Genomic DNA, 72,089 nt, shown 5'->3' on the forward strand with positions numbered 1-72,089 from the left:
ATTACAGGCTTTCACCATTATGCCTGCGTCTAGTTTTACTTTGATGAATAGGACATTAGTAGTTTTGACACAAATAGAGGGAGATTTGTCTTTTTGGTACCTTTATGATTTCATTTACTTGTGAGACAAGTGGTTTATTTTCTCTCATCACCCTGGTCAAACACATATGAATGAGGCTACTTGATCTCTGTCAATATCTGTTGTAGTCCTCAATTTCCCTAATGCTGCAACCCTTTAACAGTTCTTCATGTTGTGGTGGCCCCCAACCATAAAATTATTTTTATTGCTACTTCATAACTGTAATTTTTCTACTGTCATGAATCATGGTGTGAATGTTTTTGGAGCTAGAGGTTTGCCAAAGGGGTCAAGCCACAGGTTGAGAACGTCTGCTATAGACAAACGAGCAATTCCAGAGGTGATCACCTCAGCCTAGTCCAAGCCAGAAAATGGCACCTACCAAATTGTGAACTAAAGAACTTGCTACAATGTAAAAACACAGACAAGATGTGGTAATGGATGCCTGTAATCCCAGTGCTTGTGAAGTTAAGGCAGAAATACCAGGGTTTCAATGATAGTCTGGACTATATGGGACTACTTATCTAAAAATGAAAACAAAAACAAAAGCAAAAATCCCACTCAATCAATGAATTAATTAGTGGCAAATTAAATCGAACAAAACCCTTCCATCGCACAGTTCTGGAATGGTTAGTTATGCAGCAATTTGGGAAGCTACACACTGCAAATCCTGGGATTCCCTCCTTCACTTAAATGGGTCTTATCTGTTTCTCTAAAAACATCTGATCATACCCCTTTGTTAATTAATGCCTTTGTCATCACTCATTGGAAGACATATTTTTATTTGAAAGTGTCCTCAGTTTTTCTATCTTTTTATGGACATGAGCTTTCTTATATTCTTCGATTCTGCTTTGTATCTCTTTAGCCAATGCAGGCTTTAAAAATTCTATCCAAATGGAATACTACTCAGCCATCAGAAACAATGACTTGACCAAATTCTTAAGAAAATGGCTGCATCTAGAGAATATCATCCTGAGTGAGATAACCCAGTCACAAAAGAACAGACATAATATGCAGTCACTGATAGTGGGATGCTAACCCCAGAAGTTCGCACTGCCCCAGAAACAACTCACAGACAGTGTGAAGTCCAAGAAAAAAACAAAACAAAACAAAACAAAGAAAGAAAAAAAAAGTCATGCTCAATCCTTACACACCAAGAACACGTTGACTAATTCCGGGTTACATCCTGTTTTACATGTACTTTTTACTCATTGTAAATAGTTAGACCTTAATGCAGAGTATCAAACCTTAAAAAAAAAGAAAAAAAAAAGCCAAGCACTGACACAATTGTATTTGTATACATTTATGCAAAAATGTTTAAAATTTTTTTCTTTTATCTTTGTTTTTTAAAATAAAGTTTAAAAAATAAAAATAAAAATAAAAATTCTATCCAAGGGCTAGAAATGACTGAAGTGTTAAGAGTGCTTGCTCTGAAATCATGAGGATTAGAATTCAGATGCCAGCACCAATATAACATAACAATCCAGGAGTCTCTGAAAATGCCGCTAACTCTAATTCTTGAAAGCTGGAGATTGGAGGATGCCTGGAGCACTCTTGCTTCTAGCACAGCTGAGTAAGTGTAAACCCAAGGTTCAGAGGGAGAGCCTCATCAAAGGAATTAGGGGAGGATGGTGGAGGAGGATACTCAACGTTGTCTTCTAGCTTCTGCCCAAGCATGCAGACATGTGTACTCTCCACCCACATGCACGGGTGGATACACACACACACACACACACACACACACACACACACACACACACAAACACACAGACACACAAAGGAATAAACAAAATAATTAATTAAAAGTTCTACTTCAAGATTTTTATAGTTTAATACAACAAAGGTTACTGAAAGTGAATCTAAGATAATCTCACAAAAGTAGATTGTTGCCTTTTGTTCTTTCCTATTTTATAGCTATTTAATTCGGCAGTCAATGTTTTCATTTTATACATATTTTTTTTCAATTTTTGTTTTTTGGGACACAGTTTCAAGTAAGACCGGCTAGCCTCTAAATTGCTATGTAGCCCATGATGACCTTAAACATTGGCTTCTTCATCCTGTTCCTTATCAGAGCTGCCTGTGTGTGTGTGTGTGTGTGTGTGTGTGTGTGTGTGTGTCTAACTCTGTTACTCAAACTACTCTTGAATTTCTACCCACCCTTGTATCAGCCTCTCAGTTCTTGAAATTATTGTCCTGAAATTCTCTCTGAAAACCAGGCTTTACTTTTTAGAATACACTTCAGTTTTTAAAAGAATTATACTTGCCTGAAATTTAAAAGAGGATGCATGAGGCCCTGGGCTCTATCTTTTCACCATAAAATATAATAATAAATATAAGTTATATTTTCATGGTTACATTACATAAATCAAACTTTTTAGTCTATATTATACACTTACTAGAGTTTACTAGTTGGGTTTGTTTGCCAATCTGACACAAGCTAAAGTCATCAGAGAGGAGAAAGCCTCTACTAAGAAAATGCTCCACACAATTGGGATTCAGGCAACTCTGCAGGATATTTTCTTAGTTAGTGATCAATGGGGGAGGGCCCAGCCCTCTGCATGTGGTGCCACCCGTGGGCTGATGGCCCTGGGTTCTGTTAGAAAGCCGGCTGAGCAAGCTAGTAAGCAGCACCCCTCTGAGACCTCTGCATCAGCTCCTGTCTCCAAGTTCCAGCCTTGCTTGAGTTCCCGTCCTGACTTCCTCCAATGATGTACTATAAGCCAAATAAACCTTTTTCTCCCCAACTTGCTTTTTTGTCATGGTGTCTTCATCGCAGCAATAGAAATCCTAGAAATAAAATATTTGCTGCAAATAGAGCCTCGTGTTCAGATGCAAAAATATCTTGAGGAACTTTTTTTTTTTTTTGATACTAAAAGTAGAGTGAAGCTACTGGTATAAACTTCATTGATGAAAAGTTTTTGTCCTCTGAAACATATTATATAGCCTTGTGGGGAGAACATACGGAGTGGTTAGGAAAGAAAGGAATATGTTCCTGGTCAGCAAGATTAGCCAATTAACCCTAGAGATAATGGACTGACACATGTTGCAAGCAAATTGGTCACAATGGTGACACTTGTAATACCAGAGCTTGGTCAAAGTGCTAAGAACGCCTGTTTGTTGAGTACCTAGTTCCATAGGCATCTATAATATCTCCTCCAAGGCCAAAGGAACGTTGCAGAAGAAGAGCAGAAAGACTGCAAGAGTCATAGAATTGAGGAAGGGCTGTGGAACCCCATTTTGGGAATATAACATATACAATAGCAGCTGCAACACTTGCATAATGTTCACATTGTGAAGAAGAGGGGAGACAACAGTAAAGCGAAGGGGTAGGGAAGTAATGGAGCACGAATGTAATCATAATACAATGTATGCATCTCATTAATTATATAATTATTGTGAAGCTAAATTGTATCCTACAAATAAGTAACAGATATTTTAAAGAAAAAAAAAACAGCTTGATGACACTATTTTCACTTCCCTGTTGCTTTGTGAAACAATTCTACTGGGTTAAATTCCAGTTTCTTCTTTACAGGCCTCACATTATTTTGGCCCTAAGTTTCTCTAGGGATCCACAAGACAAGTTCCCCTCTGACCTCTACACATATACCATACCACATACTCATTTCCCCAACACATGCACACACGCACACACACACACACATACACAAAGAGAGATAAATATATTTTAAAACTACAAAATAAAAATAAAATTGAAAAATAGATTTATCCTTCTTATGCATATGGGTAATTTGTTTCAATTTATGTCTATCGCCACATGCCTAGTGCCTGAGGAAATGGTGTCAGATCCCGGAGACTGAAGTTACAAAAGGTTCTGAGCTGCCCTATAGGTGCTTAGACTTAAACCTATTGTTCTCTGAAGAGCAGCAAATGCCCCAAACCACTGAGCAATCTCTGCAGCTACTCTATTTCCTTCTTGATACTCATAATTCAACCTAGTGCCTTGCACAAATTGTGCAATGGCTATAAAGCTGTATTTTTTTTTACTTCTGGGTCAATGTTTAAAAGCTGTTCAGCAAACATTATCAATGAAGCCTATAGATTTATATCAACAACTTGATAACAGAAAATAAATATTTTATCAAATTTCTGGATATAGGATTAGTAAGATGGTTGAATAGGTAAAGGTGTTGGTCCAAACCTGATTATCAAAACAGAGTTAATCTAAATAAAACTACTCATAGTCCAGAGAAAGAACTCCACGTTGTCCTCTGACTTCCATGATGTGCATACTCTCACACAGATGCACATACACAATACGTACATACATCATACATACACACATAAATGCGTTAATAAATATAAAAATACAATGTGTGAGTTATACAGCAGTATTTGAACTATTTGGAACTCTTGGTCTGCAAAGCCACTGTCCTACAGCAGGTTGGAAGAGAAACAAACAGCAGAAAGACACTCTTGTTGGAAGACACTCCAGGAATGGAGTCGTGTGAGAATTCTGAGTACTTATAAGACAACTCCAGGAAAATAAGACAAGAATCTTGTCACCTCAGTTTCTTCAAAATATAGAATTGTTTCTGGAATGTACTTGCAGGCTCTTCACGGTGTGGTAGATAGGAGATGGGAATGAGTTTATTTCAGTTGTTCATGTGCTTCTATGGGGAAAACAGTTTTTACCATGTGAGACTTGTCTTTGTGTTATACACTTTACTCAGGTGACTCTTTTTAACCCCCAGAGTATTGTCTGATGCTCTGAATAAAGTTGGCTATTGCAGGAGACTCTGGTCTGCTTCATTCTTAGGCCCACTCTCTCAGGTTCATGCTGCCAACCAGAGCAGCAAACAACTACCGCCTTTGGATGTGGAGGTTTACTGCGCTCATTCTTTGTCTTATGTTTTGGGTTCTCTAAACATACAGAGGCAAGATGTTAAACAGTATTGAAATCATATTTTATCTCAATATACAATTGATTTTAGCCTATTGGGTCAGTGTATCATTTTCATAAAACTTAGTTCTATACAGAGGCAGCAACAAGTTTATGGCAGAAGAAATTAGGCACTACCTTGGTTAAGGAGCAGATATCTCTGGTTCTTTATCTTTCTTTTTTTCTGGTTTTGTTGTTGTTGTTTACATTTTTCGAGACAAGGTTTCTCCCAGGTAGCCTTGGCAGTCCTGGATTTTGCTCCGTAGGCCTTGCTGGCCTCAAACTCAGGCACTCAGAAAGATCTGCCTCTGCCTCCCAAGTGCTGGGATTAAAGGCAACCACCTGTTTCTTAAAAGCTGGAAATCTAAAAGAGGGAGAGACAAGGGAGAGAATATAAAGCCAGAGAAAAGGGAAGTATATTCTCTCAAAACATCTTCACAGGAAACAAACAATAAGCCAGGCACTAAGTGCAGACCACTAATCCCAGAACTGGGAGGCTGGCCAAGGCAAGAGGACAATGCCAGCCCTGGCTACATAGGAGATCCTGGCTCAAACAAAACAATACACACCCTGTCCTCTTAGCTAAGCAATCACCATCTAAGAGTGCAGTTGCACCCCCTTGAAAATGGATTAGCCCCAGAGCAGAACCTGGCCTACCTGCCAGGCGGAGCGGCAGCTCATAGAGGCTCTGCAACTGCGATTGGGAACAGAAAATTAGAACTTCTGTTTCCACCCAGAGGCGACTTCCGGACACAGAGCAGAGCCTGGCCTACCTGCCAGGCGGAACGGCGGATCATAGAGGCTGAGCAACAGCGATTGGGAACAGAAAATTAGAACTTCTGTTTCCACCCGGAGGCGACTTCCGGACGCAGAGCGGAGCCTGGCCTATCTGCCAGGCGGAACAGCGGCTCATAGAGGCTGAGCAACTGTGCCTGAACCAGCAAACAGAAACAGAACGTTGGAACTTCTGCTCACACCCGACGACTCTGAGGCATAAAACAGGGCTTGACCCATCTGACACCTCAACCAGTGGAGAACCAGAAACACAGACCAGATACAAGGGAAAGGTAAGAACATATCACTGAAAACAAAATGGCAAGAGGAAAGAGAAAGAGTATATCCCAAGGGAACCAAGACAATCTAGCAACACCAGAGCCCAGCTCTCCCATAACAACAAACATCGGAATTCCAAACACTCCAGAAAAAGAAGACACAGACCTGAAATCATGCCTCAAGACGCTGATAGAGTTAATTAAACAAGAAAGGGAGGAAAAGCAAAAAGATTCAGAAGCTTTTAAAGAAGAAACAAGAAAAACACTCAAAGAACTCAAAGAACGAGAGGAAAACAGAACCAAAAAAATAAAGGAATGGAAGAGGGAAATTAAAACAGAGATTGACACAATAAAGAAAACACTAAAAGAGATAACCCTAGAGTCAGAACACCAAAAAAAAGAAATCAGGAGTCACAGAAGCAAGCATTTCCAATAGATTACAAGAGATCGAAGAGAGAATCTCGGGGGCAGAAGACAACATTGCAAACATAGACAAAACAGCCAGAGAAGATGCAAAAAACAAAAAGCTCCTAACCCAAAATGCCCAGGAAATACAAGACACAATGAGAAGACCGAACCTAAGGATAATAGGAATAGAAGAGGGAGAAGAGTATCAACTAAGGGGCACAGTAAATATCTTCAACAAAATCATAGAAGAAAACTTCCCTACCCTCAAGAATGAGATGACCACGAGCATAAAAGAAGCCTTCAGAACTCCAAATAGGTTGGACCAGAAAAGAAATACCTCCCGACACACAATAGTAAAAACATCAAGTGCCCAATGTAAAGAAAGAATACTAAAAGCAGTAAGGGAAAAAGGTCAGGTAACATATAGAGGCAGACCAATCAGACTCACACCCGATTTCTCAACAGAGACTATGAAAGCTAGAAGAGTCTGGACAGACATCATGCACTCCTTAAGAGAGCACAAGTGCCAGCCCAAGCTGCTATACCCAGCAAAACTATCAATCACCATCGATGGAGAGATGAAGATATTTCAAGACAAATCAAAATTCACACAATATCTGACCACAAACCCAGCACTACAACGAATTATAGGTGGAAAACCCAATACAATGAGGGAAAATACAGCCTAGTAAGAACAAGAAAACTCCTAAACAAGAAAACTAAAAGAAGAAAAAAAAAACACAGACACAACTCAACCCAAAAAAGCAATAATAGCAGGAAAGGGAAACAACTATTCCTTGATATCTATTAACATAAATGGTCTCAACTCCCCAATAAAGAGACATAGACTATCAGAATGGATACATAAACAAAATCCAGCCTTTTGCTGCATACAGGAAACTCATCTCAGAGACAGAGACAGACACTATCTCAGAGTAAACGGGTGGGAAAAAAACTTCCAAGCAAACAGCTCCAAGAAGCAAGCTGTAGTGGCTATTCTAATATCGAATAAAGTAAATTTTCAACCAAAAGTTATCAAAAAAGATAAGGAAGGACACTTTTTACGCATTACCGGGGAAATCTGTCAGGAGGAACTCTCAATCCTTAACATATATGCTCCAAATAAAAAATCACCCACATTCATAACAGAAACCCTACTAAAGCTCAAAAAATACATTTCATCCCACACAATAATAGTGGGAGACTTTAATACCCCACTCTCACCAATGGACAGATCAGGGAAACAGAAACTGAACAAGGACACTGCAAAACTAGCAGAGACTTTGAACCAACTAGAATTAATAGATATATACAGAACATACTATCCCAAAGTAAAAGAATACACCTTCTTCTCACCACCCCATGGCACCTTCTCGAAAATTGGCCACATAATTGGACACAGAACGAGCCTCCATCGATATAAGAAGATTGAATTACTCCCATGCATCCTCTCAGATCACCATGGTCTACGGCTGGTCTTTAACAACAACAAAGACAACAAAAAGCCCACATACACATGGAAACTAAACAATGCTCTGTTAAAGGATAGCAGGGTCAAAGAAGAAATAAAGAAAGAAATTAAGGATTTTCTAGAATTCAACGAAAACGAAAACGAAAACACAACATACCCAAACCTATGGGATGCAATGAAAGCAGTATTGAGAGGAAAACTCATAGCCCTAAGTGCTTCCAAAAAGAAACTGGAGAGAGCTCACATCAGCAACCTGACAGCACAGCTAAAAGCCCTAGAACAAAAGGAAGCAGATATACCCAAAAAGAGTAGACGGCAAGAAATAATCAAAATTAGGGCAGAAATAGACCAAATAGAAACAAAAAGAACCATTGAAAAAATCAACAAAACCAAGAGTTGGTTCTTTGAGAAAATCAACAAGATTGATAAACCCCTAGCCAGACTAACTAGAGGGCAAAGAGAGAGTATCCAAATTAACAAAATCAGAAAGGAAAGTGGGGACATAACAACTGAAACTGAGGAAATTCAAGAAATCATCAGATCCTACTACAAAAACTTATACTCCACAAAATTGGAAAATTTGGAGGAAATGAATGAATTCTTAGACAGATACAAGGTCCCAAATTTAACCAGGACCAAGTAAACCATCTAAATAACCCTATAACACCTAAAGAAATAGAAGTCATCAAAAGCCTCCCAACCAAAAAAAGCCCAGGTCCAGACGGGTTCAGTGCAGAATTTTATCAGACTTTTATTGAGGATATAACACCAATACTTGCCAAACTATTCCAAAAGATAGAATCAGATGGAATATTACCCAACTCACTTTTTGAGGCTACAATAACCCTTGTACCTAAACCACACAAAGACCCTACAAAGAAAGAGAACTTCAGACCAATCTCACTTATGAACATCGATGCAAAAATACTCAACAAAATCCTTGCAAACCGAATCCAAGAACACATCAAAACGATCATTCATCATGACTAAGTAGGCTTCATCCCTGGGATGCAGGGATGGTTTAACATAAGGAAATCCATCAACGTAATCCACCATATAAACAAACTCAAAGACCAAAATCACAGGGTCATCTCACTAGAAGCTGAGAAAGCATTCGACAAAATCCAACACCCCTTCATGTTAAAAGTCCTGGAAAGAACAGGAATCCAAGGCCCATACTTAAACATAATAAAAGCAATATACAGCAAACCAACAGCCAACATCAAACTTAATGGCAAGAAACTTGAAGCAATCCCACTAAAATCAGGGACTCGACAAGGCTGCCCACTCTCCCCCTACCTATTCAACATAGTACTGGAAGTCCTGGCTGGAGCAATTAGACAGCAAAAGGAGATCAAGGGGATACAAATCGGAAAGGAAGAGATAAAAACATCACTCTTTGCCGATGACATGATAGTGTACTTGAGTGACCCCAAAAATTCCACCAGAGAACTCCTACAGCTGATAAACAAGTTCAGCAAAGTGGCTGGATACAAAATTAACTCAAACAAATCAGTAGCCTTCCTGTACTCAAAGGACAAACATGTGGAGAAAGAAATTAGGGAAAACGTACCCTTCACAATAGTTACAAAAACTATGAAATACCTTGGTGTGACTCTAACTAAGGAAATGAAGGACCTGTATGACAAGAACTTCAAACCTCTAAAGAAAGAAATTGAGGAGGATCTCAGAAAATGGAAAGATCTCCCATGCTCATGGATTGGAAAAATCAACATCTTAAAAATGGCCATCCTACCAAAAGCAATCTACAGATTCAATGCAATCCCCATCAAAATTCCAACCCAGTTCTTCATGGAATTGGAAAGATCAATGTGCAATTTCATATGGAATAACAAAAGACCTAGAATAGCGAAATCCATCCTCAACAACAAAAAAACATCTGCAGGAATCACTATCCCTGACCTCAAGCTATATTACAAGGCAATTGTGCTGAAAACTGCATGGTACTGGTACAGAAATAGGCATGTGGATCAATGGAATAGAATAGAAGATCCAGAAATGAGCCCTCATGTATATGGTCACCTGATTTTTGACAAAGGAGTAGTAAACATTCAATGGAAAAAGGACAGCCTATTCAACAAATGGTGCTGGTCCAACTGGCACTCAGCATGCAAAAGAATGAAAATAGACCCGTTCTTATCTCCTTGTACAAAGCTCAAGTGTAAGTGGATCAAAGATCTCCACATTAAACCAGATACACTGAAACTATTAGATGAGAAAGTAGGGAAAACCTTAGAACACATAGGTACAGGAGAAAATTTCCTGAACAAAACACCAATGGCTCAAGCTCTAAGGTCAAAGATTAACAAATGGGACTTAATGAGATTGCAAAGTTTCTGTAAGGCTAAAGACATCGTCAAGAAAACAAAAAGGCAACCAACAGAATGGGAAAAGATCTTTACCAACCCCACATCAGATAGAGGCCTAATATCCAAGGTGTACAAGGAACTCAAAAAGCTAGACACCAGAGAATCAAATAACCCTATTAAAAATGGGGTACAGAGCTAAACAAAACGTTTTCAGTTGAGGAACACCGAATGGCCGAGAAACACCTGAGGAAGTGCTCGACATCCTTAGCCATCAGGGAAATGCAAATCAAAACAACCCTGAGATTCCACCTCACACCAGTCAGATTGGCCAAGATCCAAAACAGATGACAGCAGATGCTGGCGAGGCTGCGGAGAAAGAGGAACACTTCTCCACTGTTGGTGGGGTTGCAAGCTAATACAACCACTCTGGAAATCTGTATGGCGATACCTCAGAAAATTGGATATAGTACTACCTGAAGACCCAGCTATTCCACTTCTGGGCATATACCCCAGAGACACTTTAATACACAACAAAGATATATGCACCACAATGTTCATAGCGGCTCTATTTATATTAGCCAGAAGCTGGAAGGAACCCAGATGTCCTTCAGTAGACGAATGGATACAAAAATTGTGGTACATATACACAATGGAATACTACTCAGCCACAAGAATCAATGACTTAACCAAATTCTTAAGAAAATGTCTGCATCTAGAGAAGACCATCCTGAGTGAGATAACCCAGTCACAAAAGAACAGACATAATATGCAGTCACTGATAGTGGGATGCTAACCCCAGAGGCTTGCACTCCCCCAGAAACAGCTCACAGACTGTATGAAGTCCAAGAAATAAAGAAAAGAAAAAAAATATACATATATTTAGAAAACAAGAAGAATTTGACTGTTTCCATGTTGCGTTTTGTTTTGCATGTACTCTACGCTTATTGTAACTATTAGGTTTTCAATGCATACTGTCAAGCCCTTTAAAAAATCAAGTACTGATTAAAAAATATATTCACATGGTTTTATGTAAAAATTATTTCAATGTTTGAAAAAACAGTACTGACAAAAATGTATAATTTTAAGCAAAAAATGTTTAAAATTTGTACATTTATCTTTGTTTTGTAAAATAAAGTCGTTTAAAAAAAAAAGAAAATGGATTAGCCCAGCTGGATTTGTTGATTGTTTATTTCCCTTATGCAGAGGGGAGGAGGGGAATGAGTTTCTTCACACTTGAGTATCCAGCTGCTCACTGCTTCCTGTTGTAAGCAAGTCTGCCTTAATTACATGTGGTCTCAAAGGGGCCAGACTGCATAAGCCAGGGAAGACTATGCTACTGTGGGGAATCCCTCTTCCATGCTGGATAGGAATTTTTTTTTTGGTATAGTTTGTTGGGGGAGAAGCACCCTACTCCTCTGTAAGGAAGCCCAATAAACTCATTGCTTCTTCCAAGTGAACTTTGGCTGAATAATGGTTTGATGTTGGGACCTCAGAAAAAGGAGTACATGTTCCTTCCCCCTGCATTGGAAGGAATTTTAGCAGCACACATACAAACACACACACACAGAGAGAGAGAGAGAGAGAGAGAGAGAGAGAGAGAGAGAGAGAGAGAGACAGAGTGACAGAGAAAGACAGAGAGACAGACAGAGACAGAAAAAGATCTTGCTATGCATTCTCAGGCTGAACTTTAATTTAGAGTTGTTAGGGATTTAAATGTTGATTAAGGAATATTTGCTGATTAATGCAGATTGCATCAAGGAAAAGAAAAAAATAGCAATGAGAAATGAGAATCTCAGTGAACAGGGAGCTGAAGGTGAGCATGCTAGCTGTGTACTTTGATGACTCACTTTATACCTGAAACCCACCCACATATAAAACTGAAAGTGGTGTTCCAGCACTTCTACAGCGAGCAGGAGGCACAATTAGTGGGTTGATGGGAAACTCACCGACAGGAAGGTTGGAGCTGTTCAGCCAGCTCAGCAGTGAGCAAAGAAAAGAGACAAAGTAAAAGACAAGAATCAATCGACTCCCAAAAGTTAACCTCTGACCTCTACACATGTTTCCACACTAACACATACAAGATTAAAAAAAATAGTTTGGGGAAAAAACAGAAAGCAGAAGTCAATGAGTAAGAATACATTCATGTTATTCCTTAAACATCAGGCATTTGCTTTGCTACATCTGATTGATTCCAAATAAAGGGTGGTGTCTGATAAAGATGCCGTAATCGAAAATCTATACATGGCTTTAGTAAAGATATATATATATATATATATATATATATATATATATATATATATATATATATATATATATATATATATATATATATAATTAAATTTTCCACCAAAATTTATATGATATCTTGTTTAAAATTATTTTCCAACCAAAAGAATTTTGAGATGCTTCAGATGCTTTACAAATGCAGCAATCATTGGGTAATTTGATGCTGAAATGAAATCTCTATGAGGAAGCAAATGGGAGTTAACCAAGAGCAAACAGTAAACATTATAATCAATAATATCCTAAATAACAAAACTTCTAGTGCACAAGAAGCTATTAGAGCTGCATAGTAATCCAGAATGCTATACTTAGTAAAACAATTGTAATCTGTCACCCTGTCCTCCAGAGAAGCAGCCCTGTCCTAGAGTTTACCTTATGGAGTTCTTTAGTATAAAGTGAACCTATTGGAGAATAACTAATAATTTTAAGTGTTATATTAACTTTATTTTATGGGACATATAACATGTTATTAAATTCTAACATGTTCATGTTAATTTTGTAGAATGCAATTTAAATGACTCTTCTGTAGTAGAAATATACTAAAATGTTATATAGAGTATGGCATGATGACTTCAGAAAATAGTAAATTACACATTTACTAAGATAAACCTTGAAAATGAATATGGGAAAATAAGACTGTGGTTTCCAATATATTAGATTATTCATTATTGTAAAAAGGCTTATTTTTATATCATTATGTTCTACCATATTGGAACTAATGATTTTTTTTCTGGTTTACTTTTTTCAGAGGCTCAAATCTAATTCAGTTATCAATGACTCTGGTCTATAGTATGAACTTGGAAGGCATAGGTGGCTAATTATAGAGATCAGAGATAAGATGAATTAGAGAAAAAGTACTGAGTTGGGTGATGCTCTAATGGTGAGGTTGTGACTTGTGAATGGTAGATAAGTATTTGACATAATTTGTGTGAAGTATGCAAGTGTTCATAAATGAAATTTTAATAATCACAAAAGAAAAACACAAAAATGGAATATATATCTCTAAATCACCCAGAGAAGTGGAAAATGTGGCAAGTGATAATGAGTTTACCAAAATAAGATGCTGAAGTAAAGAAAGACCAGGAAACTCAATGTAGGAAATATTGTTAATTGGAAACCAAGGAAAGAGATTAGAAAGAAAAATAACTAGTGCCATTTGAGCTGGAGTGATAGCTCAGTGGTTAAGAGCACTGACTGCTCTTCCAGAGGTCCTGAGTTCAATTCCCAGCAACCACATCGTTTCTCATAATCATCTACAAGGAAATCTGGTACCCTCTTCTTGTGTGCATCCATATAGGCATAAAGAACACTGTATACTAAATAAATACATATAAAAATGTGGCATTCTATTCTCAAAAAACACTTTGAGTATAAATCTCCTTTGTTAGAAGAAAAACCTAAAATAAATTGTCATTTTATAAGGATTAACTATTTTAAAAACATTAGCATTTTTATTAATGTACATTAATAATGAAAAATAAATAAATGTATGTCATGTGAAGAACAGTAATGCTGCCAGTCACAAACAGACTAGATGGACCCCTCCATTCCCTGCACATCACTCTACAACCAGAGATCTATAAATGCTGCAACTAATAAAAAAGGAAAATAACTAGTAATGTGCAGTGACAGAAAACCAACTAGTTAGTGCTGATGTTGCAGAGATATTCTTAAAGAACGGGTGCATCAAAAAACCCTGGTTTGATATATCACTATTGAATTATCCAAACACCAGAAATGAATGAGGTTGTTAGAAAGGACAAAGTCAATGTGCTGACACATTTTGATGTTAGGAATGGCCAGCCATATAGCATGTACCTGTATGCCAAGAAGGAAGATCAGGAGTTCAAGTCCAGCTTCAGCTCTATAAGTGTTTGAAGGCATCCTGCATTTTATGACACTCTGTCGTATAAAAAGCTGTTCTTGGTGTTCATGACTATTATCCCAGTACTTGGGAGATGAAAGTGGGGAGAATCAGGGGTTTCAGGTCAGCCTTGAGCTTTGACTACATAATGAGTTCAGAGCCAACCTGGGATGTGGGAAGCCCTCCCTCAACGAAGACAGTTGATTGAACAGGGTTAAAGGAAGGGATAAAATGCAGGAGAATATATATATATATATAATTTATATACAAAAGAAGATACATCTAATTTTTGGAATGGATACTCCAGAAGGTCACAATAGCTACATATACCTCATGGCTATATCCTAGCACTCAGGAGGCTGTGTCAAGAGGATTGCTATGACTTTGAGGTCATGTTGGGTTACAGAGTGAGTTCCAGGACAGGCTGTTTCAAAATTGCTCAAAATAGCAAATAAAACAATTCCAGCCATAATGGGTGTCTGTGGTAAAGCAGAACTGTGAGATAGAAGAGGAAGAAAGGTTTGGTTTCTTTACATCTTTTTCTACAATTTGCAGACATTTTTACTAAATACATGTCTTACTTTTCTGATGCAGCAATAAAACACTGTGATCAAAATTGACCCATGGAAGTTTGTTTGGGCTTATGGTTTTGAGGGGGTAAGAATGTATCATGGTAAAAAGGGGTATGAAAGCAGACAGGCATGGCAGCTAAGAGGTCATATCTCCAACCAGAAGCCCAGAGCAGAGAAAGCAAACTGGACATGAGATGAGATCACATTTCTTTCTTTAAAAAAAAAAATGTAGTCACCTTACATCCCAAATCATGTCCCCCAGTTCCTCCTCTCCTCCCAGTCCCTTCCTTAAAAATCCATCCCCCATCATCTCCTCCCCTTCTCCTTAGACCCTAATTTCTCAATAGCAGATCTCTTTGTCACATTCTATTTGAACAATCCATTATTGCCTTTCCTAATTATATATTAAATATACACCTAACTATCTAAAGTCTTTTTATTTTCAGTCTAAGTATTGAACTTATAACCTTACAAATGCTAGACAAATATGGTACCACTGAGGTACACCTCCATCCATTTTGTTAATTTTTACAGAGAGTTGATAACTGTCTTCTGACTCAGCATCCTGTATGCTGTTGTTACAGTCATGAGTCACCACTCTAGTGCTATTTGTGAATTTTTAAAAAACAGAATCCTGATATATAGATCAGGGTCACCTCAAACTCATAATAATCCTTCTGTCTCAGCCTTCTGGATGCTAAGATTATTGTGTGAGTCATCATTTTGTAGTTTGAATTTGACTTTTCTGGATACAATGCCTGTAACCTCAGCTCCAGATGGTTGAGACAAGAGCCTTGTTGTGAGTTTGATATTAGCCCAGGACATGTAGTATTTTTATATAACAATAAAAAATTCTATAGAATGGTATTTTTTCTAAAAAAGAAAATAGAATTTAGGTAAATGCTATAGTGGCTAAAATTACTGACTGTAAAAACATAGGCATAGACTTGGTGCACAGCAGCTGTAGTTGGCTACTGTGGGAGTGGTAAATAGAAAGTTCACTGGAGCTTTCTGGCCAGCCTACTTCCCTCCAAGTCCACTGAGGGGCCCTTCTTCAAGGGAATAAGGCAGAATATGATAGAAAAAGACACATGACATTCTCTTCTGGCACACCTGCACACATATGCATATACCACACACACACACACACACACACACACACACACACACACACACACACAGACACACACCTCTGAAATGTACAAAATATACATATGACCTAAGGGGTAACTTGATTAATAGAATTATCTTTTATTGGGTAGTGTGTGGCTTTGCCAGTTCAGCTCTTGTGAACCCCACCAAGGAGAATTCTTGGTGCTAGATGGGAGCCACTGTAGACTATCTACATCATTGTGGTTGAGGCTCCATTAAGCAGTGTTTGGCCCTGAAGACGCTGTGAATCTCTTGATCACAGTTAAATTCATGATGTGCTACCAAAGCACACAGAGATCTATCCCTAGGTCTGATTTTATGACTGCACTAGAGTCAAGTTATTATGTGTCACATGGAGGAACCATCAACCAGATCTGCAAAATGTTCCATGAAGTCATGCGGGAGACTAGGACAGACTCAAACAGAGGAAACTGCTCCTCTGCTTTCAAAAATGTGACTATGGCAGCAAGTCATGAAACCCAAAAACAAACTTAGCAACCACACTAAGTGGAAACATTCAAAAAGAAGGGTTTGGAAAGCAGCTTAATCAGAGTTAGGAGGAAAGAAAGGGGAGAATGACTATCATTTAGGATGGCTACACTTTTCAGTTAGGGTAAACCAGGGAAATGACTTTAAAGACAGATATTTCAGTTTCCAGCCCATTTGCAAAAATGGTGCCAAAAAAGGACATAGTGTAGAGCATATTTGAATTATATAATAAATTTATATATGACTCCTAAAATTTTGATAGATGCAGTGAATTTACCATCAAAATATATCATGGGTGTATAAGATGTCCACACAATATATTATTACACTTTTGATCTTTAGTGGTTGGGGAGACAAAATTTCTTCCATTTGCTTTTTTCATTTTTTTTTTTTTTTGAGGCAAGGCCTTGCTCTGTAACATAAATGGGTACGGAACTTGCTATGTAGCCCAAGCTGGCCTTGAACTTGAACATTCCATTTGTGAGGCAACATGGCTGGCAAGTTGGATTCAGATTTTTCCAGGGGGATGGGAATACAAACTGAGTCCTTGTTTGTGGTAAGCAAGTAGGGTACCACTAAGCAGCATCCATGTTCTTTCCGTTCTTTAAAGTGTGATGATGATATGATGCTGCTCCTGCTGCTGCTGATGATGATGATGATGATGTTATTTGAGACAGGGTCTCATTTTGAAGCCCCAACTGACTTGAAACCTCATATGTAGATAAAGTTAGCCTTGAATTTGTGACAATTTTCCTGCCTCTGCTTCTGGAGTGCTGGGATTCAATGATTTGATACAGCCCCTTTCCTTTTTAGGCAGACTTATTTCAAACTCTTGACAATCTTTTACTTCAGCTCCCTCGTGTACTTAGACTAAAGACATAAGCTACTACGCCCAGGTAACATTATAAACAATGAGAAATAATGCTTCTTAAAATCATAGATTATTAATAATTAATCAAGAAACAGAATTTTTTAAGTCATGTGTGCATGTTGCTTTCATGTGGAAGAGGTTTACCAGATGTTTAACTGCTGTAATGTACGACCATCAACATTTTTTTTAAACAAGAGACAGTTTCACAGATAGGTTTCATTTTTCAACAAAAGAGGAAGAAACACCATTCTGTGGCCCAGTGTGGCTTTGTCAGTTACCTCCTGCCCATTTCCTGGGACTTCCCACTCCTTCTTTAGAACAAACGAGACTTAAGTGAAACAACTCTTGTTCCATAGGGTCAGTGATACAAAGAAGGGAGCAGCTCAGTATCTTATTGGCCTCATCAGTGACAGGCTTGAGACCTTTTTGGAAAGAGCCCTGACTAGCTAATTCTTCTCTATTAGATCAGTCATTGTGTTGCTGCAGGATTCAAGGAGCAGACGCTGGTGAAGGTAAGGGAAGCAATGGGCCGTTTGATTCTCTTCTCAACTATTCTCCTTCCTCTTCCTACACTTTCTTTACCGTCTATCATTAGAACTCAAGCCTACTCTTATGTCATCAGAGAGGTTTTATAGCTTACTAAATTAAAGCGATTAGACTAGTGAGGCTGGAAAGCTAAGCAAGAAAAGTTAAGCTTAACACCTTTTCCCTGGCATCCTTAGATCACTTTTGGATAGTTCTAAAAAAAGAGTGTTCTGGTTTGTTTTATTGTTACTGCTGCTACTGCTGCTGCTTGCTTTTGATTTCTGGCTATTGAACTCTGGGCCTTGCACATACTAGGCAAATACTTTATTACAGAGTTACATTTAAATTTTTATTTTCTAAGAAACAGGCTCATTAACATCTGGCCAGATAGACTAGATGGAGCTTAATGTTTTTTTAGCCTCCTGAATAGTTGGCACTAGAAGTTTAACATGATATATTTTTTCTTTGATATAAGATCTCCCTCTGCGGCCCAGACTGACTTTGAACTAGCAGTGATTTGCCTCAGCCCTTTACTGCTGGGATTTCAGGTGTGATCCACCATGCCTGCTAAGTAACATGATTTTAAGGTACATGTCTGCAATGAAGCTGGAAGCTTTATGAGTAGCATGGTAGCAAGAGATTTTATTTATGAAGTCTGCTCTATGCATAATACATCTGAAAGTTTGATTCATAGTAGTCAGTTACTCTAAATAACTCACAATTTATGTTTGTTTGTTTCATTATGTAGCCAGGACTGACCCAAAACTCACTATGTAGACCAGGCTAGCACTGAATTCATGGAAATCCTTCTACCTCAGTCTCTTATGTGCTGAAATCAAAGGTATGAGTAATGAGGCAGAGTATAATCTTTTCTGTTTTAATTGGAAATATTTGACCAATTTGGTCAAACGCATTTAAAATTACTTTAATCAATTAATTTTTAAAAGTTGGAAACTCAAGGACAATTTTATTTGTGTTTAAAAGTAATATCCCAGGGCTGGCAAGCTGTAAATCTCAGTAGCTGATCAAAGGAGGAAGATGGACAGGAGGAAGAAAGTCATGCCATGTGATTTAAGCATGTTCAGAAGCATGCCTAGACCACAGGTAGAAGAGAAGGAAGCATTGTGCTTCTCTGAATAATTCAGAAAAGCGGGCAACTTAGCCAGACTCCTGTGACTGCTTCTTTTTATTTTTTGAGATGATTCTTCCTTGGTAATGCACACTGAACTGTGATTTGTGTACTTCCTGCTTCAGTTTCCAAAGTGCTAGGATTATAGGCATGGACCAATGAGCCTGATTCTAATAAAAATTTGTTGTATTCCCACATCCTCCCTCCCTCCCTCCCTCCCCCCCCCCTCTCTCTCTCTCTCTCTGGTGTGTGTGTGTGTGTGTGTGTGTGTGTGTGTGTGTGTGTGTGTGTGTGTTGACACAAAGTCTATTTAAAGTAGCCTTGGATGACCTAAATTATACTATGTAGCCTAAAATGTGTACAATCTTGCAACAACCTTAAGCTTTAGCCTCCTCTACTGACAGAACAAGCCAGCACTACTATATTCAGCCTTCAAATCCTTTGCTATTAATGTCTTCAGTTTTCTTCTGCTACTGCTATACTGTTTGTGTAGATTCTGTTTTAATGAGAAGACCTCACAACTTAAGCAAAATATTCAGGGGCACCATTGCTCTTGACTTCAGTTGTGCTGATGACTTAGAGAAGAGGAAAAAGAAAACATATTCTATTTCCATTGAATTTCAGCCTCGATGCTTCAGTTCAGCAAGCTTCTGATAGTGCTGTTCTATGTAACAGGAAATAATAAAAGTGAATATGGTTTATAGTGATACTGTTTTTCAAATTTATCTGGATGATGTGAGGAAAGTCTTCTTTTTTGGTATTGAAGACAGGGAATGTATGGGTGCATGGAATTAGTTTTAGTCACTTTGTTTATTTTGTTTATTTTTTGTTTACCTTTCCTTTGTGTACATCTTTCTATGCTTGAATCTGGACTTGGGTTGGTTGGACTATTCAGGTTGATACTTTTGAATTTCTTACATGAGCCTGTCTGGAACAAATTTTTCCTAGACTAAGAAGCTTTTTGTAGATATAAAGAGTATTGAAAACTGTGTAAACATCCACAGCATGGTAGAAATATTTTTTGTTTGGTTTTATGTGATAGACATACAGTCTCACTCAGTAGACACTGTCCTTGAAACCACTAAATGACTGAAACACATCTGGAACACCTGATATTCCTGCCTCTCCTTTTCCAGGCTGGGATGGGAGGCATATACCACCACACGCACAGAAACATCATCTTTAAAACAATCTATCGTGACATGAATGTTTAACAGATTTGTAATACTCTTCAGAACTAGAACAACCCTTCAAGCTCACAGGCCTTTAATCCCAGAACTCGGGAGGCAGAAGCTGTGGATCTCTGTGAATTCAAGACCAGCCTAGTCTACAGAGCAAGTTTCAGTACAGCTAGGGCTACACAGAGAAATCTCATTTTAAAAACCAAATTAATAAAAAGAAGAATAAAGAAACAAACAATTATCACTTTCTGTTCCCTTGAGATAATAAAGCATGCATCTATATCTTTATGGAGTACACTCATTTGGTGCATTATTTTGCATGTTTATTTTCCATTTCTCTGTCTCCTTTCTATGACATTTTTGAGACTATGTTGTTGGCTTCATTGCACATGCCATCCAGTCATTCTTGAGTGAATATTTTCCAAGAATATAAGCAGCCTTTTACATAACGATAATATAATGATGCCACTGAACGAGTAAGATCAAGCCAAGGGTGGGGGGCTTAGAAGTTGGGAAGCTGAGGCAAGACAGCTGATGTAAGTTCAAGGACAGCTTCAAGTATGTAGTGAGTCTCAGGCTGGCCCAAGCTACAGAATGAGACCTTATATCAAAAAGAGGAAAGAAGTGCGAATTTATAAACTAGAAAAGTTATTCCTTATTTTTAAAATTTCCTTTATATAAAGTATATGTAAAGTATTTTTAAAGAGCTCATAAGATTTGATTTTCAGATGTATGAGGTGGTAATAAAGATTATAAAAAAAATCAAAATTATGAAAAAAATATATTTACTAATACTTCAGTACCAAAGTCCACACATTCTGAAATGAGTAATTTCATAACCAAGAAAAGCTATTGGATGTAGTTATTATCTTTTAACATAACAATACCAGCAAAGCTGAAATCAAAATTATTTACTGATTTAGTCAAATTACTATAGAAAAAGAAGAGTTTTGCTTTGTTATTTTACTTTTGACAGGTAGTTTTCTTCTGTAGTACAGGCTGGCTTTCAACTTGTGATGGTCCTGAAGCCTCTGAATCTCAAGTGCAATATATATGGTCACATATCATTACATGCAGTTTACAGCCCTGCCTTGAAGGAAATATCTAACAGATAAGAATAGTTAATCACAAATTTTGTATTATAACAGGAATTGAAAAGTGAATGAACCAGGGAAATACAAATTAAGACTGAATTGAGAATCCACCTAACTCCTGTCAGAAAAGCTATCTATCTATCTACCATTATCATTTCAAAAAAGAAAAAAACATAAGGCAGCAAATGCTGGGAAAGATGAGCCCTGGTGTGCTTCTGGTGGGATTGTAACCCTGTAAATCCACTATGAACATCGGTGTAAAGGTACTTTAAATAACTAAAAATAGAAGTCATGTGTGATGACTCATACTTGTAATTCTAGAATTTAGGCCAAGGCAGAGGGATCACCACAGGTTGAAGACCAAAACCCAGTCTTAAACAAAACAACTGAAAGTAAAGTGTGTGATTCAGCTACAACACTCCTGGGTATATTATTGAAGTCCTCTAAGTCACTGTACCACAGAGATACTTGCACATCCTTATTTCTTGTTTTATTAGTTATGATAGTGAAAAAATAGAACCAGCCTAGATGTCCATCAGCCAATGTTTAGATAAAGAAAACGCAGCAGATATACACTATGAAATTTTATTCCACTGTGAAGAAGAAAGAAATCAGGGTGTTTGTAGTAACTTCGCTCATTTGTGTAAGTGTGTGTGTGTGTGTGTGTGTGTGTGTGTGTGTGTGTGCATTAAATCAAGAAAGAGGTCATGAGAGGGGAAGAAGAAACCTTAAAAGGGAAATGTTATGGGAGAGAAAGGGTAATAGGGTAGAAACAGGATCAACAACAGACAGGCAGGAAGGATAAGAGAAGGCAGTAGGAGATGGGGATTAATAAGAAGAAAGTATAATATCATATATGTATGAACGCATGATAAAGAAACTCATTTCTTTATATGCTAATTTCTAAAAAGCTAATAATATGAGGCTGGGAAGATAGTTCTGTAGATAAATTATTTGTTGTGCATTTGGATTTGGTTTTTCAGAATCTGCATATTCAAATGATATCCACAGCAGTTCTCTCATATGGATAGCACCTATAGTTTTCATAAGATATATTGTGTGCTAATGAGTGTGGGGCCTTGCTCCAGTATTCCCTCACAGGTCTTTGTCTGGGAAGAAGCAGCCTCTGCCACCTTAGCCAACTTAACCACTAGGTATGGCCAGCCAGAATCCAGGCTTGGAAGCATGGGAACAGGTACATTTACACAATGGAATACTACTCAGCCACCAGAAACAATGACTTAACCAAATTCTTAAGAAAATAGATACATTTAGAGAATATCACCCTGAGTGAGGTAACCCAGTCACAAAAGAACAGAAATAATATGCAGTCACTGATAATTGGATACTAACCCCAGATAGGTCTGAACACCCCAGAAACAACTCACAGACCATATGAAGCTCAAAAAGAAGGAAGGCCAAAATGTGGAAGCCTCGGTCCTTCATAAAAAAAAAATCATGTATTAATCATATATTATTATATAACAAATTTTGTGAGCTATGATAATATTTTATAAAATAAATAAATTAAAAAAAGAAAGGTTCTGACTCTGAAGTCTAACCTAGCCCAGATGAACCTTGAAATAATTAGTTCTTCAGGTATTGGGAATATGCTACTACAACCAGTAGTTGATTAAGGTCAAGGTTAAGCAAACCACAGACCAGCAATCTGTTTTCATAAATAAAGTCTAATTGGAAAACAGCCATGACAATTTGTTTTCATGTTGTCTGTGTCTACTTTTCCTCTATGATAGCAGAGTTGCAACAGACTCTGCATGACCTATAATACTTTAAATATTTACTATCCTTCACAGGCATGTTTTTAAATGTCCCCTTTACAAAGTCCTTTCTCTTTAGTTCTTTTCTCGTTGTTTTTCTTTTGTAGTTTAGAAAGGTTCTCATCACGTAGCCCTAGCTTGCTTTGAATTTGTAGATAAAACTGACCTTAAACTTTTGATCCTCCTGCCTCTGATTCCCTAGTGTTGGGATTAGACATGTATTATTACTAGGTTTTTTTTCTTTGTATTGTCACAGTATAAGTCAAACATATCTTTCTATACAGAGTTATAACAAGTTTCATGGTATATGTACACACAGATCTAGAAGGATGAATGTATATTGAAGTTTCTTCAGAAAACCAAGTAAATGATTGAACTAAGTACTGAACTTTAGCCCATACTTGTAGTCTATAAATCTGTACACCAGGTTAATTTTGGTATGCCACTGTCTGCTAATGATTAATGTAGGCCCAATTTGCCTAGAACATCTAATCAGCAGATGTCCTTAAATGTCTTCTTTTCTCACTTAAGCAATGATAAAATCTAAACACACACACACACACACACACACAAACATGCAGAGAGAGAGAGCAAGCTACTCTAAGAAATAAAACTTCAAAGTATATGAACAACTTAATCCATTAGATTCAATGCCTCAGATTAAATTAAGTATGCCTTTGAAATACCATGGTAGATTTCCTACATTTGATGGGCAGTAACATCGCTAAGAAAAAATGCTAGAAACAAACTAAAACGGTCACAGGCAGTTTTCATTCTCTGTTTTGTGATTGAACTTTTAAGGATTCTGTAATACACAATACTCTGATCATTCTAGTGCTGCACTAAACTGTGGTTATAAGATGGAGTATGTTTTTTAAAAAACTGAGTTACATCATTATATCTGTCTGTCTGTCTATCTACCTATCTATCCATCTATCTATTATTTATTTGTGTGTGCATATAATGGCACTTATATAAAGGTTAAAAGTAAACTTGTCAAAGTTGGTTCTCACCTTCTACCAAGTGGATCCTGGGGATCAAAGTTAGGTCATCAGACTCATCAGCAAATGCTTTTACCTAAAGAATTTTCGTGCCAGCTTTGCCTTACAACCCCCTTTTGGTCAGGGTTTTGCTCTATAGCTGAAGTTGGCCTTGAACTCACAGCTATATTTCTGTGTCAGTTTTCAGAGTACTGGTATCATAGGCTGGGGCTGTAAAGTGCAACTCAATTCAACTGTCTTTGTGTATTTCTCTTTGTAATTTCTGTGCAGCATTAGTCAGTACAGCTTCACAACTCTTTCAGAAACCTCTGTACTGTGCTCTCTACTGCCCTCTGCTGCCATTTCTCAGAAACATCAGATTCTTGGTATATCAGCTAGCCCTCTTCCTAATTTCTGTGTGTGTGTGTGTGTGTGTGTGTGTGTGTGTGTGTGTGTGTGTGTAATTTAAATCCAGACTCCGTATAAGAAAGATGACTCATCTTTCTTATCTACTTCTGAATCTACTTTCTTAGTACAATGCTCTTCACTTCCACTCATTTCCTGTGAGTATCAAGATGTCATTCTTTATAGCTGAGTAAAATTCTTTTACACACACACAGACACACACACACACGAACCCTCCATTTTCTTGATACATTTATCTGTTAATGGATATTCATGCACCTGACTCCATATCTTGGCTATTGTGAACAGTACAGCATAAATATAAATTTGCAAGTCCCTATATGGTTTGTTGACATAGGGGTCTTCAGGTGTATATCCAGGAATGTTGTAGTTGGGTCATATGGTAATGTCATTTTAGTTTTTATATGAACCTTTGTACTGAGTAGCTGTACCAGTTCAGATTCTGTGTTAGTACTTATATTGTTGCTGAGCCAAAATGTCTTGACAAAAGCAACTTAAGGGAGAATGGATATATTCTGGCTCACAGTTCAAGGTTTTAGTGCATCTTGGTGGGGAACCTTGGCAATAGGAGCAGGAGAGAAACAGGAGGCAGCTGGTCCCATTTTTTCTGCACTCATGAAACAGAGAATGATGGATATTTCGGGCCCAGCTTGCTCTTTCCTTTTGAATTTACTTCAGGGTCCCAGCCCATGGAATAAGGACTCCACAGTGAAAATAGGCTTTCCTATCTCATTTAACCTAATCTAGATAACCTTGACAGGTGTTCCCAGAAGGTAACTTAATTCAGAGAAATAAACATGCTCATAAGTTTGTCTTTTAAGTAATTCAATATCCTGAAAATTGACAATCAATAGTAACCTTCAAGAACTGCACAGCAGTAGTGTCAAAGGCTTCTTCTTTACCCAAAATTCTTGGAAGTATTTGTTGTTTGATATCTCCATGATAGCCATTCTAGCTAGGGTGCCATAAAATTTCAAAGCAGCTTGAATTTGCATTTTCCTGATGGCTAAAGGTGTTGTCCTCCTTTTGGTAACGGATTGCTCTTTTTACTGGTACGTTTGTTTGTTTGTTTGTTCATTTGTGTTTCAAGACAGGGTTCCTCCTTGTAGGCTTGTCTGTCCTGAAACTTGCTCTATAGACCAGGCTGGTCTTGAACTCACAGACCTGCCTCTGCCTCTGCCTCTCAAGTGCTGGGATTAAAGGTGTGTGCCACCACTGCCTTGCCACTTGCATATTTATTGATTGGATTATTTGTTGGTCTTGTCTTGGTTTTGCTTTCTTTTGAATTTGCTAGGTATGCTGGATATCAATCCCCTGTACGGGATTGCTGGCAACAATTTGAAAGATAGAAACACACACACACACACACACACATGCACGCACACCTATGCCTGTTCTTCTCTCTTACTTGGAATCTTTGCTGCTTTATCTCAAATTTGAGTTCATAGTTTCTTAATATGTAGGAAGTGTCACGCGCCCACGCTTCCCGCCGATAGGAACAGGCGTGCAACAAACAACAAGATTCTTCTGCAGACAACCTTTATTGTACAGCACTCTGAGCAGGGGACTTCTTGAGCAGGAAACTTCTCTCTGAGCCGGGGACTCCCTACCGGGTTCTACTGTCTAGGCGACCTCTCACGTGCAGTCTCCCACGAGCGATCTCTCTGCCCAGTCTCTCTCCACGTGGGACCTCCCGCAATCTCTCCTATCGGGTCTCTCTCCACGTGGTATCTCTCTGCCATCCCTCCACGTGGGGTCTCCCGCAATCTCTCCACTGTCTTCCTCTCCCGTGGGGGAGAAATGCACTGCTATATATGCCTAAGAGACTTGTCTTCTACCTGATTGGTGCATCCTCCTGTAGCTCAATCACGTGCCCCGAGAGTGGGCTGTGACTTATGTGGTTGCCAAGCAACACGAGGGGAAAGGTTTTTGTAGGCTGAACAATGGGCGGGAAGCTGGCGCCATCTATTGGCGCCAACGGCTTCCTACAAGGAAGTACTCTTTGTCAGTCAAAGTTCTTTTAATCACTTCAAAATGTTGCAGATGATGAAGGCTAGGGATCTTTTAAAGGGACCAGATTGATATCGTTAACCTGTATTTTCAGGTCTTTGTCACCATCAAAAAAGAATTTGGAGACAGGATAAGATAAGGAACAGGGTGAGCTCAGACTTCTCGGGCTGGAAGAATCAGTGGAATTTTTATTTATTTGTTGGTTTTTGAGTCACGATCTCTTTCTGTAACCCAGGTTGTCCTGGAACTAACCAGTTGTTTTCATCTCACAACACTTTACATGGGATGGAGACTTGGGTCCTTGTGCAGATGCATCACTCTAGTTCATCCCCTAGCCCGGGGAAGTATCCGTAGCTATAGTAACAATTATATAAAATATATTAATAACATAATGAGAATAATAGAGCAAGACTTAGTTACTGGTCATCTTGGTAAATTATTTTTTTAAACTGTGTTTTTAGGTAAACATATGGTTATTCCCTTCTTTTTTTCCACTGTTGAAACAGTGACATGATGTTCTATTGTAGTAAAGGTCTACAGTTGCATGATCCTTTAGCAACTGTGCAGTCTGCCTCTTTTATCCCTTTGCCTATCAGGTTGACCTCAGTGATTCCTTCCTCCCAGGTCTTACCTCTGAGTTCTGGGATGCTCATATGTAGAGCTAGAGGATTAGTTAGGAAGGGGCATATGTAAAGAATATCTTTGATTTCACCATGTCATTATATGCATATCCTTGGCAACTTCTTCTCATAGCCCCTGGCTAGTGCTCTTTGTAGTTTTGTCTGCAATCTTTCTATCCCAACTGTAGGCATCCTTCAGGTATACAGGCTTTCAACATCTTTTTAATTTGTAAGGAGACTTGATAAAGCAGCCTCAGGACTGTGTATTTAGACATGAGCCATGCGCCGGTTTAATTTGCATCTTGCTAGGCATAAGAGAATTTTCAAGAGTTCCTATGTTCTTAACTTCTCCATGGGAGCTAGGGTATGGAGAGCAAAGGAAGTCCTGAGTGAGTGAAGTCCTGCCTAAGTATGTGTTGTTGGCATGGGCACACCCAACTCAAAGACCCAGAAGAAAATGGCAAAGCCTTCTTTGGGTGTCCAAGTGTGGGTGTTGACAATGTGTGCAGAAAATGTCTACCACAGTTTTCTTTCTTCAGATATTTATAGCCTGAAGCATTTTCCCTTATAGAAACTGCTCCCACTGAGATTAGCTAAATCTGTCTCCTTGGTTCAGTTATATGCCATACATACTGCCTTCTTTTCTGTCTGTACAGAAGCATCCACCCTTCTTGTTCAACTGTATGCAATAATGACAAACTGTCCAACTCGATGTAATTGTCTTAGCTAAGGTTTCTATTGCTGTAACAAAACACCAGGACTGAAAAGCAAGTTAGGGAGGAAAGGGTTTATTCAGCTTACATGTCTGCATTGATGTTCACCAAAAGACAGTCAAGACCGGAACTCAAGGCAGGATCCTGAAGGAAGGAGCTAATGCAGAGGCCATGGAGGAATTCTGCTTTCTGGCTTGCTCCTCATGGCTTGCTCACCTGACTTTCTTATAGAACCCAGGACTACCAGCTCAGTGATGGCATTAGCATCAATGGGCTAGACCCTCCCTCATTAATAACGAAGTAAAAAAAAATTCCTTACAGCAAATCTTAGAGAGGCGTTTACTCAGTTGAGATTCTCTCTATTCAGCTAACTCCAGCCTGTATGTCAAATTGACACAAGACCAGCCAGGAGAATAATAAACACACTGAGCTCCTGGGGTGCTGTTGTTTCTCCATTAGAGAGCCTGGTTCTCCTGACCCCAGTTTTCTATTTGTGTTTCTCTGTGTGTTTGTCAGGTCCATCCCTGGGACCTTGCTGGACAGGGCAGTTGGTTACTGACTTCATAATGTTGATCCATAAGCCTTTAATGGTTCTGATTTTAAATTATTAAGTTCAAAATCTTAAGTTACAGTGTCTCCAAAATCAGTTTTTATTATTAGTATACTCACCCCTCTTTCCTTTTGATTTCCATGATATATAGTTGAGCTTAGGCTCCGGATACTTCTGCCTCAGCTTCCTAAGGGCCAGGATTATATAAATGCACAGCACCTTGCTTGACTTTTAGTTTTTGTTTGCTTGTTTATTTTGAGACAGGGACTCATTGTCAACTTTTATTTTTATTTTTAGTGTTTAGACTCTATGTTGTCCAGTCCAGTCTTTGCCAAGATTCTCTACAATTTATATAGAAGTTCAAAAGTCAACAGTGAACTTTTGCCATGATTCACAGTGATACTCTGACCCTTTAAGCAGAATGGCATGCTCCAGCCTGGGGGGGATAGGTGGGGAAAGTAGCTTCATCACTAATAGAACATCTGTGGTCATCTTTGTTGCCTGGCTAGTTATCCCCTCATGTGTTTTAAATTTGTCTTCTCATCTGAATACTAGTTTTGTTAAGGTTAGAACTTCACATTGAAAGTATTTTTTTTAAGGTTGGAGTCATATTTTCTTTGTTGTCTTTATACTAAGAAAGCAGCATTATTATTCACAGATTAGTTGGAAGCTTAGCTCTGTTGCATATTAACTTTGCCTACATTTAAGCAACTGGTGTATTTGATTAATATACTTTGGAAATAATTCCACTAATACAGATACTTATAACATTATCTTTGTGCATTTTAAAAAAGGAACATTTTAGTTACTTGGAAAGCTACAGAAATATAAAAGAAGGGCTGAAACGGGAAAAGCATAATGTCATGTGTCTTTAAAAACTATGCTTTTTTTTTTTTTTTTTTTTTTTTTGACTTCTCATTTTCAGTGTCAAATTGAGAAGTCTGTTTTGGTAGCCCAGCCCTTGAGATCGATCAAAGACAACCATTTCTCCCCACTGTTGTCTATTGCTCGAATTCCAGGAATGCCAGTGTGTTCCTTTTTTTAGAAAATGCAGCTGCTGGTTTCTGGCTTCTTCTCTCCACCCCAGACTTCAGTGACAACTGCTAAAGATGTGAAAGGGGGAGGGAAGGTGTGGGATGGCTTACTGTCAGGAAAGAATTTTAATAACTAGGGTAGAGGTAAACTTGTCAGCTGAGTATAGGCATTTCTAGGATATATTCTGTGATGTGAGGAATACAAAGAAAAATCCAATATAGCCTTAAAAGGTAGGGGAATAATTGGTCTTTCATAATTTATCACTCATGAATTAGTTTCAGAATTCTTGTCAGTTGTTTCATTAACATACCAAACGCTTTTAGAATTCCTCCTATATCCTGATTGCTATCTAGGCTCCAGGAAAGAAATTTTTAAAATTGAGCAACATTACAGTTCTTGGTTCAGTAGAATTTGCCACATATTTCTTTAACCTTTTTTTCTCATACCACACTAGCCATGTAGCTCTCCAGATAGCAATATCTCCACTTTTTTTTTTTTCTGGGCACAGCACAATTCTTTTGTTCAATTCCCAAAGCCCCTGGTAATCAAATTCCACGCTATAGTACCAGTTGCATTTCTTCTCAGATTTTTTATTTTACAGTGCACAGGCCATGCCACAGTGTCTTCTTATCCCCAACTTCAATTTACCCTTCACATTTGAGCTGCAAGGCCCCGTGCCTTAAGCCACATCTGTGAGATTTCCTTTTATGCCCTTGGCTGTGTTAGGGTCCTTTTCTTTATGCTACCTTTGTGCCTACCACTGTTACAACCCCCAGTATTATAATGTTGAGATTATTTGTATCCAGTTTATTTTATCCATAGAGAAGGATGAGATATAGCCTTCTATTTTTGTATCTCCGGCATATGCCATAGGCACAGTATAAAGTGAGTGATGGTCTGGTGAGTGAATGAATTAACTTATCATCTTTCATTTTTCATATAGCAACTCTGAATTAATTTTTCTCTAGCCTTCTTTTCTCCCACTATTTCTCATGAATTCTCTTTTCAGAATGCTGTCAGAAGGATATCTCAGCGGACTCACCTACTGCAATGACATTCACTGGAATTGTGCATCTTATAATGAACCGGTGGCTGGGGACCAGGGTGAAGAAACAAGTTCTGTTGCTGCTCTTCCATATTCTTCTGTGGATGAAACACAAGTTCAAAGTCTTTATGTGAGCTGCAAATCCTCTGGGAAGTTTATTTCATCAGTGCATGCAAGAGCAAGTCAGCACAGCAGAAGCCAGAGCAGAACAGTGCTGCAGACAAACTCTAACCCTGTATTTGAAAGTCCAACCTTATCAGCGGTTGGCATATGCAGAGATGTAATCAGGGAGACCTACTTGGTTCCACCTTCTTGTAAAAGTATTTGCAAAAATTACAATGACTTACATATTGCAGGGGGACAGGTGATGGCCATTAACTCAGTAATGGCAGATTTTGCCTCCGAGAGCAGCTTTGAAGATGGTCCTTTGCTAAAGTCATCTGAGATTTCTTTGTCCATGGAGGATTCCATTTCCACTCAGCTCACTGAACTTCCCCTCAAACCTATCCAGAGATACTCATCCTACTGGAGGATAACCAGCATCAAAGAGAAAAGCAGCCTGCAAATGCAGAAGCCTATTTCAAATGCAGTACTCAATGAGTACCTGGAGCAGAAGGTGGTGGAGTTATACAAGCAATACATTATGGACACTGTGTTTCATGATAGTTCACCTACCCAGATTCTGGCATCAGAATTCATCATGACAAATGTAGATCAAATTAGTCTTCAAGTATCTAAAGAGAAGAACCTGGACACTTCAAAAGTCAAGGACATAGTTATTAGCCACCTATTGCAGTTGGTATCATCTGAGATCAGCACTCCCAGTCTACACATTTCTCAGTATAGCAATATAACTCCATAGAGAAGACACCTGTCAGTTCCTCTTATTTCTATCAATCCCAAGGCAATATTGTATTCATTTGATCAGAGAATGTGATAGAGAGAATTATTGAATGGAATTAACGACTAGTAAAGGAGAGTTTGAGAAATCACATACTGAAGGGATACAGGCAGAGGAACCACAAGAATGATTTCAAGAGTAAGTTTATATATATAATCAGAGCAAAATAAAAATGATCACAGGGAGAAGGAAGGTATTTCGATTTAATTTTAGGAGTACTGAAATTGGAAGATTAGCCAGTTCAGGAACAAAAGGGAACACTATCACAAACTACAAAGTCAACGGATTTGAGAAATTTAATCTGGAAATTAAACACCTGTTTCCTACTTATATACATTTGTCTAGGTTGTTTCTTCTGGAGAGAAATGGACTACAAGAAGGTTGTTAAATTCAGGTGGACTAAATTTTTCCAAGTAAAAGCTTGTATTGTTTTTCCTATATGATGTATCAGTAAGTCATTTAGGTATACTCTTTGTAAATATTAAATGAATAACAAACAAATCTCAACATGGTTTAAACATTTTTTTGCAGCAAGATTTAATTAGCTCAGGATGGTTTTGCAATTCTTATATAGCATATGATGTTGAATTCCTTATCTTCCTTCTTGTATTATAGGCATGTGCCATCAAATCTGGATGTGTTTTTATTTTAAATGAAGCATTTTGTTTTATTTTGCTAAGTGTGATTTTCATGGTTCAGAGAGTGCAGCTTGTAGACTGAGTGACAAACTCTGTGTGCTTGGCTCCACACTAAAGCAATGCCCATGGAGTTAGACCATGGGGGCAGATAAAGAGATAAGACTTTCTAATTTTAATATTTACTGTAACACAATATATCACCATAACCATAATATCTACTATGCCTTAATTGCCTACTTTGTTATCTATATCATGTTAAACATTTTTATGAATGATATAATTCTCCTAATAACCTGAAGGTAGAGAAGCCTTTTATTTTCTTAAAGATGAGCCAGCCAGACTAAGGGAAATTACATAATTTGTTCAAAAGCATACAGTAGGTGGTAGAAATGGATTTGAATTCTGTTTCATTTAGTTTTAAAGTTCTATACCTTTTTATTTTGTTGTTATTTTTGTTATGAAGCCCAGGAAGGTCTTGAACTCATGTTCTTAATCCACTGGTCATCCCAGAGCTCTGATAACAGGTAAGATATGCCTAGCTAGAAGTCCTGATTTTTAACAACTACCATTTGCTTTCTCCTGTTTTTAATCTAACTCCCTTGTTCCTAGGTTTGAAACCCAGGCAGGGCTTCATACAAACTAGAGAAACACTTGGCCAGTGAGGTCTATTCTCTATCCATTTTATGGTTTGTTTATGTCTCTCACTTAGAGACTGACAATTTGCCCAGGTTGAATTTCAAGTTACTCTGTGGTCAAGTTAGGCCTTTAACTTGATTCTTTTTCCTCAGCTTCCCAAGTAGTTAGGATTATAGGCCTACACACCAGCCCTGGTTGCTGTCTTCTGCACATCTCTTTTAAAGTTTTCTACTTCAAGAGGGGACAGTTCATTAGTCTGATAACAGTTATGTTAGTTTATTTCCTTATATACTTATTTTATAACTACTCCCCAGAACATAAGCTTTGGTCTACTCCTGTTTGTTTCCCTACACCCTAATCCCACCTTGGACATAGCATGGGATGACTATCTGACAAATGGATAGCTTAATTTTCTGATTAAAGTTAAGGACAATCTACAAGAATCAGATAATTGTGAATAGAAAAAATTCTCTTGACATTTCTTCTCCAGGAAGTAAACTAACTGAAGAAATGGGCTTATTAACAGGCAAAACATATATATAATAAATGTCATAGATGTTTTCTTTTGCTCATTGAGATATGATGTTACAAAACCAAATGGTTTGTTATTTTTCACTGAGCATTTATTTATTTATTTATTTTGGTGTGTGCATATTTTTTTAAACTGGATCACTGTGTGTTTCACTTCTGGCAAAGATACAATGCATGTGTATAACCTAGAGAAGCAGTCCCTCTTCTCTGCAGATTTACCACACTACTGAAGAGACCTAGAAGGTAACTTGGGAACAGGTAGTGAAGCCACTTCTTAATTATGAACTTGGCAAGGCAGTATAAACAGAATGAGATGAGAAATAATGTCAATGCAAGTGTGGTGAGCACTGGAAAGGGGGCATGCTAATTGGATGCCAGACAAGGGAGGAGCTGGGTGTCAAAAGAGAAGCTTCAAAGGATAGGTGGTAGTTTAAATATATTTTAAAGAAGGCACAGTCTAGGCAGGAATACTTGCTGAAGGAGGGATGACAGATTTATAGCTATAACTGGGATCTCACAGATGCATGGAAAAGAAAGACGGCTGGAGGCATAGTTCAGAGGTAGATCATTTACTTGCCTAGCACTGTGCAAGGACCTAACTTGACTCCCAGTAACATAAAAAAGATACAATAAGTGTAGTGAGACCTGTGCAACAATTCTTCAGGGTCAACTGAATAATTTTGAAAAAACATTGCTTTTTTGTTTTTGTTTTTTGCAATTTATTAGAATTCAGCATCTGAAGCTCTCACGCATCACTTTATTTTCTTGCTTTGAGCTCCAGCCCTATGATTATTATAGAATTATGACTAGTACCTTCCCAACTAAGCACTCTGGGCAGTGTGGAATAAGTTGGAGTTCCTTCAGTGTCGACTTGAGTCCAGTCACATAACTTTAGTCATGTCACTGAAGAATGACAGCAGCAGCCCTAGCAAGGTGCATCCACCTTAGATGAGCTTCCTTGCATGATGTGAAGGCAGACGGGCAAAAAGAAAAAGCTTTTCCTGTTTTCCTTCTATCTGAGCTGCCAACAGAATGTCCCATCCATATTTAGGATGAGTCTTTGCATTTTAACTGAACCGATAGAGAAAATCTATTTTATGGGTGCCTTCTGGTTTGGCTGCTAATTGATTCTCGATCTAGTCACGTTGACTGCCAAGATTAGACACCACAATCAAGAATTGGCCTTCATCCTGGAGTGAGTCTGATTCATGGCCATTGCACATTTGGTGTGGTAACAGCTTCCTATGTACACTTTTATCGTAGTCTTTGGTGTCCATTGATTTTCCAGGAACAATCCAATTTTGAGAAATATCAGGTGTGGTGAAATCCCTAGAACCATTTCAGTTGATGTTTATAAAGAACACTTCCCTAAGCTTCGTCTATGATTTGCAAAATTGAGTGTTAGGAACACGTAGAAAGCCACAGCAGCTGTGAGACTTGTTTCTTATCACTCAGTTTTCCTTTTCATAAATATTTTTAAACTTTTTTTTCTCGAGTCTCCGAGGATTGAGCACATCCTCACTCATTGGTTTCAGTTTTTTGTTTTTGACACAAAAATCATACAAAGTTGCCTGGGCTGGTCTAGAACTCACTATGTAGCCTAGGCTGGCTTTGAACTTTTGATCCTTCCAGTGGTGCTATTATAAGCCTATGCCATCAAGGCCAGCGGGTTTTTACTTTATTTTTCAGAATAAAATTAGCCAATTCCTTTGAAACATAGAGATAAAAGTTAAGGCATAGAGATATCAGCACATCCCAATCAGAAGAATGATTTCCTTGAATTGGCTGTAGATTTGTTTTATTGTGTTTACATTCTGTTTTTAGAGTTAAACATTTAATTAATTTTCTTCAAACTTAAAAAAGTATCATTTTGTACACATTTTCACTGTACTGTGCTCCTAGTCACCTACGTTTTCCACTCTTCATACTTACATGTTCATTTATTATCTTGCGTGTTGGCTTTATGCATACATCCACAGCTAATGCATGTTTACTATTGAAATGGAAATGCTGTTTTGCTGCAAGTGAATCTCATTATGCTGCTGTTGCTTAGGCTCAAACTATGTACTTAGGCCTCAGACTTGAAGCAGAAGACACTTTAGACGGCGTAAACACAAAACTATAAATCTTTTGGCAGTGGCTTTGGATAGCTAGTGTCAACTGATGACTCAAAGTCCATTACATCCACATTCAGCTGACGTTTCTGCTATCATTCTTGAGATTATATTAGGTTCTATAACTGTAAAAAGGAAAAAAAGAAGTAAAAAAAGAAAAGAAAAGAAAAGAAAGAAGCCTTGAGAAGATGGCAGAAATCTGGAATTGCTTTGGTGAGATTTTCTGCCACCATGGGAAAACAAAAGATTAGATTCAGAAATTTAGTCTTTTTTAAAAAATATATTAAATTATTTTATTTATTTGCATTCCAAATGTTGTCCCCTCCCCGTTCCCCCTTCCCAAAGTTCAACACTGCATACTCTGTCTTCTTTGCCTCTGAGAGGGTGCTCCCCACTCCTTCCCACCCCACCTCCCAACTCCCTCATAAATCCACCATGCCTACCTCATCCTCCCAGCACTTTTCTCCCTAGGGCATCAGATCTTTACAGGATTAGGAGCATCCTCACACAGAGAAGACAGACAAGGCAGTGCTCTGCTACATATGTGCCAGGGGCCACCACAAACCACCTCATGTGTGCTCTTTGGTTGATGGCTTAGTCTCTGGGAGCTCTGGGGGAGGAGTCTGGTTAGTTGATATAGTTATTCTTTTTTATGGGGTTGCAACCCCCTTCAGCTCCTTCAGTCCTTCCCCTAAATCTTCCATTGGGGTTCCCAACCTCAGTCCGAAGCTTGGCTGTGAATGTCTGCATCTGTCTCAGCCAGGTGTTGGTAGAGCCTCTCATGGAACAGCCATGGTAGGCTCCTGACTGCAAGCACAACATGGCATCATTAATAGTGTCAGGGTTTGGTGCCTACCCATGGGATGGATCCCAAGTTGGGATATTCACTGGATGGCCTTTCCTTCAGTCTCTAGAAATTCAGGTTTTCAAAGGAAAGAAGGAAGCCAAAAAGGAGGAATGGAAGGAAGGGCAGAGATTACCCACTATAACCAAATATTTGGGGAAGCTGAAGTTGGTGAAATTAGAATCCCACATCCATGTTCTACCCAAGAAAGAAAGAACTCACTGACAGACATCTTCAACTTCTGAACTGGTGGCATAAATTGACTAGGACCAATGAGAAGATAAATTTTGCTTAAGTCTAATGATGAGGGCTACAGAAAAGAAGCAGTGGGAATAAGCAAATGTCTTAACGTGCATTCTGTATCCCTCTGTTTTTCTGTTCCATCTATTTGTCTCTTTTTGGTTTTTCACTTCATTCTGATTCTCTTTCCTGTTCTTCCCACATCTTCTCCTTCTTTTTCTCTGTTCTGCCAACACAACTTTCCCTTCCCTCATCTCCCCCATCCCTCCTTTTCCATTTTTTTCTTTTACCCACTTTTGCTTTGGAGTGCATGAGGTTTTTGTTATTAACATATTTCATAGAAAAACACATCCACAAATTTGTCAACATTGCATGACCGAACTCTAGGATTGCTGCTTTATTTGAATGGAGGTGCAAGGAAGCTCAAATAAGATGCAGCCCCAAAACATGCCAGATGCAGTCCACAGTGCATTTGGCACAGCCAAAGTGCCATCAGGAAGAACAGCTCTGAGTGACAGAGCCACATTTCCACTTTTACAGGAGCAGCCAGGGGAAGTTGGAGTTCCATCGAAGTAAGTGAAGATGTTGGAAGGTCCTCCCCCGGCCACTCTCAGTATTTATCTGATGACATATTCATTTCTAAAATTTCAAAAATGCATATCTAACTTTATTTGATAAAATGATTATGAATAAGAAATTATATATGTCACATGAGAAAAATTCAAATATTAGGTCTGGTGTGGATATAGTTGAGTATCAGTGTGACACTGTGTGAGGCTCCAGCACCACAGTGGAAGAGAGCACAAATATCAGGAATGTCTCATGTTGTCACCCCATTCTTCACTCCTGGTTTTCCTTGTTGACAAGCTCATAGTACTCTATACATAAATGTATTAATTTTTTAAAGCATGACTTTTTCTATGAGGACACAAAGGAAAGTCCGTTCAACCTAGAGGAGGCAGGTACTGAGAGATCAAAGAAAGAATTCGATTTAAGTCTATCACTATGAGCCAGGGGGTTTACTGGAATTATTCACAGGAGTGTGGGCAACTCAAAGGAAGTTACTGCACCAGAAATTCACTCCTAAAAATCTGACTTATAGACAGTTTGAACCACTGAAGACTCCTACCCTAATCAATTGTTTACATCTTTTATAATCCTGGGCTTTGGAAGACTCTCAGAAGAATCTCCTGAAGGCTCCCTGTCTCTCCAATAAGGGTAGTTCAATAAGCTCTACCTCATGAGGGTCTTTTGAAGGTGATTACAGGACGCACTTTACAAATGAGTGCTAGACATGAGTCAGTCTCCTCTGATCCTAGGCACTATTTATGAACTGCTCTGATTGTCCTTCTGAAACTACCCAGATCAGACAGAAACCTCCAGAAGTTGTCTCAACTCTCTTCACTTTTTTATAGATAAATTATGTTTATTGGGTGGAATATTATATATTGGCCAAAATATATGAATTACTGCCACGCAGAACAATTCGGATGTTCCTTGCCAATATGATGTTGGATGAAAGCCAGACCAAAAAAATAATTACATACTGCTGAGTTCACCTGTAAGAAATTTTAATAGAAAAAATTAGAATAAGGGATTAAGTACTAAAATAATGGTTCTTTGAGGGGAAGGTGAAAGAAACAGTTTGGCACCAGACAAAGAAGAGAGTGATGACTGTAAGATTAGTAGACAGCAGAGATTTTATTCTACAATTATATTTTTGCGACCTTAGAGCCCATAAAAGTAACCCTGTCATCTATCTAGTGTGTGCTTAGTAATCATTGGGCCAGTTACTGTTCCATATATCATGTATCATGTAAGAAGATTTTAAAGTTTTTTTTCCTCTTTTCAGTGATGGGTATTAGAGACTGAACCCAGGGTATAGCACATGATAGTGGTCTTCCTCCATGTTACAGCCCAGCATTCTTTTTCCACTTTTTTGGGAGACAGGATTTCACTACATTGCCCAGGCTAACACTGAACATGTGTTCTTGCCTCAGTCTCTTGAGTAGCTGAAATTTCATGTGCCTTAAGTTCTAGCATCAGTGGTCTTTAATGCAGACTTTCAAAAAGAGGTCTGTTGAGATATTATATAGTGAGTGATTGGACCAGGGCCAACATAAGTAAAACAAAGAGAACAGGAACAAATACCTTGCAGGTCAATGAAGGGACTGCTCTACTCCCAACTGATAAGGCTGGAGTGCATGGGAAACAGCACCAGCCACATCTGTACGGCTCAGTTAGCTGGAATCAACTGAATATAGGGCTGTGGTCCATTTAGTCAGTGTGGAACCTGGAGTTAGAAATCCCACACTGCTCTTTGGCTAGAAATAGGGGCAATCTCTGCCACCTCTGCCTCCAGGCTGGCGAACACAAGCTCAGGTGAATGGAAAGGGGAAAACCAGTTTGGCTGCTTCGCTGCTGGGTCTGGGTGACTGGCTTCGTTCTTCCATTGCTAGACTCGGTGAAAGGAGAGCAAAACTGGTTTGACTGCCTACCCTGCTGGGCTCGGCTTGCCCTTATTTCCACAGATTGCCCACATTTCCACAGCTGCTACAGGGTGCCCGGCCAGTCTGAACCAAGCCAGCCAGAGAGAGGCTTTGACATATGGGGAGAGGTGATATCTTTCCAATCGGAGGTGTTATCAGCTCTTAGAACAAAGGCTCCCCTGGAGTATCAGCTCTTAGAACAAAGGCTTCCAGGTGGTATAATAATTCTTATACTCGTTTACTCTCGAGCACCCCCCCTCCATATATACAGTTTTGAAATGGTTCAGAGTCTGACTACCAGTACTTCCTATTGTCTTGGCCTGAGGGCTTGAGAAGACCTTGGGGGTTTTCCTGCTTCTGCCTGGAGCATACATGACCTGTGGTCACGTCTACCTTCAGGGAAGGACTTGAGGCGTGGCTGATTCTACGTCACCTGTGGAGGAGGGACTTGCGGTGTGGCCAATGCCCAAAGGGCAGTGTGGTGCTTATGGTAAGGATTCCTGATTTTTGGGAAACTGGGAAGCTTTCTACCATCTCACTTATCATTCCTGGGGCTCCAACTTGTCTTGACTGAGAACAGGGTATCCTTAACAGCCTAAGTCCCACAGTCAGTTTTTGATATTCACTTTCAGAGACTGATGCTGGATACGGGCTTCAGTGATTCAGGTTCTGTATCTTGATAATGTCAAAACTGGAACTTTAGAATTTTTTGTTGTCATAAATCTTTTTTTTAATATATTTATTTGTGGATACATTGTAGCTATCCTCAGAAACACCAGAAGAGGGCATCAGATAGCATATCAGATGGTTGTGAGCCACCATACGGCTGCTGGGAATTGAACTCAGAACCTTATGAAGAGCAGCCAGTGCTCTTAACCTCTGAGCCATTTCTCTAGCCCTCATCTTAAATCTTCTAACCAATGCATCTGTTCATTGTTTTCTCTAATGTAGGTGTTTGATAATTTCAATCTTATGATAACCTAGGTTTTGAACTATTCAAAAGAACCGATTACAAGACCAGTAAGATGCTTCTTTGTGTAAGCCTCAACCACTGATTTGTATCCCTAAACACAAAATTTAAGTGGCTACTGTGGCCCACTTCTGGAATGCCAGTACTCTCATTGCATAATGGGATACAGAGACAGGAGTAAACCACCCTCTCATTTCAGAAGCTGACAAACTAGCTACCGTGAACTGCTTATCACAGAAGAAACAAGGGAAATCTCTCTCAAAACAACAAGAAAGGACAGGGCCAAGTCCCAAGTGCTGTTCTTTGTCCTTCACACACATGCCATGGCACGAGCACCTCCACATACACGTACATCACACAATATCAAAACAAATAAGCAGAAAAGAATCAGTTACATGAAATGTGTTTTTGGAGGTCAAATAATTTAAGAAATTTAAATTGTAGCAGAACTTAACCTCTATATGCTTAAGGAAGAAAATACGACTTTCATGCTTTTATTAACTAGATATATAATTGAACCCAGTCAACTTTTTAAAATTGGTTATTTTTTATTTACATTTCCAATAATATCCCACTTCTGAGTTTCTCCTTTACAAACCACCTATTCCATCCCTTCTCCCTTGCTTCTATGAGAATGCATCCCCTCCCACCTCCCTGACCTGGCTTTCTCCTACACTAGGGCACTGAACCTTCACAGGATAAAGGGCCTCTCCTCCCATTGAAGCCTGATAAGATAACCCTCTGCTACATATGCAGCTGGAGCCATGGCTCCCTCCATGTGTGCTCTATGGTTGGTGGTTTAGTCCCTGGGAGCTCTGGAGGGGGGTCTGGTTTTGTTCTTCCTATGGGGTTGCAAACCCCTTCACTACCTTCAGTCCTTCCTCTAAATCCTCCATTGAATTATACACTCAAATCCTTATCAACTTTAAAGATTACATAACCAGACATTTAAATAAATGTTATGAAAGAGTTAAGTATCCTGGTATATGAAACTATCTGGTGCTGTAGAGATAGCTCAGAGGTTGAGAGGTTAAGCTTGATCTTACAGAAATCCTGAGTTCAATTCCCAGAAAACACATGGTGGCTCATGACCATCAGATAATGAGATCTGGTGACATCTTCTGGCCTTCAGGCATACATGCAGGCAGAATGCTGTATACATAATAAATCTTAGAAAAAATATTCACTGAGACATTAAGACACTATAATAGCTCAGCCCTCAGGTAGTAAGTGCTATGTCTAGTTTTCTGAGGAACTGCCAGACGGATTTCCAGAGTTGTACCAGCTTACAACCCCACCAACAGTGGAGAAGTGTTCCTCTTTCTCCACATCCTCATCAGCATCTGCTGTCACCTGAGTTTTTGATCTTAGCCATTCTGACTGGTGTGAGGTGGAATCTCAGGGTTGTTTTTATATGCATTTCCCTGATAATTAGGAATGTTGAGCATTTCTTTAGGTGCTTCTCAGCCATTCAATATTCCTCAGTAGAGAATTTTCTTTTTAGCTCTGTACCCCATTTTTAAGAGGATTGATTCTCTGGAGTCTAACTTCTTGAGTTCATTATTTATATTGGATAGTAGCCCTCTATTGGATGTAGGATTAGTAAAGATCTTTTCCCAATCTGTTGGTTGCTCTTTTGTCCTATTGACAATGTCCTTTGCACCCAAAAGACACTCCAACATATAACAAGGACACATGCTCCACTATGTTCATAGCATCCTTATTTATAATATCCAAAAGCTGGAAAGAACCAAGATGCCCTTCAACAGAGGAATGGTTACAGAAATTGTGGTGTATTTACACAATGGAGTACTACTCAGATATTAAAAACAATGACTTCATGAAATTCTTAGACAAATGGATGGAACTAGAAAATATCCTGAGTGAAGTAACCCAGTCACAAAAGAACACTCATGGTATGCACTCACTGATAAGCAGATACTAGCTCCAAAAGCTTTGAATAGCCAAGAAACATTTTACAGACCTTATGAAGCTCAAAAAGAAGGAAAGCCAGAATGTGGATGCCTTGGTCCTTCTTAAAAGGGAGAACAAAATACTCAGGGGAGGAAATACAGAGACAAATAGAGGAGCAGGGACTAAAACCCAGAGACTGCCTCACCTGGGGATCCATTTCATATGCAGCCACTATACCCAAGCACTATTGCTGATGCCAAGAAGTGCTTACTGGCAGGAACATGATATGGATGCCTCCTCAGAGGCTCTGCCAGAGCCATATTGATAGATGAGAATGATTACAGATAACCATCGGACTGAGCTCAGAGACCCAAATGGAAGAACTAGAATACAGACTGAAAGAGATGACAGGGTCTGCAACCCCATGGGAAGAACAACATTATCAACAACCAAATCCCCCAGAACTTACAGGGACTAAAACATCAACCATTGAGCACACATGGAGAGACCCATGGCCCAGTTGCATATGTAGCAGAGGACAGCATCGTCTGACATCAATGGGAGGAGAGACCTTTGGTCCAGTGAAGGCTCATTTTCCCAGTGTAGAAGAATGACAAAGCACTGAGGTGGGAGAAGGTGGTTGAAAGAGGGAGCATCTTCATGGAAGCAAGGGGAGAGGGAGGAAGGAGGGAGAGAAGATAAAGAAGATAACATTTGAAATGTAAATACTAAGAATATGCAATAAAAATGTTTTGCAAAAAAAAGACACCATCATCATTTGTTAATCACATTAAGCAAAAATATAATTCAATCTTTGTCAAAATTCCCCTTTGGGGAAATTATACCATTAATTATACTAAATTATAATTAATTAATAAGTACTAGAATGGGATCCTCTATCATGGATAGAAAATTTGTTAATGGAAAAATTAGGAAATTATATAAAATAAATATTTTAAATGAATAATTGTAAATATACATATATCAGATACTTTAAAATATATAATTATAAATATATAAACATACACAATGTTTATTTTTAAATATATAGATAATCTTATAACATATAGAATATGTAGTATAAAAATATGTAGAGGTCTGGAGCAATGGTTCAGCAGTTAGATGCATTGACTGCTCTTTCATAGGTCCTGATTTCAATTCCCAACAACCACATAGTGGCATGCATCCATTTGTAATGAGATATGATGCCCTCTACTGTGGTGTCTGAGGACAGTGAGGGTGTACTCACATACATTTAATCTTTTTAAAGATTAAATAAAAAAGATTAAATAATACATATAGATACACTTAAAATATTATTCACCATTTGTGTAGTCCTATTAATATGATTGATTACTAATATGTAGATATACATATATGATATCTTTAGTTGACCTTATAATCACCTGTGTAGTGTTTGAGATGAGGAAGTTGGGTTGTTGTTGCAGAAATAAATAGATTAAAAACAGATGAAGAGTGCTGAAAAAAAGACTGAGCTCATGGCACAAACCTTGACAACCTGCACCCAATCCCCCTGGAGCTCATGCAGAAAACACAAACACACACACACACACACACACACAGAGAGAGAGAGAGAGAGAGAGAGAGAGAGAGAGAGAGAGAGAGAGAAAGTAAATAAATAAGTAAATAAATAATTTTGACACAAATTGCCAAGGATTAAAAAAAAAGTAATCCAGGCTGACTTCAAATTCTTGATCCTCTTGCCTCAGCCTCTTCTGGACTAGGATTTCAGATGTGTGTCACCAGCTTCAGCTTTCATGGATTACTTTGTTTTGTTCTTCTGAAATAAGATCTCACGTTGCCAAATCTACCTTCATTGTCCTGCCCCTTCCTCCCCAGGGCTCTTTATAGCAGAGTTGAAAGTTTGTTTATTATATTCACCATTCACCTTTAAGTATGAGATAACTAGTACGGTAGACCACTAAAGCTTACTCCTCCTAACTAATAGAAACTTCAGAATTATTTTATTAATATCCACCCCTCTTACTGGGACCCTAGGAACCACCATTCTTTTCCTTTCCTTATATTGGTTCAACTTTTTTTTAAATTGAACAACTGTATTTTAAAAAAACAAAGATAAATGTACAGATTTTAAGCATTTATGCATAAAAGTGTGTGAATGCATTTTTGTCAGTACTTGTTTTTTTTAAAGGTTTGATAGTGTGCATTAAGACCTCACCAGTTACAATGAGCATAAAGTACATGTAAAACAAGATGTAACCTGGAATTAGTCAAAGTATAAGTTCAACTTTTAAATGTACTTTAACATATTGGTTAGGTTGGTGTTCTGAGGTATTTTTAAAACCCTGTGTTTTAACTATTTCAAACAGGAAAGGATTATTTGTAGAATTGTAGGTGTCGCTGAAGTAAAAGACCATAGTTTCAATGTTAAAGAACCACTCCCACAGACTCCCAGCCAAGAGGGCATTGTTGTTACCTTTTGGCTAATCAGGGTGTTCCTGGATTCAGAACGGGATTTTGTTGTTGTTGTTGTTTCATTTTGTTTGATTTTTTTATAGAGCAAAAATGTTACCATATTTACTCATTTGTTAGACAGATAGGCTGGGTTTGGATCTCTGATGCCCGATGGAGATTGGTTGAAGCCCCCGGATGTGCTTCCGGAACTCTCGGAATTCAAAGACCCTCAGGCTGCCTTCATGCTGCCTTCACACTGCCACAGTGGCACGACCCCACTAGGCATTGGCCACACCCCAAGTCCTGCCTCCGCAGGAGGATGTGACTTGGAATCCAGCCAGGTTGGCCATACCCAAGTCCCTCCCCTGCACGTAAGCCCTAGGCAGAAGCAGGACCACCCAAAAATACATAGACAAGGTCTCCCCAAGCCCTGATGCTAAACCAATAGGAAGCTGGTTGTCAGACCCTGAACCATTTCAAAAACTGTACTTAAACAGAGGCTGAACGTGAAAGTAGAGAACAATTCATGTAGAAATCATTCCTCTGCCTGAGTTCCTTTGTTCTAAAAGAGCTGTTATCACTGAGAAGAGCAATTCCTGTGCCCTGCACCAGGGCTTCTTGCTGGCTCTGTTCAGCTTGCCAGTGACAGCCAGGATCAATGACAAAACACTGTTCCTGAGGGTTCAGGCCAAGGTTCACAGGCCATTGGGCTTTAATCTCAGCACCCTGCTGAGCATCCTTATTACAAGCTCGGGCTGGAGTTCATAAGCCCCACTGAGATTTAATCTCGGCACCCCGTTGGGCTTAGTTCCCCCCCCCATACATTTTTTAAGGTTGTAATTAAGTATTTGTTGGTATATATATATATATATATATATATATATATATATATGTATGTATGTATGTATGTATGTATGTATGTATGTATATGTATATGTATATGTATATGTATATGTATATGTATATGTATATGTATATGTATATGTATATGTATATGTATATGTATATGTATATATATATGTATGTATGTATGTATGTATGTATATGTAACAATAATATAGGAAAAGAGGCTATTAATTTGAGGGGATAGGAGAGAGACTAGGAGGGGCTGTAGTAAGGAAAGGAGGATGTGATACAGTTCTATTTTAATTAAAATATATTCTTTTTTGTTGTTGTTGAGCTTCACACAGTCTGTGAGTTGTTTCTGGGGTGTTCAGAGCTCTCTGCGGTTAGTATCCCACTATCAGTGACTGCATATTATGTCTGTTCTTTTGTGACTGGGTTATCTCACTCAGGGTGATATTCTCTAGATGCAGCCATTTTCTTAAGAATTTGGTTAAGTCATTGTTTCTGGTGGCTGAGTAGTATTCCATTGTGTAAATGTACCTGTTCCCATGCTTCCAAGCCTGGATTCTGGCTGGCCATACCTAGTGGTTAAGTTGGCTAAGGTGGCAGAGGCTGCTTCTTCCCAGACAAAGACCTGTGAGGGAATACTGGAGCAAGGCCCCACACTCATTAGCACACAATATATCTTATGAAAACTATAGGTGCTATCCATATGAGAGAACTGCTGTGAATATCATTTGAATATGCAACTTTTTTAAAGTGTATTCTTTGTTTCTTTGATATTTATTTATTTTTATATACAGGCTGAACCTAGGCCTCCCTGCTCATAGATAGCAGACGTGTGTCTTGACCTTCATGTGGGTCCTGAACAACTGGTATGTGGACATATCCCAAAAGCAGCTGCCTGTACATGGGATATGTCCTGCTGGGTTGTTTTTATTAGCATCACAATGTCAGCCTGGTTAGGGAACTGCTACCATGAACTCAAGTGCAGAACCCTTCTTTGTGTGATCCACATAAACAAAATGAATGTCCTATAGTCTCCCAGCATTATAACTGAATACTGAGACCTCTGCTCATGCTGCTTAGAAAATCAAAAGCTGGCAAAACTGTGCTAGTAACTAAAAGCAGGATGAAACAGCACAATTTCTTTCTTATCTGCAGGGGTACAGTCTAAGATTACTATTGGATGCTTGAATCACAAATAGTATAGGTCCTCATTCATGCTACAGTATTCTTTAACCTATATGTCCACGACAATGTTTAATTTATAAAATTTTGTTATTATATGTGTGAGCATGTGCCATGATATGAATGTACAGGTCAGAGTCCAGCTTTGTAGATTAGTTTTCTCTTTATGTGTGAGTTCTGGGTTCAAACCAAGATTGCTGAGCTTATGCAATGGTCACCCTTACCACTGAGCCATGTATAAGTGGGGTATAATAAGAGATTAACAGCAATGAATAATAAAACAGCACAATGATAACATAGTAAAAGTCATTTAAAATTTATGAATTACTTATTAATGGACTTTTTGTTTAATATTTGTAGATTTCAGTTGCCTGGGGATAGCTGAAACCATGAAAAGTAAAGTCACAGGTACGGGTAGCCAACTGCACTGCAGATTAGATCACATCAGACCCATTGTAAACTACTTCTAGCTTACACTCCACTAAAATGGAAGTTGGAAATGTAAGCACTGCCATCTAGGGTGCTGGGCTTCTCTTTCTATACTTGATATCACTCCTTAGCTTTGGTAGTCAGCTTGCAGGCACTTTAGCAAACAACTTCTAGCACTGACCCTCTTGGTGTCTTTTCTACCCCGGAGACCTGCATAGAACCTTCTGGCATTACTAAAGCTAGCCAAGAGGGAGAAAGTTTCCCCCTCATTTTCAGACTAATATCTCCATAACCAGTAGCAAAAGCATGTAGTATCTTCAAAAATAGGGTCTAACCACCTAGTTATGGGGAACAACCAAGAGCGATATCCTGTGTTGTTTGAGAGGAACAGTGGGAACTTCCTGACCAATAATTCATTGAAAGAGATTCCATGTCTAGCCCTGAGGTTTTTGTTTTAATTAATAACTTCATGCCTTTTTTGTAAACAGCATTATCTACCCAATTCAGTGTGCTTCAATTGAAACTTCTCAAATACAAACAATCAAAACCAAAACAATAACAACAAGAAAACAAAGCCACAGATCTTTTTATTGTTGCTTCGTTTTGTTTTTCAAGACAAGGTTTCTCTGTGTAGCCCTGGTTGTCCTGGAAAACATTAGGTAGACTAAGCTGCACTGGAACTCAGAGATCTGCCCGCCTCTGTCCCCTGAGTGCCACCACTACCCAGAAACCACTATATTTTATGTAGTCAGAAGTAAGGGGTTTCCATAAATCTTATTCATACACAAACAGTTTTGGTTAATTCATCTGCTCTCTTTCCTCTCCCTCATCTCTTTGGCCCCCTTCCCTGAGTAAACCATAATATAACTGCCTCTACTTTAATATCACATAGTTGACATATCTTAATACATATTTTGTGCTTAAATCACTTAGTGGATCAAGTTTTCTGCGTCTAAGAATTTACATCTCCAAGAAGTGTTGAAGATAGTTAATTCCCTAATTTATTCAAAAAACAGCAGACAGTGGGCTAGATAGGCAGCAGAGGCAGTATTACAAAGTTACTATATTTTCTGTAATGCCAGGCCTACTGACTGCCTAAAACCAAACTAGTATTACACTAGAGCAGATTACATGCAAGGGATCTGTAACTGAGTGGTAATCATAGCACATTGTTGACTATAAAAATAGCCACACAATCTTTCTTTTCCATGTCCTTGGCTAGCACACTCTCTAGCCAACTGCTTGTTACTGTAGCCAGTGGCATACCAGCTAACATAATGAAAACACTGACATTTACACAATTTTGTGTGGTTTGTTTTCTGTCTGATTTTGGAACCTAGCTTTCTACACAAGAAAATTCCAGGCATCCAACAAGACAGCAAGGATTATATGAGCTAGTAATTCATCTTTCCTCTGCCATTCATAAAACTTACGAATTAATGGTGAAACCAGCGAGTCCCCAGTTTACTGGCTAAATGACAATGAATGAACAAACTGAACTCTGATCCTCTGAGCTTCACTTAAACAAGGAAATTTCCCTAGCAGCATCATGAATAAATCCTTTCATATCATTAGATGATAATGTTATTATTTAGCTACATGTCAGTGGACACACACCAAGATTCTATGGGGCTAGGGCTGGGGCTGTGTTTCAACTGGTAGGATGCATCTCTGGCATGTACAAAGGTCTGAATTCATCTCCAGTATGGCACAAAACTGGGAAATGTGGGCTGGAGAGATGGCCTAGCAGTTAAGAGCAATTGCTGCTCTTGCAGAGGCCTGCCCTGTACTTGGCTCCTGATACTCTTTAGCAGCAGATGCCAATAGAGCAAGCAGAGATAGGACTATGTCAACTAATAGAAACCTCCTTCTTTCCCCAATGGCACAAAAATAAATGCAAAGATAAACAAACATAAAAGCATATCTCAGTAAAATTCAGAATCATTAAATTAAAATATCTAAGTTTCTCGTGTTCCTATAAATTTAATTTTTACTCTAGTTTTAAAATGAAGAAATGTATGGCACTTATAAAATAAAAGGATAATTGTTCATTAAGGTTATCTGCCCAATTAAACCCAGAGATTCTAGTTTATGAAAACACACTTCTGTCCATGTTTGAAAGAATTTCTAGAGGTGATCAAAAAATTAATACTACCGTGATTGTGGTTAGCACAATTTTTAGGTTAAGGTCTGGGTGGGATAAAAGGAGACAGAAAACGAAGCCAGATAGTATAGGTATACTTTCTTTCTACTGCTAAGACACTAGAAGGTGAACCATTGTGTGCCACTATATCTTTTCTGCCATGATTCTCTTACCTGACACAGACTCATGGTGGTGGGGCCAAGTGCCCATGACCAAAACTGCACAAGCCTATAAGCCCAAAGAAACCCTTCTTCTTTTAAGTTGTGTTCTTAGGTATTTTCTCATAACTCTAATAAGCATCCATAATAAAAAAGAGTTAATGTAAATGACATGGCATAGGCAATACAATTTTGCATAATTTATTAACATCTAAGGTAATGATGATCATGAAAATTAACACAATAGTATCGTTAAACAATAATTTAAAAAGAGGATGTTAAAGTGATCTACAGTATATAATTAAGTGTAACATTTTGTTACTCTGTGTAAAAGGTCACTTGTGGATATTAGGTAATAGCAATAGAAAATATATAGGCTATAATATTAAATGGGAAAAAACATTACATATTGATGTACTTCCTGCATGACTTCTGGTATCTTCTTAAAAGCAAAGCCTGAGGCTGGTTAGTATAAGCTGTACACACAACCAGACACACTTAAACAAATAAATAAAATATAATAAGAATTTTTTTTCTGAAGTGATTTTACCTTTATTTCCTTCACTTTAAGCCAATCATTCAATTTCACAGTGATTTCTGGGGTGAGGCAGAAGGAAGGCATCATCCAGAATGATCGAGGCCGTGGCCTGCCTCACTGGGGAAGCTGGAGGAGCACGGACTGCCCTGCTGGCAGGTAGGTGATGTTCCGAGAGCGGGAGAGCTGGTAGGCAATGTCCTCAGCAGCCTCCAGCTTCCGCAGCTCAACCAGGCCGTCACCTGCTGTGGCCAGCGAGTTGGCGATCAGCTCAGCTGCCTTGGAGTCCCCCTCAGCAGAGATGATGGCTGCCTTCTTCTGCTGTTCAGCCTTTCCTACCACAAATCTGGCTCTCCCCGCTTCCTGCTGAGCCACCTCTTTGGCTTCTACTGCCTCTGTGAACTCCTTCCCGAAGATCAGAGGTGTCAGGGACACATCATCCAGGATGAGCCCAAATGTTGCTCTTGCTCCGTGGTCCTCGCTCACCTGCCTGGAGACCAGCTCTCTCTGGGTAATCAATTCTCTGGCATCGAATCGAGCCACCACCAACTTGAGGATCTCTGTGGTGATAAATGGCAGCACCCGCTCATCATAGTTCTCACCAATGCTGGTGTAGATTCGAGGAAGCTGGCTGGCCACCGGCCGGAAAAGGATGCGTAGTGTTATGTTGACATTCTCCAAGTCTTTGCTGCCAGTGATGACCGGCACATTCCGTGGTCGAGAGCGGCAGTCAGAGATAATTGGTTTCTGTACCCAAGGGATGAGAAAGTGAGTCCCTTCCCCTACCACAATGTCCCGTATGCCACGGAATCGGTCAAAGATGACAGCTCTGTGTCCAGCATCCACGTTATATAAAGTAGAGTTCACCACGCCTCCTGCAACTGCTAAGGCCAGGCCGAACTTTCCGATGGACTCAAACACTTTGGCAGCCATGACTCCTTCTGTTGCTTCCGCTCACCCCTGCTTTCACTCTGACCTCTACATGAATTCCCCATAATAAGAATTTTAAATCACCTATTTTAAGAAAGTGGGCTAGAAGAAAGGACAATTAGTCTGAGTCAGTATATTTAGGTAATGGAACTAGACATGATTTTTGCCCTAATTTTTAACTATACTCAACAATTAACTGGATTTATAATACTAATTTTGAGAATTATTCTATGCTGTAAATTTTGTTATACTATGTTATAAATATGATTTTATGTTATGCTATATTTTACTTAATTACTCTTTGGCAACGTTATAAATGTGTATAGTGAATTTACTTTTTTGGTACCCATTACTCTCTTTCATCTTCCCTCCTTCCCATGGAAGCCTCATTTTTCTCAAGCAGCCCCCTTCCTACTTTCACATTCTTTGTGTGTGACCCACAGAGTTTCACTGGGCTTGCTCCTATCCATGTTCATGGACATACTTTTAAGGTGATTCATGGGTTTAAGATTCAGTAACCCCAACAACACTAAGCTGCTTATCTGGAAATGTTTTAAAGACATAGGCTTATGTAATAATTTCAGCATTTTTTTCTTATTATAGCTTCATTTAATAAATTCATTTTGTACATTTAAAGTTAAGCAAAGAATCTGACTAAAGGGATCTATACAATTATCATTCTGCCAGTTTTGAATAATAAACTAACATGATTACTTCCTGGGATGTGTGTGAAAACAGAAAGACTTCAGGACAAAATGGGATAAAGGCAATGTCCCCCATTGTTAAACATACCGATAAGTCTATCAAGAGGAGAAAAAAGTCTGTCTTGGAGGAACTGGAAGTCATAAAATACATGTAAGATGTATGGAGTAGAGGTACATACCATAATCCAAGCACTTAGAAAGCAGAGGCCTGAGAATGCCAAAAGTTCTAGGACAACCAGGGCTACATACTGACACAGTCTTAAAAACAAAACAAAGTAAAGAATCTCAAAAATACACTCCAGGATATCCACGATCAAGCTTTGCATTTAACTGTCTCTCCTGTCCCCTGCTTTGGAAGTTTCTGATTTAACAGGATTATAAAAACACAGTGTGAGACTGTGGATGTGGCTTTAAAACATTGTAAAATTTTAATGGATGACTATGGAATTTAGAAACATTCCAGAGGGAAATTGAATGATAGAAAAAGTCAATTCTGAGTTTCATCAGGACTGGCAGCCTGCCTGCAGGTTGCTGGGCACCCGGAAGAGCTGCAGGAGGGCTCTCACTCCTGAGCACAGAGGTGAGTCCACACACCCTCCACACTGGCTATCCCCGGAGAAGCCACCCGGAACTCTCAGGGCACAGGTAGCTCGGTGCTTCCTGGGAACAGACTGTTTGGGACCAAACCCAGAGCCAGCCCACTGCCATCGGAACTCACAGCCTAGCCAGAGAGCCAAACACCAAGGAGCAATTTCCCTCCTGAACCCATGGGTCTGCAGACCCACAAGAGAGACAAGCTCCAGTCAGAGTCAGCAAGATCACCTAGCATCACCTATAAGGAGATGGCAAGAGGCAAGCACAAGAACCTACAAAAAGGAACCCAAAACAACCTGGCAACATCAGAATCCAATTCTCCCACCACAGCAAATAGAGGATATCCCAACTTACCAGAAAAACAAGATTTACACTTAAAATCATACTTCAGGATGATGATGGAGGTCCTCGAGAAGTGCATGAATAACACACTTAGAGGTACAGGAAAGCCAGGAGAACACATGCAAACAAGTTGAAGTCCTTAAAGATGAAACACAAAAACCACACAAAAAATCACTTAAAGAGCTACGGGAAAGCACAACCAAACAGGTGAAGGAATTGAAATCAGAAAGGGAAACAATGAAAAAAATCACAAAAGGAGACAACCCTGAAGTTGGAAAACCTGGGAAAGACATCAAGAGTTATAGATGCATCACTAACAGAACACAAGAGATGGAGGAGAAAATCTCAGGGGCAGAAGATACCATTGACACAACAGGCAAAGAAAATGATGACTTTGTGTAGAGGCCTCCCACATGCTAGCATTACAGGCTTGTGTTATGATGCTCAGTTGTATATATAATGCTAAGGATCAAACTCAGGGGTTTGTGCATGTTAGACAAAGAATAAGTACATTAACTGGGCATCATCTCACCTTTGCTTTTCTTGTTTTTAAATAAGGTTTCACATCATTGCTCAGGATGTTTTAAAATGTAGCATGTAGTCCAGGCTAGACTCAATCTAATAGCTATCATCCTACTTCTAAATGCTGGGATTACAGGCATGAAGTGCCACTCCCAAGTAATCACTTGTTTTTATTGGTTCTCTTTAGTTATTCTCATTTATTGTTATATGTGAATTCTATCTTCCAAGTTGATGTATAGACTAGTTGACTCAGGCACCCTTTTTATTATGAGCTTTGTATATTATTCCATGAACTCTCCAGATATTTGTGGGATTTTAACAAGTCAACTCTTCTTCGTAATCTCTGACTCCCCATTTTGTGTATTGTCTTTTGTTCAGATAAGGTTCAGATGCTCTCGCTGTGTTCCAGCCTAAAAGCAGTCATCTAGATTTGGGTTATAGATGCCTTTTCTAATTAAAGACCTAGAGATCTTTCTGCTAGAAAGACAAGTTGATTGCTGTCACTTTGTCACTCTCAATGATCACAGCTTCCCGTGAGTTGGAGAGCTTCATGATTTGTTTGTTTTAAAGCAAGTTCTTATGTTGGATGAAGCATGACCTTCAATTCCTCATCCTCCTGCCTCTATCCTGACTGCTGGGCTTATAGGTAGCATGTGCTACTACACCAGGGCAGATCTTCACAGTGCACTTTAACTGTATATAGTCTCTGGCTCCTGTGACACATTAGTCATCTTTGGTCTTTTGTTACTATGTTACATTCTAGCCTAAAAATGAGGATGTTTTAATGCTCTTCCAAGTCTTTTATACAATAAACTTCAAGCCACCCATTCTAAAAACTAGGCATACAAGTCTCTATTTCGGATTGGTTTTGATCTGGTGCCAAGAATGTAGTCACTCCTGTTGCTACTTCTGTAGAAGAGAACTTTAGTATGGTGATATTCATATGTGTAAAGGGCTTTGTGATTCACACATGGATTTCTAATCTATGTGCTGACTTGATGTTCCCTAAAATCCACAAGTGAGGTATCACTAGCTCCTCATTTTGTTCATACAGAATATTAAAGTGCATTGCAGGAACTTACTATGTAATCCAGGCTGGTCTCAGATCTGCACCAATTTTCCTAACCTGTTGTCCCCTTCATTTGAAATTGCATGCACGAGTCACCACTCCTGGTTTACTATCACTTTTAGGTGAATTTTTTCTTTGACTGAGGCTATTGAAGTCATTATAGATATAATAAGAGGACGATAAAAGTGAGAGTAAAAGACTCATACCTGCATACACAAGGAGGACAAAATGGGGGAGGAGAATGAGTACAAAAGAGAGAATGTATACCTTCGTGTATTTCAGCACCATTGACCAATTAAAAGTTCTATTCATTGGACATCACGGATGACAATAAATTTGTTTCTTTGTGGTTCCTGTTGATTTCCTGTTAAATTTGGTTAGTATAAAATTATTTCAGCTGAGTGAAAAAGATCTACCAAATCTAACCACTATAAGTGTTATACATAAACAACTTTGGAGTAGTGAATTCACCCATTCTTTAGTGTGATCATGATTTCATTGGCCTGTGTTAAAATTTGTCAAACTGTACATCTTAAATACATGCAACTTAGACAATGTTATACCTCCAAAGAACTATTTGTAAAACAGGGATAGATAGAAGATCCTATGAAGCAAAAGAAGTACACCTTTGTGTTATAAGCTCACATAACTATTGGAATTTTGAAAAACAAAAAACAAAAAAACAAAAAAACAAAAAAAATAAAACCCAGTTCATGTCTTTAGGCAAAACAAGATCGAAAACAACTCGCAAAATTGTCAAACCATTTCTCCATAAAAACGTCCAAGTAAACTGTGGTATCTTTTAAACTTTAAGACATGCTCCCTTAATTTAACTACTGAAATCTACTCTAATTTAAGCTGATGTCTTGTCTGTAACAAGCAAGCGAAAAGAATACTTGTTCTTTTTATTGAAATTGTTTTTTATATATGGATGCTGTAATTGAGGCTTTTGAGATATATGGCAGGAAACTATACTCATTTAATTCTAACACAGGATTTCTTTTCTATGTTATGAATCTGTAAAAAAAAATCCCAAAGATCCCCTTTGCATAGTATGAAAATGAAATGTCTAAGTTATATGAGGGTCTTCTTTCAACCTAATCATATTGTATACCACCCAGAAGCACATGGATTTAAACATCTAAGGCAACAATAAAAAATTAATCAAAAGTCCCAGTCTCTCTTGGTTGCAGTAAAACTAGGCACTGCCTCCTCTTTTTTTTTTTTTTTTTTTTTTTTTTTTTTTTTTGCTATTCAGATTGCAGTCTCATTACACATGGTCCAAGAACATTCAAATAAAAACTTAAATCAGAAGCTAAAGATTGGTCTTCAAACATCATAGCCAACAATGCCACGTTTGCCTATGATCTCTCCGATATAAAAGCACATCCACACCTCAGTGGCCACGAAACCATTCCGCACAGCTTCCTTAACTGTAGGGTGTCTAAAGCTACAGTTTTAACATTTTGAATTCTTTTTTTCATGCTCTGAATAGCTGTAGGGATTTCACCAGGGGTTGGGGGATCCAGTTCAACCGAGGTGTAGTGCCAAAATGTGGCCAATCGAGGCTTCGAGTCAGTCACGGCAGCGGCCACCATCGATGGTGCCTTCTCCACGAAGTTACAGATGAACTTGGCCATGGTCTAAGGTGGAAGGTATGTCGCCCCGAACCACCAGCACCTCCTCTTTTAGTAGGGTTAGACAAGTCGGATGGGGGGAGGGTCCCAAAGCCAGGTAAGAGAGTAAGAGACAGTTTCTACTCCCACTGTTAGGAGTCTCAGAAGACCAAGCTACACAACTGTAACATGTATAGAGGGCCTAAGTCAGTCCCATGCTGTCTCATTGGTTGGTAGGTCAGTCCCTGTGAACTTCTTTGCGATTAGGTTGATTGGTTCTGTAGGTTTTCTTCTGGTGTCCTTTACCCCTCTGGCTCCCTCCTCCCCCTCTTTTATGGGATTCTCTATGCTCCTGTTAAGGTTTGGCTGTGTCTTTGCATCTGTGTCCATCAGTGAAGTCTCTTTGATGATAGTCGGGCTAGATGGCAATCTATGTGTATAGAAGGATATCATTAGGAATCATTTCTTTTTTAAGTAAATTAATTATTTTACATATTTACATCCCAAACGTTGCTCCCTTCTGGTCCCCCTCCCAAATTCTTCACACACACCCTCTCCTTTGTTTCTGAGAGGGTGTCCACCCTGAGGAATCCCCCCACCCTGGGACATCAAGCCACTTCATCCTCTGCCACTGGGGCCAGACAAGGTAATCAACCCTCTGTTACGTATGTTCTGGGGGCCTCAGACCAGCCCATGTATGCTCTTGATTGGTGGCTTAGTCTCTGGGAGCTCCCCAGGACGCAGGTTAGTTGACACTGTTGGTCTTATTTGGAATAATTGCATTGATTTTTTTTTTCCTTTCGTGTTTGGTTCTATCACGAGCTATTCAGCCTCTGGCTCCCAGCCCTCTGAGCAGTGTCAGTGGTGGGTTCCCTCTCAGGGCATGGGACTCAAGTTGGAATAATCATTGCTTGGCCACTCCCACAATTTCTGTGCCATGGTTACTCCAGTATATCTGGTAGGCAGGACAAATTGTGGGTCGACGTTTTTTGTGGCTGATTTGGTTTCCAAATCTCTCCATGGTTAAGTGATACTTACAAGAGATGGTTATAGGCAACGGTCAGAGGAATCCTATTTTGATTAAAATCAGAACAATCGTCCACAAACTCCAAAACACTTATGATTAATATAGGGATCATATTTAAATGTAAACATAAAAGGTGAAAAGGGAAGCAAGACTCAATTTAAGCAGCACAGACAGGAGTGGGAAGAATGAGGAGGCCAAGGGAAACACTGAGAAAATCCAAGAGTCTTCCAGAAGATGGACTTATTTGGATGCACTAAAGTTATACCCATTATTTTATAAGTACGTGTGCAGTGACTGAGATAACTGCTATGCTGGCAAAAACTCTCAGAATCCCAGTTCAGTTCAGAGACAGATGTGGAAGACTTGGAGCTATGCAAAGAATTATACAAGGAAGTCATATGCATAGAAAGCAATTTCAATCTGTGATAGGACACATTGAACCTTTGGACTGTGAGATTATTCACAGCTGAAACACCAGAGAAACAGGAAATAGTTGACTTTAGAAGGCATAAAATATTCAATGATGTGTAATAGAATAGTGGGATGGTTAATTGTCAACCTGACATAACAAAGGGTCCTCCAGGAAGAGAGAACTTCAATTGAAAAATAATGTTTCTATCAGATTGGCCTGTAGACAAGATCATGTGACATTTTCTTAATTAATGACTGATATGCAAGGGCACAGCTCACTGTGGGCAATGCCTACCCCGGGTAGGTGGTCCTGGGTTGTATAAGAAAGTAGGTTGTAAAAGCCATGAAAACAAGGTAGTGAGCATCAATTCTCATGGTCTCTGCTTCAGCTCTCGCCTTGCCTCAGGTTCTTGCCTTGAAATTCTGCCCTGACTTCTCATGAGAATATTCTGGGGCTTGTGCATAGCATTAGCAACTGGAAATGGTGTTTATTCTTGAGAATAAGGCTGACAGGTATGAAGCTGAGATATTTAAAAATGTGGATCCCATTTTCATGGTTCGAGTTACCGAATTTACACACTCCTGAATTTACCCATATTTTTCTTAAATACGTGAACCATAAACTTTATTTTTAGTTTACACTGTTTCTCTTAGATATTAGTTGTTTATAACACAAATATTTTCTGTACTAGTACTGGAAGTCTAGTTCTGTAGTAGAGCAATTGCCTGTAGCAGAGGTTCTCACACTTCCTAATGCTATGACCCTTTAATACAGCTCCTCATGTCGTGCTGGCCCCCAACCATAACATTATTTAGTTGCTACTTCATAACTGTAATTTTGTTACTGTTATCCCAAAAGTGTCACGACCTACAGGTTGAGAACCCCTGGCCTTGTAGCTCCATGGCTCTTAGATTCCTAGTAGAAAACAAAATATACAAAAATTATAGGAAAGAGCATAAATGTTTTGCAATGCTGCTGTACTTTATTGATTATGACAGAAATAGTATTTAAAACATTAGCACACATATTAGTGAGCTATATTATTTCTTGTGAAATTAACATTCTGTGCATATATAAATATCCAGACCATGCAATGAACTACTACAAAATGTTAAACAACCCTAGGTTTTGTACCACTTTAACCTAAGTTTCAAGGTCAGGTTCACTAAAATTAGGCCAAATTTATGCAACTAAGATGTGCAGTTGGCTTCAGTTATCTTGAGAACTAAGTGGAGATTTCATGGCTAATCCACACTGTATTTTCTCTCCTAGCTAAGTTTCAAGTCAAATATGTCTTGAGTCAAAAAAAAAAAAAAAACCACTGCAGTAAAATGGTGCTCTGAAGTGATTGAAAATACTTCAGTAAAGGCCGTGCAGTTTTATTTAGCATGTACAATATACAGAAATTCAGTGTGACCACAAGGCATTGCTCAGTAAAATAAGTTCTCAATAATGACTTAAAAAGTAGCAGGATATAGCTGTGTTTATATATAAAGCTAATACTGTAAGACCTGAATCCTCTTTTTACCACCTTTCCAGTGGTGCCCAGCAGTATGTAGTTTGTGATAAACTTTACTGTCTGTATGTTCCGTTTACACATAGAGATGACATCATAGTACTTAAAGGGGCTACAGAAGTTTCCAGTGAAGCAGAACTTCTTAGCTCCTTGTTCTGGGAGTGCTTCAAAATTCATCATATTTTCCATCTGGACTGATTATCGATCACTTTCCTATATATGCTTCTTTTTTGATTCCACAATGTGTTAATGCCACAGCACTTCCCCTCCCCCACCCAGTCATACAAGCCTCACAAGCAATTCATATTTCTCCCTCTACATAATGTTCATACCATAGCATATATGCTGTTGTGGTGACTACACCTCCTTGGATATTTTCACTTTGGACACTTTTTTTACTATTCCCACTTTTAGTATCTTGTCTTTAAATATCATTACAGGGCCATTTGTTGTAAGGGTCATTTTGTTAGCATTCACCTGAAAGACAGCTCTCTCATGTTCCTTCCTCACTTCACTTCTAAAGAGCAGCTGATATCACAGTGCATTTTCTGTTCGCACCAATTATCCTATGATATCTGTACTCCTGGTCCAGGAATTAGGAGTCACTATCCTATTGTTCTCACTTGGTTTGTGGAAAAGCCCACCACTGTTCCCCCTCTTACATGTAAAACTCTTTATATTTCCTTGATGATTACTGGTATCAGATTTATCCAAATTATAATATCATTATATCCCAGCTTTGCTTAGTTTTTAAGTTATTTTCTTTTTCTAAGCAACTAGTAATGCTTTTCTGTAATAATCATCATTTTTTCCCGCAGATTATAAACATGCGCAGTCTCTTAGCATGGCTAACAGACTGGGAGTTTATTGAGAAAAATGATTATCCACACTAATCTTTCTCATAAGGGACCTTACATGTAATTTAGACTTTTTATGAAACAAAGATTGAACAAACTTTAAGCTTGATTTGACCAGAAAGATAGTGAATAGCTTTATGAGTGTGATATTCTGACCTCTATTCTGAACCTCAATATAAACACAACTTTACTTTAAAGTAGTTAGATAGTTAAGTATTAGGAAAATGCCTTTTTTTCCCCTTCTTTTTGATACTGAGGCCCTTTGGGGAGTTGTTTTAGAAGTATGGAGACAGATCGAAGGCATTTTTCTAATACTTTCAATTTTAGATGGGTGCAGTATAAATCATTTCTGGAGGCGACATAGTGCCCAGATGTACTGCTATGTCTGAGAGGGCTGTTAGATGAAAGTAATCTTTTCCAACCTCAGACCGACATGGGAACAGTTAAGTCTGATTTGTGAGCTACTGAAGTGTCATCTTTTATTCTTCCCAAAGACTTCAACAAGTTGAAGTTGAGAACAAAGAGAAGCAAAGAAATGAAGGATCGTTTATTTTTCTTGATGTTATAAATTGATGTTCATCAAAATCTCCTGTCTAAGGACTTGCAATTAATGGGTCTTAAAATTTTTGACACATTGGCTCATATTTTTATTTTTATTTTGGAGTATTCTGGAATTCAGCTTTCTTTGTATTAATAAACTGTGTACTATTACTTAAAAGAAGACCCTCTCCCCTCTCTTTCTCCCCTCCCTCTCGTATACATTATAGTTTTTTTTATTTTGTTTTAAAATGAAAATAGACTTTTCTCTCATATAATACATTCCTACCACAGTTCCCTCCCTTCACTCCTCCCAGCTCTCTCACCTCTGTCCTGCCAGACTCACTCCCACTCTGTTTCTTCTTGTGAAAACAGCAGACCTCCAAGAGACAAAAAACAAACATAACAAATCAAGATACAGCAAGACAAGGCGACAGTCCTCATATTGAGGCTGGGCACGGAAACACAATAGGAAGAAAAGTCCCAAGAATAGGCAAAAGGGGCAGAGATACACCCATGTCCACTGTTATAAGTCCCACAAAAACACCAAACTAACACCCATGACATACATATATGCAGAGGACCCAACACAGCCATATGTAGGCCTCATGTTTGCCACTTCTGTCTCTGTATAATATTTGCACCCCCCCATCTATTGCCAGAAGAAGCCTCTATGGTAACAAGCAGACATGACACTGACCTATGAGTATCGCAGAATAACAGGAGGTATGCCAACGTTCATAGACATGTATTATGACTTAGCATAATTTCCTAGATTCTTTCCCCCTTAGTTTATTTGAAATGTATGAATATAATTCCACACTTTATTTATTCATTAAGGTTCCTTTTTTCCATTAAGGTACAAGAAAGAGCAAATGGTTAATTTACATTATAAAATTAAACATGTACCCAATTCTAATGGATCTATATAACTTGTTTGAACTACAGAAGATTAAAATGCAAAAAAAAAAATATGGCAAAAGTGTTTGTTGGGCTTTTTACTTGCAACTATAAGAGGAAGGTTGTTATTATTTTGTTGACATTACAGGGACAAGTTATCACTGGAAGTCACTGATTTTTTTCATAGTTTTACCTTTTCTAAGCCATTGATTAATTAATTAAATAACTTCTGTTTTTATTCTGCACTAGGGAGAGATTTAGGTGCTGACATCCGAGAAGTTCATTCTTTTTATTTCATACCTTAAGCTTGAGAACACCTTTATTAGCTTTTAAAAGAAAACTCCCAGGGCACACAGGATATAAATCTCTGCAGCTGGACTGAGGGGAAAATAGAGAAGAAAAGAGAAAAAGCCACATTGTTTGAGTTAAACTGGAATGGAGGTCTGCCCCAGTATGTACCAGCAACCCTGGTGTGGGAAGAGAACCTCAGAGAAAGAGTCAAAGAGTACAGTCACAGTGTCAGGGAAAACATGAGGGGGAGTAGGGAGAGGGGAGGGGAAGGAAAAGAGTAGGGGGAAAGGGAGAGGGAGAGAGAAAGGAGGGAGAAAACAAGAATTATATAGTCCAAAGTGGGAAGACCTACAACAGGATCACTCTGTTCTAACTGCTGAATAGTTTTCTTTTTTAATGTTAATTTATTTTGTGTGTTGAGTATAGGGGTCTGGCTGTGTGTATGTCTGTGCCTCTCTGTGGGCCTCCTGCCAATAGAGTCCAGAAAACAAAGTGGGGGATCTGAGTGATGAGCACTGAACCCTGGTGAATGATTGGAAGATCAGCTTGTGCTCTTAAATGCTGTGCAATCTTTGCAGAATTAATAGTTCGTTCTTAGCTGATTTATTAACCTCTCCATTTGTAGACATACTGTCTAGAACAGGTCTACATTTTTGGATAACAATCTTTTGCATGGTATGTACATGTCAAAATGATTTCCAAAAACATCATTGGGCATGGTGCAGCACACGCCTTAATTCTAGCACTGGGGAAGCAGAGGCAGGTGGCACGCTGTGAATTTGAAGCCAGCCTGGTCTACATAGCAAGTTCCAAGCTATATACACACCTTCTCATGTGTGTGTGTGTGTGTGTGTGTGTGTGTGTGTGTGTGTGTGTGTGTGTTATTAAGGCACTTAAAGCCTAAAACTAACTCAAGCTTCTTTTAGCCATGCCAGGAAGTCCACTAATCTGAAAAGATTTCCATGAAAGATAATATGGAGTTCGTTTCTATGAATAATGGAAGTCTCCCTCTGACAATATGGCAGCTCGTTTAATTATTTAGAGCCAACAGGCCTTGGCATCACAATGACTATAGGAGTATCTCAGGGAATATAAATGAGTAAGTGACTGTCTTGTCTTATTGTCCCCTTTATTTCACATGTATCTATCTCCTGAGGTCTTGAGGTCATCTGAAAGAAAAGTTTCTTCTGACACCAAACTCGACATTTTCATTTTATTTCACCTACCTTAGCGGCGAGTGACTGATAGATTGACAAAGTCTTATGTCTGCTTTGACTGTTATATTGCTCACCCTGTTCAAATACTGTTTCAAGAAGGCCGTTCCCATCATGCTCCTATCTAGTTTCAAGTCTCCAAAAGCTTCTGCAGACGGCTTTGTTTTTAGACAATGTTTTCTTTGTTCAAGTTTTCCTAAGACTATATATATGACCTAGGCTGGCCTCAAACTGGAAATCTTCCTCGGTTTTCCTAAGTGTTACAGTTATAAGAGTGGGCTGTACTATCTCATTTGACTTAATTCATAAGTCAGATTTGATTTTCAAATGTTTTTTGAGTTTTTATTATTTTTAAGTGCATAATGTTTTTGAGTGTTCTATTTGCATGCAGTACCCAAAGAGACCAAAAGAGGCAGTGTAACATCCAGGAACTGGAATTACAGACAGTTGTTAGCTGCCACGTAGATGCTAGGAATTGAATGTGGGCCTACCAGAAGAGCCAGCAGCATTTTTAACTCTAGAGGCAACTCTCTAGCCCAAAGATTTTATTTGTTTATTTTTGCCGTATTTATTAATATATCAGAATTGTGTATTGTCATCTTCTCATTCCAAAATCATGCATCTCACTTTATATACAATAGATTATAACACCATGAGATCCAAATAACAAAAAGCTATGTATGTCACGTCACTGTTTCCCGTTATTTTACCAGTCTGTATACACATATATTGCCAAGTAACTCTCCATGTTTCTTTACTAAAAAGGAGTGTGTTCCGTTACTGTCAGACTTTACACTACAGACCAATGCTATGGCTTGCAATGGTACACAGGGTATAAGCCCCAGCAACTATTAGATTTGAGCTGAAGTCTTATGAATGTTTCACATATACTTTGTACTTCAATCTTCAATGTAAAATTTCCATGGAACAGCTAATCTCCAGATCCAAAAAGATGGAGAAACATGTAGAGCAGAGCGATTCTAGACAAATACTTGAATTAACAAACTGAGCTCACCCAAGCCCACCTTTTCAACTTTGGATAGACAAGTAAGGAATATTTGTTTAGAATTCTTTCTCATTGATACTTTGTACTTATTTACCATGTAGAAATTATAGATAGCATGTGTAAGATTTTGAATTTTCAGTCAGATAGATTTTGGATTTCAGCAACCCACCTAAAGATCCTGTATCAGCCTGTGTAATCATAATCATATAAATAAGTATAACCATGTAACATAACAATTAACTTAGTGTTGTATAAATAAATAAGATGTCATAAGAACAGTGTTAAGCGGGATTCTATTTAATGTCATTACTACACTTATAGATGCAATGCTACTTCAGGGCCTAGAAACCCAATGAGGTAAGAGACACCCATGAAGTTCAAGATGAGGATTCCATTTTAGAGTCTATGATGACTTCAAAAGATAAGTAATTGGAAATGTCTATCCTTTTAAAAGAAATAAAAATTACCTCCATCCTTTGAATTATAAATTGCAATTAGGCATATACTGTAGTTACCATGTCTGACTTATTTTTTACCAAGTTTTTTGAGTAAATATATGCAAGATTTATTTTGTAATTTTCCACATGCCAATAGGAAACAGCTTCCTCCTACCCCATCTGATCAGGTCAAAAAAATGGACTCCACATAAAGTTGCTGCGAAAGGTTGAAATTTCCATGTGATTGACGGTCAAAGCATTTACAACCCATATCTCCTCTGCTTGTATATTAATTTCTAAGCTGGGTCTATTTTAGGTAAAATATTGATACCATCACAATTCTTTCTGCCTCTTATGTGCCCTCTAGAGTGAAGAAAAACAGTTTATTAACTTCATTGTTAAGATAGATAAGAGCACAGACTTGATCAGGACTCAGGACCAGCAGACAGCTGAGCACAAAGAACAGCCTCACAAGCATTATCCCACCTGAGCCCACAGTAATCCCTAAACCTGCCACACACTCCCTGGTGTCTGAGAAGATAACTCTGGGGACTCTCAGAGTGAAGATAGTGTAATACACTATGGGATCTCATACTTTCCAGCCCAGAGAGAGGGCTGGGTGACCACCACCAGGACTCAGGACTTGCCATCAGACAGCTGAGCTCCCAGGACAGCCTCACAAGAGCTCTCCCACTTGAGCCAACGGAGACAGAACAGAGTCACTGTGATCAGAACTCACTACCTGTCCCAAAGAGCCGAACACCCAGAAGCAATCTCCTTCCTGAACACATGGGCCCTCAGAAACACAGGAAAGACAAGCTCCACACAGAGAAAACAAGATCACCTATTATCACAGATAACAAGATGGCAAGAGGAAAGTGAAAGAACCTAAGCAATGGAAACCAAGAAAACCTGGAAACATCAGAACCCAGCTCTCCCACCACAGAAAGTACTGGATTGCCGAACACACCAGAAAAACAAAAATATTAGACCTTAAGATAAAGTCTTCATGATAATGAAAGAGAACTTCTAGAAGCACATGAATAACTCACTTAAACAATTACAGGAGAACACACATAAACAAATAGAAGCCCTTAGAGAAGGAAACACAAAACTCACTCAGAGAAATACAGGAAAACACAACCAAACAAGTGAAGGAATTGAAAATGGAAATAGAAACAATAAAGAAGGCACTCAGACCTCCCACCACCAAGATCAGCAGTGAGCCAGCAGTGAGCCAGCATGCAGTCCCCCCCCCTTCCCCTCCACAGCTTGCTCCAGGGAACCAGTAACCCTGCATCAGGCTATTCCCAGCCAGACAACACAAAGTGAGGAACCACACTCAGACCACCCGCCACCAGGAAGAGCAGTGAGCCAGCTGTGATCCAGCAGTGATCCAGGGACACAAGAATGACAACAAGATAGCAAGAGGAAAGGGAAAGAACCTACCCCAGGGAAACCAAGACAACCTGGAAACACCAGAACCCAGCTCTCCGCATCACAGCAAACAGCAGAATGTCAAACACACCAGAAAAAGAACACGCAGACGTAAAATCATACCTCAAGACAATGATAGAGATCCTAAAACAAGAATGGGAGGAAAAGCATAAAGAATTATAAGCTTTTAAAGAGGAAACAAGAAAAACACTCAAAGAACTCAAAGAACTAGAGGAAAATAGAACCAAAGAGATGAAGGAATGGAAGAAGGAATTTAAAACGGAAATTGACACAATAAAGAAAACACTAAAAGAGATAACCCTAGAGGTAGAACACCTAAAAAAGAAATCAGGAGTCACAGAAGCAAGCATTTCCAATAGACTACAAGAGATGGAAGAGAGAATCTCGGGGGCCGAAGACAACATTGAAAACATAGACAAAACAGTCAGAGAAGATACAAAAACCAAAAAGCTCCTAACACAAAATGTCCAGGAGCTCCAGGACCCAATGAGAAGACCAAACCTAAGGATAATAGGAATAGAAGAGGGAGAAGAATATCAACTAAGAGGCACAGTAAATATCTTCAAAAACATAGAATAAAACTTCCGTACCCTTAAGAATGAGATGACCATGAGCATAAAAGAAGCCTTCAGAACTCCAAATAGATTGGACCAGAAAAGAAATTACTCCCGACACATAATAGTCAAAACACCAAGTGTCCAAAGCAAAGAAAGAATACTAAAAGCAGTAAGGGAAAAAGGCCATGTAACATATAAAGACAGACCAATCAGAATCACACCCGATTTCTCAACAGAGACTATAAAAGCTAGAAGAGCCTGGACAGACATCATGCAGACCCTAAGAGAGCACAGGTGCCAGCCAAAGCTGCTATACCCAGCAAAACTCTCAATCACCATAGATGGAGAGACTGAGATATTCCAAGACAAAACTATATTTACACAATATCTGACAACAAACCCAACACTACAACGAATTATAGGTGGAAAACCGATTACAAGGAGGGGAACTACATCCTAATAAAAACAAGAAAACTCGTAAGCAAGAAAACCAAAACAAGAAAGACATACAGGCACAATTAAACCTCCAAAAGCAAAGATAGCAGGAAACAGCAACCACTATTCCTTGATGTCTGTTAACATAAATGGACTCAATTCCTCAATAGAAATACATAGGCTATCAGACTGGATACATAAACAAAACCCAGCAATTTGATGCATACAAGAAACTTATCTCAGAGACAAAGACAGACACTATCTCAGAGTAAAAGAGTGGAAAAAAACCTTCCAAGCAAATGGCCCCAAGAAGCAAGCTGAAGTGGCCATTCTAATATGGAATAAAGTAGATTTTCAACCAAAAGTTATCAAAAAAGATAAGGAAGGACACTTTTTACTCATTACAGGGGAAATTTGTCAGGAGGAACTCTCAATCCTTAACATATACGCTACAAATACAAAAGCACTGATATTCATAAAAGAAACCCTACTAAAGCTCAAAAAATACATTGCGCCCCACACAATAATAGTGGGAGACCTTAATACCCCACTCTCACCAATGGACAGATCAGGGAAACAAAAACTGAACAAGGATACTGTAAAACCAGCAGAGGTTATAAACCAACTGGAATTAATAGATATCTACAGAACATATCATCCTAAAAAAAAAAAAAAAAAAAAAAAAAAAAAAAAAAAAAAAAAAAGAATACACCTTCTTCTCAGCACCTCATGGCAACTTCTCAAAAACTGACCACATAATTGGTCAAAAAACAAGCCTCCATCGATATAAGAAGATTGAAATACTCCTATGCATCCTCTCAGATCACCATGGTCTAAGGCTGGTCTTTAACAACAACAAAGACAACAAAATGCCCACATACACATGGAAACTAAACAACACTCTGTTAAAGGATAGCAGGGTCAAAGAAGAAATAAAGAAAGAAATTAAGGATTTTCTAGAATTCAACGAAAATGAAAACACAGCATACCCAAACCTATGGGATGCAATGAAAGCAGTACTGAGAGGAAAACTCATAGCTCTGAGTGCTTCCAAAAAGAAACTGGAGAGAACATACATCAGCAATTTGACAGCACAGCTGAAAGCTCTAGAACAAAAGGAAGCAGATACACCCAAGAGGAGTAGACTGCAAGAAATAATCAAACTTAGGGCAGAAATCGACCAAATAGAAAAAAAAAAAAAACATTGAAAGAATCAACAAAACCAAGAGCTGGTTCTTTGAGAAAATCAACAAGATTGATAAACCCTTAGCCAGACTAACTAGAAGGCAAAGAGAGAGTATCCAAATTAACAAAATCAGAAAGGAAAGTGGAGACATAATAGCTGAAACTGAGGAAATTCAAGAAATCATCAGATACTACTACAAAAGCCTATACTCCACAAAGCTGGAAAATCTGGAGGAAATGGATGAATTCCTAGACAGATACAAGGTACTAAAGTTAAATCAGGACCAGGTAAACTATCTAAATAATCCCATAACACCTAAAGAAATAGAGGCAGTCATCAAAAGCCTCCCAACCAAAAAAAGCCCAGGTCCAGATGGGTTTAGTGCAGAATTTTATCAGACATTTTTTAATGACATAATACCAATACTCTCCAAGCTATTCCACAAAATAGAATCAGATGGAAAACTACCTAACTCATTTTTTGAGGCTACAATCACCCTCATTCCTAAACCACACAGAGACCCTACAAGGAAAGAGAACCTCAGACCAATCTCACTTATGAACATTGATGCAAAAATACTCAACAAAATCCTTGCAAACCAAATCCAAGAAAACATCAAAACGATCATTCACCATGATAAAGTAGGCTTCATCCCTGGGATGCAGGGATGGTTTAACATATGGAAATCCATCAATGTAATCCACCATATAAACAAACTCAAAGAAAAAAACCACATGGTCATCTCACTAGATACTGAGAAAGCATTTGACAAATTTCAACACCCCTTCATGTTAAAAGTCTTGGAAAGAACAGGAATCAAAGGCCCATACCTAAACATAATAAAAGCAATATACAGCAAACCAACAGCCAACATCAACCTTAACGGTGGGAAACTTGAAGCAATTCCACTAAAATCAGGGACTCAACAAGGCTGCCCACTCTCCCCCTACCTATTCAACATAGTACTGGAAGTCCGGACTGGAGCAATTAGACAGCAAAAGAAAATCAAAGGGATACAAATTGGAAAGGAAGAAGTAAAAACATCACTATTTGCAGATGACATGATAGTGTACTTAAGCGACCCCACAAATTCCACCAGAGAACTCCTACAGCTGATAAACAAGTTCAGGAAAGTGGCCGGATATAAAATTAACTCAAACAAATCTGTAGCCTTCCTATATTCAAAGGACAAACATGTGGAGAAAGAAATTAGGGAAAAGATACCCTTAACAATAGTCACAAAAACTATGAAATACCTTGATGTGACTCTAACTAAGCAAGTAAAGGACCTGTATGACAGGAACTTCAAACCTCTAAAGAAGAAAATCGAGGAAGATCTCAGAAAATGGAAAGATCTTCCATGCTCATAGATTGGAAGGATCAACATTGTAAAAATGGCCATCCTACCAACAGCAATCTACAGATTCAATGCAATACCCATCAAAATTCCAACCTAGTTCTCTTAGTTGGAAAGAGCAATGTGCAATTTCATTTGGAATAACAAAAGACCTGGAATAGAAACAATAAAGAAATATCAAAAGGCGACAACCCTGGAGATTGAAAACTTAGGTAAGGGGTCAGGAGTCACAGACACAAGCATCACCAACAGAAAACAAGAGATGGAAGACAGGATCTCAGGGGCAAAAGATTTCATAGAAAACATTGACACAACAGTCAGAGAAAAATGCAAAAATCAAAAAGCTCCTAACCCAAAATGTCCAGGATATCCAGGACACAATGAGATGACCAAACCTAAGAATAATAAGGGTAGAAGAGGGAGAAGAATATCAACTAAAATGCACAGCAAATAACTTTAACAAAATCATAGAAGAAAACTTCCCTACCCTTAAGAATGAGATGACCATGAACATACAAGAAGCCTACAGAACTCCAAATAGATTGGACCAGAAAAAAAACTCCTCCCGACACAGAATAGTCAAAACACCAAATGTTCAAAACAAAGAAAGAATACTAAAAGCAGTAAGGGACAAAGGACAAGTAAGATATAAAGGCAGACCAGTCAGAATTACACCAGACTTCTCAACAGAGACTATGAAACCTAGAAGATCCTGGACAGACATCATACAGACCCTAACAGAACACAAATGCCAGCCCAGGTTACTATATCCAGCAAAACTCTGAATTAGCATAGATGGAGAGACCAAGATATTCCGGACAAAAGAAAATTTACACAATTGGTCCAGAAATCCAGCCCTACAATGGATGATAGATGGAAAACTCCAAGACAAGGAGGGAAACTCCACCCTAGGAAAAGCAAGAAAATAATCTTCTTGCAACAAAACCAAAAGAAGAGTTCACAAACATAAGTATAACTCTAAAAACAAAAATAACAGAAAACAACCATAATTATTCCTTAATATCTGTTAACATAAATGGACTCAATTCCCCAATAAAGAGACATAGACTATCAGACTGGATACATAAACAGAATCCAGCCTTTTGTTGCATACGGGAAACTCATCTCAGAGACAAAGACAGACACTATCTCAGAGTAAAAGGCTGGAAAAAACTTCCAAGCAAATGGCTCCAAGAAACAAGCTGGAGTAGCCATTCTAATATTGAATAAAATAGGTTTTCAACCAAAAGTTATCAAAAAGGATAAGGAAGAACACTTTTTACTCATCAAAGGAAAAATATATCAAGATGAACTCTCAATCCTGAACAACTATGTTCCAAATTCAAGAGCACCCATATTCATAAAAGAAATCCTACTAAAGCTCAAAACATACATTGATAGTGGGAGACTTCAAACCCCCACTCTCATCAACTGACAAATCATGGAAACAGAAACTGAACAGAGATACAATGAAACTAGTCCAGAGCTCTGTCTCTCCTTCACCTCTGCCTCTTTTTAGTAACAATATTGCTCAGATTTCCAGTGGCCAGCAACTCATGAGCTAGCCACAGCTACACAGACGCTCTAACTCTTGCAGCAGCATTTCTGTAGCTTCCTCTATTTCAGAATGTGAGCAGAAAAGAAACTATCTCCATTCAGCACATCTGTCAATGTCACCTCCCTTGCAAGGCATAGGCTGCAGGAGCGAGGACAAAGTAAAACGTGTATGGTGTCAGACAGAAGACGAGGGATGTGCTGGACTGAAGGCAGGGAGATGGTCCCTACGTTCAGCAGTGAGATAGGCGTACAAGAGGACCGCTGCCGCAGGAACACACCAATTCCTGTGGGACACAGAAGGTCCCGCTCTGCAGGGAGCAGATGGGTAGATCATAAACCTGCCTCTAATATGCAAACTGAGACAGTCATGCGGCCACATGTCCCTCACGCCAACACAGTGTGTGTTGCAAATGAAAAGGCGCTAGCTAAGTGTGAGAAGTACATACTGACCCACCAGGAACTAGCCTCCGATGGGGAGATTCAGACTAAAGTAATTAAGGGTGATGTTTACAAGACAAGAGGTGGTGGACAATCGGTTCAGTTTACTGATATTGAGACTTTAAAACAAGAATCTCCAACTAGTAGTTGAAAACGAAGATCGTCCACACTGGCACCTGCACAGCCGGATGGGACAGAGTCTGAATGGACCGATGTAGAAACAAGGTAAGAAGGTGTTCCGTTGCTGTTGAAATAAGAGCAGGATCTCAGCTGCGACTTGGGTATCAGCACCATGCACAACCCAAGCCAAGAAACCTTGAATTGACAGCTCTGGTAGCAGAAGAATGTTTATACTTTTGTTGGTGATTTATCCAAAGCTGTGCCAGACTCAGTGTCTGAGTCATCTTGCAGAAGAATGTATCTAGATCACGTTGCCTTTTTTATTGTGAATTTTCCAACTGTTCTGAATGTTTTCTAAGGTTTTGTTAAAAAAACAAACAAACAAACAAATGCTGCTATTAATTAGCTGCAAAAAATGCACTTTAGACATTTTAAACAATTAAGACTTTCAAAATAAAGATAGTGGTTGGCCAATGGTAAAACCATTTTAGGAAGGTATTTAGAATTTTTTTGTATATATTCACATTCTGACCTTTATATATGCCAAAACAACTAAAATAAAACACTAAATTGCGCAAAAAAAAAAAATACATAGTACTGGAATTCCTGGCCAGAGCAATTACACAACAAAAGAAGTCAAAGGGATACAAATTGGAAAAGAAGAAGTAAAAATATCACTATTTGCAGATGATATGGTAGTATACTTAAGTGATCTGAAAAATTCCACCAGAGAACTCCTACAGCTGATAAACAACTTCAGCAAAATGGCTGGATATAAAATTAACTCAAACAAATCAGTAGCCTGTCTCTACTTAAAGGACAAACATGCTGAGAAAGAAATTAGGGAAAAGATACCCTTCACAATAGTCACAAACAATATGAAATGCCTTGGTGTGACTCTAACTAAGCAAATGAAGGACCTGTATGACAAGAACTTCAAATCTCTAAAGAAGGAAATTGATGAAGATCTCAGAAAATGGAAAGATCTCCAATGCTCATGAATTGGAAGGATCAACATTGTAAAAATGGCCATCTTGTCTAAAACAATCTACAGTTTCAATGCAATCTCCATCAAAATTCCAACTCAATTTTTCATAGAGTAGAAAAGAGCAATTTGCAAATTCATCTGGAATAACAAAAAAACCTATGATAGCAAAATATTTTCTCAACAATAAAAGAACTTCTGGGGGAATCACCATTTCTGCTCTCAAGCTATATTACAAAGCAATTATGATTAAAAACTGCATTGTATTGGTACAGAGATTGGTACAGAGATCAGTGGACCAGAATTGAAGACCCAGAAATGAACCTTCACACATATGGTCACTTGATCTTTGACAAAGGAGCTGAAAACATTCAATGGAAAAGATCTCAACATAAAACCAGGTACACTGAAACTGTTAGAAGAGAAAGTGGGGAAAACCTTAGAACACATAGAC

At 38.7% G+C, this 72,089-nt stretch overlaps 2 protein-coding genes and 1 pseudogene across 4 annotated transcripts; 1 reads left to right on the forward strand and 2 right to left on the reverse strand.

Moving 5' to 3' along the window:
- Nucleotides 1-30,518: 30,518 nt before the first annotated feature.
- TASL (TLR adaptor interacting with endolysosomal SLC15A4) lies at nt 30,519-31,415 on the forward strand (the record flags this gene model as incomplete). Its single annotated transcript, XM_080909896.1, has 1 exon — nt 30,519-31,415. The coding sequence occupies one exon, from the start codon at nt 30,519-30,521 to the stop codon at nt 31,413-31,415; it is 897 nt and encodes a 298-aa protein (XP_080766022.1).
- Nucleotides 31,416-49,685: 18,270 nt separating this feature from the next.
- LOC308415589 (prohibitin 1-like) lies at nt 49,686-50,516 on the reverse strand (the record flags this gene model as incomplete). Of its 2 annotated transcripts, XM_080910635.1 has the most annotated exons (2): nt 49,686-49,754; nt 50,088-50,501. In XM_080910635.1, the coding sequence occupies 2 exons, from the start codon at nt 50,499-50,501 to the stop codon at nt 49,686-49,688; spliced, it is 483 nt and encodes a 160-aa protein (XP_080766761.1). The 2 variants fall into 2 exon arrangements, with proteins under 2 accessions (XP_080766761.1, XP_080766762.1); XM_080910636.1 differs by having other exon boundaries at nt 49,686-50,516.
- Nucleotides 50,517-55,058: 4,542 nt separating this feature from the next.
- LOC308415725 (ATP synthase subunit g, mitochondrial-like) lies at nt 55,059-55,369 on the reverse strand (annotated as a pseudogene). The gene has a single exon. The product of its transcript is annotated as an ATP synthase subunit g, mitochondrial-like (transcript).
- Nucleotides 55,370-72,089: the final 16,720 nt, after the last annotated feature.

Source organism: Micromys minutus, assembly GCF_963924665.1.
Source record: "Micromys minutus genome assembly, chromosome: X".
Taxonomy (NCBI): Eukaryota; Metazoa; Chordata; class Mammalia; order Rodentia; family Muridae; genus Micromys; species Micromys minutus.